This window comes from Garra rufa, chromosome 25 (genome assembly GCF_049309525.1).
Source record: "Garra rufa chromosome 25, GarRuf1.0, whole genome shotgun sequence".
NCBI lineage: Eukaryota > Metazoa > Chordata > Actinopteri > Cypriniformes > Cyprinidae > Garra > Garra rufa.
The window spans coordinates 10,967,856-11,039,944 of NC_133385.1; the positions used below are offsets into that span (position 1 = coordinate 10,967,856).

At 37.9% G+C, this 72,089-nt stretch overlaps 2 protein-coding genes across 5 annotated transcripts in view; one reads left to right on the forward strand and one right to left on the reverse strand.

Annotated features, from left to right (window-relative positions):
• Positions 1-6,257: 6,257 nt before the first annotated feature.
• Positions 6,258-37,638, reverse strand: phf21ab (PHD finger protein 21Ab). 3 transcript variants are annotated; one of them, XM_073832094.1, is made up of 17 exons: positions 37,425-37,638; positions 32,646-32,688; positions 31,962-32,064; positions 28,696-28,728; positions 28,384-28,449; positions 23,637-23,804; positions 20,437-20,691; positions 19,996-20,088; positions 16,788-17,075; positions 16,551-16,658; positions 16,406-16,457; positions 16,235-16,314; positions 16,073-16,133; positions 15,094-15,116; positions 13,521-13,596; positions 11,651-11,754; positions 6,258-7,106 (listed from the first exon to the last, which is right to left on the reverse strand). In XM_073832094.1, exons 3-17 carry the CDS (start codon positions 32,016-32,018, stop codon positions 6,411-6,413), a joined length of 2,160 nt encoding a protein of 719 aa, XP_073688195.1. In that variant the 5' UTR covers positions 32,019-32,064; positions 32,646-32,688; positions 37,425-37,638; the 3' UTR covers positions 6,258-6,410. The 3 variants fall into 3 exon arrangements, with proteins under 3 accessions (XP_073688195.1, XP_073688196.1, XP_073688197.1); XM_073832095.1 differs by lacking the exon at positions 19,996-20,088; XM_073832096.1 differs by lacking the exons at positions 15,094-15,116; positions 32,646-32,688; positions 37,425-37,638 and adding exons at positions 13,999-14,154; positions 14,744-14,931 and having other exon boundaries at positions 31,962-32,057.
• A 30,141-nt stretch (positions 37,639-67,779) lies between these two features.
• Positions 67,780-72,089, forward strand: part of dgkzb (diacylglycerol kinase, zeta b) — a 13,419-nt gene continuing 9,109 nt past the window's right edge. Inside the window, exons 1-2 of one of the 2 annotated variants that reach the window (XM_073832092.1) lie at positions 67,780-67,989; positions 69,580-70,562. In XM_073832092.1, the coding sequence (XP_073688193.1) occupies positions 69,625-70,562 (938 nt within the window). In that variant the 5' untranslated portion in view covers positions 67,780-67,989; positions 69,580-69,624. The remainder of the gene's footprint in view (positions 67,990-69,579; positions 70,563-72,089) is intronic. The other variant, XM_073832091.1, reaches the window with a different exon arrangement.

Consider the following 72,089-nt stretch of genomic DNA (forward strand, 5'->3'; position numbering starts at 1 on the left):
GCATTGCAGTGGCTCAAACAGCGATATAAACGTAAACTGATTGGCTACACTGCAAAAAAATGCTTTTCTTACTTAGATTTTTTGTCTTGTTTCCAGCCAAAATATCTACAAATTCTTGAATCAGGAAGGATTTTCTAGACAAGTAAAAATTGTCTTGTTTTTAGTAAAAACAAGTCAAAATTAGGTGAGTTTTTGCTTAAAACAAGCAAAATAATCTGCCAATGGGGTAAGAAAAATAATCTAGTTGTCTGGGTTTTTTTTTTCTTACCCCATTGGCAGATTATTTTGCTTGTTTTAAGCAAAAACTCACTGAATTTGGACTTGTTTGTGCTAAAAACAAGACAATTTTTACTTGTCTAGAAAATCCTTCCTGATTCAAGAATTTTTAGATATTTTGGCTGGAAACAAGACAAAAAATCTAAGTAAGAAAAGCATTTTTTGCAGTGTATTTATAAAAGAAGCGGAACTGCTGGATACGTCCTGCCCCGTCTTCCTGTTTCAGTTGAAATTATGTCAACACATAGCACTTCAATGGACCTTTAAATTTGCCATGATTGTCATAGTGTGTATGTTGTTGTTCCAGCCGCGATGTCTCAGAAATAGAAACCGCTTCAAAAACAGAAATTTAACGTGTTGCCATTGCGGTTAATTAGGACAAAAACTTTGAATAACATGAGAAAGATACCTTTTATCACGCTTCACGTGTAGTAAGGACACTGTTACACTCGCAGAAAGCACATACTTTGTGGTAAAAATAAGTCTTAAATGCAATATAAGCCTGATTAGGGATGCATTTACAAAAGCATAAATAAGTTGTAATTATTGTACTTAGCTGATAAAAATGGTAAATACAGTTTGAAAATAACATATGTTAAATATAGTTTTATTTATCATGTTGTATTTATCGTTTTATTTCTAATGTGTTTGCTAAAGCCATAATTTTGTTTTGTTTGCCATTTGCAATAGTTACTATTTACTATAGGCTAGAATTAAAAAAACTACGGTAAAGCTTGATCCTCAAACATCACTGTAATTATCAGTTGTGATAATTAATATATGGAATCTATAACAATTAAAAAACAAACATTTTGTCCCCGTTTTTAAATTCGTAGATAATCACAAGTGAGATTTCAGTGATATTTTGAACACTGAACTAGGAAATGTCCCTGATTTTCATTTCAGAAATCTGGTCACCTTACGCTATAAAGAAATGACGAGACAAAAGACTGACAACATACAGTAAACCGTAACTGTTTACACTACAAACCAGTGTGTTCATAATTAAGATAATACAAAAAAAAATATGGTAAGACACACCAATTTGATCAAGCAGCAAAACGAGCTGTTTTGTACAGCTAAAAAAATGTATGGGTCTTAGACGCGGAAGCCAGACCCATAAAATGTACAATTCACGCTTTTACGTGAAATAAAAAGTGGAAAAAGCCGTGAATTCAAGACAAACGGGAGGCAAATATTCTTTGTCAATTTATTAACAAAATGATAAAATAAATAAATACAAATTGATCAAATGCTCCTAATATCAATTTCTTCCCATGTTCCCTACAGTATTTTCAAAACACTGCATACAAAGGACTCATCACAGGCTCAATACAGGAGAGGTAAGAACCAACTGACTCACTCACAATGTCAGGCGAACAAACGAGGAGAGAAAAAAGACCAAAGAGAGATAGAGAGAGAGAGAAAGAGAGAGAGAGCTCTGTAACAGAAAAAAGTCAAAAAATAAACACACTCCTTTTTAAAATCATTATGAAAAAATACAAACAATTTTACAAATATTCATATTGTGTAATAAACCATTTACACTTAGTTCAGCACACCGGGTGAACTTTTTCTTTTTTTTTTTTTCTTTTTCTTTTTTTCAAATAACTCATGTCGCTACAATGTATCCTGTTTTGTGTTTCATCAAGTGGAAGATTTTTTTTTTTTAGATTTTTTTTAGATTTTTTTGCACGCGTAAACAAAAATGTTTTCCATTGGACAGTCGACTGTAGATGAGGTAATGCTCACACACACATCTGCTCAAACAAACACACTCGCTCACACAGTGCACAACACCAGGAAAGTCACCACAACAGAAATGAAATGCATCAACAGTACAAGAAGGCCACAATCATGACTGAGTAAATAGTATGAAAAGTGAACAGAAACTACATTAAAACTACAATGACTTCATCGTCACTGTGGAATTATAACGCACCATAAAAGAATATGGATGGTCGACACACTAAGATCAAGGTGACAGGATGAACAGCTGGAATGGGTCTGAAAAGGTTTCGATTTTATGCATAAAATGTACACCACAAACCAAAATCGCAAAAGCCATACAGACAACTTAGAATGCTGGCGAAGCCATTAAGCTAGAGCAGAAATCAATCATGACGGGAAAAAAAACAACAACTTTCAATGATATGTATCTCGAATGCATATAAAAAGGCTTCCTAACAGCAAAATGTTTGCAGTCTCTTTGGGTATACTGACTTAAGAACTTGAATGCTTTAAATGCGTGGCTTTCAGAAGTTCCCTCCCCTTTCTTCTAAAGGCCCCACCCACAAAATTACATGCACTCTGCAAGATAAGCCATGTAAGACCATAAATATCTTCTCAAAACCATTGGTAACCCACCCTCCCACCCCCACCCAGCGCCCCAAGATAACAATAACATTCAGCATGGTGTGCTAGCAAAGGCAGACTTGAATGAAAGTAACGGTCCATGAGATTCATACACAGCCGAAACGCCACATTTTCCACGTTCCAAAGAGCCCAGAATTGTGGCCAGCAAATATTTCCCATCTGTAACTGTACATAAATGAACTATTTTCTACAGATGCCATTGTGAAAGTCTATATTGTTCATAATTTAAACAACAACAACAAAAACAAAATGAAAGAGAGATGTACATATGTATACTGTTGCGTTTTGGCATCATCTTCGCCAGACATGTAAAAAGGAAAGTGACACAAAGTTCACATAAAAATCTTTACAAAATAAACTCAAAACTAAATGCATATTAAAAAAGTCTGACAAAACTTATATAAAAAATTTGCATAAGAAGGCATGCTTTTTTTTCGTTGAACTGATTGGACAGGTTGGTGTTCTGGGGGGTTGAGTCTATCCAATCAGATTGCAGGTTTTCTTTGATCCGTTCAGCCTCGCTAATAGTCGAGGCTGAAATCTAAATACCTGATTCAGGTACAAGTCCAGTACTCTAACTCAGTGACCGAAGGAGAGGTGAAGGAAATGACGCGAATAAGAAAGGATGCGAGTCGTTTTAAGAGCAGAGTGTTGTGTATGACATTAAGTAGTAGTCACTGGCCTGAACAGTCCTGTTTTGTGATACACGAGAGAAAGAAAATCTCCTTAATCGCACACTAAAAAACAACTTAAAACGAGCAGACACTTAAGTATTTTGGAAAAAACTGAGTAATACTTAGGACATTCCTATAAAAAGTGCATAAGGACAGGAAACCATGACTTCCTAAACTTCCAGAACTTTTTTCCCCAATGAACATCAATCCAAAAAATGCATTTTTGCCACAAGTTTCACACAATTCATATTTTGGTGGCACAGAGTGCCTTGAAAAACTGATTAACTCTTTATACAGACCAATTTTGTGCAATCGCCAAGATATACTTTCGTTCAGAGTATTAAAAAACTCAAGGCAGCTCCTTAAAATACAGCCTACTCTAGAGGGGCTCTTTTAACTTCACAGCAGATAACTAGATTTAGACAGATTTAGACAAGACTAGACCAACACAAGCACATCACTACAACCAGTTCACTTTAACCAAATGAAATTACAACAAATGTGCTTCTAATCAAGGTTAACCGAGTGACATTTACAGAGAGAGGGAAATGTGACCAGTTTATGAGATTTAATTCGGTATGTAAAAGGTTGAAGGCACTCTGGGCACCTGTACAGGAAGGATTAAAAGTACTTTATCTTTAAATATTCTCTAGACTGACGATGGTGACTTCTGGAAGGCCTTAAATATTCATGTCGGTGTGTTATGCCATGATATGAATGTTTATCCATTATTACCCAGTCCTGGCTCAAAGGGTAACAGGGCGTTATGGGAATGTATTAAGGAGAAGTATGTGAATTTTCACAGTAGATTGTGGAAATTGCAGCACATTGTTGATATAACCAAGACCCCATCTATTAAGAATCACAAACTGGGTTTTAAAGCCATTAAATCCATCATTGAAAACAAACAAAACAGTAAACATCATTTCAAACACAGATACACTGTAAAAACTATTTGTTGAGTCAACTTAAAATAATTTGTTACCTGGCTATTTTAAGTTTAGCCAACTCAAAAAAACTCAGTCCTGAAATATTAAGTTATACTAAGTAACAACTTAGATATTTGAGTTGATTCAACTTAAAATTAAGGCAGCTGGGTAACAAACACAGCTATTAAGTTTAACTAACCCAAATTTTTTAGTCAACTCAAATTTCGAAGTTGTCACTAAGTACGACTTAACATTTCAAGTTGACTAAACGTAAAATTTTAAGGCAGCAGGGTAACTAATTATTTTAAGTTGACTTTTTGTTTGTTTTTTTACAGTGTAGGTTATCTCTCATGATTAAACATCCGGAATGAGCTATGCAACAAATATGCACTATTGTATACATACAGTCAAAATAAACAAACGGATACGTGGAATTTGATATGCGTTCAATCCACAGCCTGAGCGGCTGTTATCACAAAGCAAAAAGGGATATGCTTTTTTTGGAATGGCCTGACATAAACGTAACAAAAGGTGCCAACCGTGCATTACTGTTAAGACTTAAGATTAAAATGCTATGCAACAAAAAAAAGCTAGCAAAAAACTGCAGAAGACTGTCATGAACAGTGCTTCCCAATGTTGTTTTGCTTTTTACAGAATGTTGGCAAGCGTAAAAACCAACAGATTTAAGCGCTTTTGAAAATTTCTTGTCTTAAGAGGTTCTTAGTGCGTTTGCTTTGTTATCTGCAATAAAGCTTGTGCTTTAATTAAGGGTTTTCTGTCGTTTCCTTATTACTCAATTTGGCTCATACATCAAACCCTCAAGTTTTAAGACAGTAAATTGTGACTTAGTCATTATTGTTTTTCAAGGAAATAAAAGATTTGGGAAAATGGGGATGGGACTAGTCCATTATATTCTAGACTAAACACACAGAGGATGTTTAAATTTTTTTTCGATTTAAAAAAAAAAAAGAAGCAAAACCTAAAGCATTTGGCAGTTCGGAATTCAAATAAAAAAAAAAACAGACACTCATTATGCAATGTGCATCTCTGAGTTTGAGAAAGCTGCTTGCATAATTCATGCCATTTTTAAACACCGTTGATAACAAACGACTGTTTCATGAAACAGAAAAGCACTTGTTTTTCAATGAAGACTAGGAAGACCTGAATATATTTTCTTAAAAACAAAACTAAATCCACAAACAGCATCGAATACACACACTGACTTTAGAACAAGACTCATTCAATAGACAGAACCAACACCGCTTTTCAGACTAATCTACCACGCATGATTTGTTGCAGTTACCGAGACGTGACTTCTGGTGTAGCTTCCTCTTCCAGCCCTTTGTCAAAGATCTTGAGAGGCTTTGCCATGCGCTCTACCACCGATTAGCCTGAGATGACTTGGAGACGGGACACTTCTACAGCTAACTGGGAAATGCGGACAAGATGTAGAGTGGAGGAGAGAAATTAGAGGGGTTGCTATAGGCAGTCCTGATTTAGGCTAACCCACAGGATTCTAAACCTCTGCCTTGTCACTGGCGAATACTGATGCGTTTTTTTTCTTTTCTTTTGTCGTCGTCATGTTTGGAAAGAGAAGCTTTTGGTATTGCCGGTCCACTCAGGTCTGGCTGGAGGTGCACAGGGTGTGGGCATAGTCATGCAGTCTTTGGACACGTCTGCCCTGCCTTTCTCCTCCCAAGGAGAAGACAACCTATGAAACAAACCCCATGTTGGAGGCACACACTGGTCTGATCTGATAAATCATCCATCATCATCTTTATCACCATCATCATTATTATAAGTATTATTATTATTAATATTATTAAACTACTATTTTTCTTTTTGTTATAATCTAGTAATTGGCATGACACTCTTTCTTAAGTCACCCTTTTCACCCACAAGTTTGGGCTCTATTGGTCTACAAGAACCAAGACTAGTTTGCCTTGGATGTAGAAGTACTGTTGACACAGTTTTACCATTTAAAAAAAAAGGTAAAAGAAAATAAAAAAACGACAACATTTATTTGGATATAGATAATATATATGTATAATATATATACGTATAGATTGGCAACTTTGTGCACCAGTCCAAGGTGCAATAGGAAATCTGTTTAAATGTTTTGGTGATGTAAGTGTGTTTAGTGTGAGGCTGAGAACTATTTGGGGTTGTCCACGCTGCTTAGAGGGGCTGGCAAAGCCTGCTGAGAAGAGGGTTCTGAGGTTTTGCCGTTGTTGGTGTTCATGCCATGACTTCCATCTTCCTGCAGCTCCACTTCCATCTTCCCAGAGTCCTCTACACAACTGTTGTCACTGGGAGGGATGTTCTCGGAGTCTGCGGCATCGACAGCACCCTCCTCTTCTTCCGGGTTCAAGCCGGTACAAACACAGTCCGTTCCTCCATTAGTCTTTACTACGTCCCTGGCCTGAGGCAATTCCGCAGGCTCCGCCGTTTTCGCCGTATCCATCATCTCCTCGCCAACTGTGGTTTTGGGCACTTCCGGGATGCTAACTCCCGATTCACCTGACGCAGCTTCAGGTGTGACTGCGGCTGCTGGCTCTGCCATTTCGCCCACTTCTGGCTCTGCCTTCACTTCGGGAACTGCTACGGCGGCTGGTACTTGCACGCTAGGCTCGTTGGGACTCTCCTGCACACACACTTGCGTAGCGTCCTTTGAGTCTTTGATGCTCCCGGACTCTGTGCAGTCCTGTTTGGAATCCTGCAGGATGTCTGTCTCCATGGGCTGAGACAAGTTAAAGCTCTGGATGAGGCGGACCAGGTGTTTTACCTTGTCCAGAGAGGCCTGCATATCCTTCTGACGAGCAAGTATGCTGTTCTTGGTCTCCATACATTTCTGTTGAAGGATAGGAATACAGAATTATAAAACAAACAATTTATTATAAAATAAAAACTTAAGCCTGGTTCAGAATACACAATTTTAGCCTGATTTTAAATCATTACATTTATATCCACCTTATTCTTTAACAGACTCATTCATTAACTGCTATAGGGAAATAACGAAAAGAATAACAATATGCAGGTATAAACAATAAACGGTAAACCGGTTTGCACTACAAACCAGTAAGTTCATAATTACGATAATACATTAAAACAGTATGGTCAGACCAGAGGTCGCGTTAACAGAAAATTTTCCGTCATTGACGGAATTTTTTTTTATCAGTGACGGAAAAATCTGAAGGCTGTCCGTCACTTTGACAAAATACACCACACAGAAGGTGATCTATTGTAATTTGTAACTGTAGTTCCCACCCCTGTCCAGTTGGTGGCAAATGCGCTCCAGTGTTGCAGCAGAGCACGTTATCCAGAACAAAAAAAGAAACTCTTACGAATCCTTTGCTATGCGTTTGATTACACACAGGCCAGTATCCAGTTAAGGCTACAGCGATCTATCACGCCACATTAAAGAACGCCAAAACGGTATTTATTACTTCAATTTTCTAATTAAATGGACAGAATTTGAAATCTGACACTTTTTCATATTGAAAGTAACAAATGAGGCACGCTATGTAGCCTACTCTTCACAAACAGCATATACCGAAAGATCGATTAGGATTTAAGAAATATTAGTCTATAAAAATTAATCGAGTAATCGATTTTTTTTTACCCAGTCCTGCATGTTTTGTTGTTTTTGTCACTGCTGAGTGTGGTATTGAACACGAAAAGAAACGCAGTTTCTGTTCATCTGTTCTCTTCATAAATAAATGCGAAAACCTATACAGTATGCTTGCATTGTAGGTTCATTATTAAAAATGAAAATTTGAACAAAAATAAAAGCAATTAAATGTATTATAATATGAAAATTAAAATGACGGGTAATAATAGATTATGACGGAATTTTTACCACCCTGTCCGTCAAAATGACAGACAATGAAAAAGTCTAACGCAACCGTGGAAGAGACCGGAAGCCAGACCCATAAAATGTACAAATGACCGAACCTGTTCTTACAGGGAAAAAATAAGGTCTATAGCACTTTTCTAAGCACTCAAAGCGCTTTACATTGTGAGGGGGTTTCACGTCATCCACAACCAGTGTGCAGCATCCACCTGGACGATGTGACGGCAGCCATAGTGTGCCAGAATGCCCACCACACACCAGCTTACTGGTGGAGAGAAGACTGATGAAGCCAATCAGTATACAGTAAGGGGAAAAATATTTGATTCCCTGCTGATTTTGTACGTTTGCCCACTGACAAAGAAGTGATCAGTCTATCTATTTAATGGTAGGTTTATTTGAACAGTGAGAGACAGAACAACAACAAAAAAAAATCCAGAAAAACGTTTTTCAAAAAAGTTATAAATTGAGTTGCATTTTAATTAGTGTAGTATTTGACTTGGTACAAAACCCTTGTTGGCAATCACAGAGGTCAGAGGTTTCTTGTAGTTGACCACCAGGTTTGCACACATCAGGTGCGTTCACACCGGACGCGAATGAAGCGGCAAGCGCGAGTGATTTACACGTTAAGTCAATGCAAAGACGCGAATAGCCATCCTGCGGCGCGAAACGCGCGAATGAGGCGGCGCGAAACGCGCGAATTGAGCGTTTCAAGCGATTGCCGCACCACTCGCGCGAGTTCAAAAATCTGAACTTTGGCGAAAATCAGGAGCTTGCTCTAGTAGTGACGGAGGCAGAAATCCGAAACAACAATGGCGGACAAAATCACCGTTGCTGTCTGTGGTTCCTCGGAGCTGTACGATACATCTTTGGACTTTTGTAGAAACAGGAATAAAAGGGATCTTGCTAGGAATAAAGTGAGTGAAGAGGTCGGACAATCTGGTTAGTTTTAAAAAACGCTCTTTACTCAATTTGACCTACATATACATACATATTGAGACTACAAGCAAGCTAAAGCTGGCAAATTGAGCTCATTCACCCATTTTACAACTACTTTCCCGCTGACGAGTGGCAGAAGCCCCTCCCTTGACGCGAATTCGCGTCTGTTGTGAAGAAAATGTCACGCGCGAATGACGCGAATTTTACCGCGCGAATGGCGCGAGTAAACTCAAATGTTCAAGCGTTCAACTACGCGCGAATAACGCGTTTTTTCCGCGCAAGTCGCGTCCGGTGTGAACGCACCATCAGGAGGGATTTTGTCCCACTCTTTGCAGATCCTCTCCAAGTCATTAAAGTTTCGAGGCTGACATTTGGCAACTTGAACCTTCAGCTCCTTCCACAGATTTTCTATGGGATTAAGGTCTGAAAACCAGCTAGGCCACTCCTCCTCACTTCTCTCCTCCCATCCATGGATTTTGGCCCCATCCATCGTCCCTTTGATGCGGTGTAGTTGTCCTGTCCCCTTAGCAGAAAAACACCCCCAAAGCATAATGTTTTCACCTCGATGTTTCCTCCTCCTCCAAACACAGCAAATTGAGTTGATGCCCAAAAGCTTGATTTTGGTCCCATCTGACCACAACACTTTCACCCAGTTCTCCTCTAAATCATTCAGATGTTCATTGCCAAACTTCAGACAGGCCTGTACATGTGCTTTCTTGAGCAGGGGGACCTTGCAGGCGCTGCAGGATTTCAGTTCTTCAAGGTGTAGTGTGTTACCAACTGTTTTCTTGGTGACTATGGTCCCAGCTGTCTTGAGATCATTGACAAGATCCTCCCGTGTAGTTCTGGGCTGATTCCTTACCATTCTCATGATCACTGAAACTCCACGAGGTGAAATCTTGCATTGAGCCCCAGACCGAGGGAGATTGACAGTTATTTTGTTTTTCTTCCATTTGCGAATAATCGCACCAACTGTTGTCATCTCCGCACCAAGCTGCTTGGTGATGGTCTTGTAGCCCATTCCAGCCTTGTGTAGGTCTACAATCTTGTCCCTGACATCCTTAGACAGCTCTTTTGTCCTGGCCATGGTGGACAAATTGGAATCTGATTGATTGATTGCTTCTGTGGACAGGTGTCTTTCATACAGGTAACATGCTGAGATTAGAAGCACTCCCTTTAAGAGGGGGATCAAACATCTATTTCACTCATTAAAATGCAAATCAACTTATAACATTTTCGAAATGCATTTTTTTGTCTCACTGTTAAAATAAACCTACCATTAAAATTATAGACTGATAATTTCTTTGTCAGTAGGCAAACATACAAAATCAGCAGGGGATCAAATATTTTTTTCCCTCACTGTATGGGGATTGTTAGGAGGCCATGATGGTCAGAGGCCAAAGGGCAAATTTGGCCAGGATGCCAAGGTCACACCTCTGCGCTTTTCGGAAGACATCCTGCGATTTTTTATGACCACAGAGAGTCAGGACCTTGGTTTAAAAAGCGACTGTGCTTTTTTTTTTGACAGTATATTGTCCCTATACCTATACACAGACCACAGGGAGAGCACCCCCTGCTGGCCTCACTAGCACCTCTTCCAGCAGCAACCTGGTTTTCCCAGGAGGTCTACCATCCAGATACTGACCAGGCTCAACCCTGATTAGCTTCAGCGGGCTACCAGTTTTGGGCTACAGGGTGATATGGCTGCCGTAGAGCACGTTCTGGTTGACATAGGGTGTCGTGGGGATTTGTAAGTGACAATGGGTGTCAGGACACAAGATTCGACTGTTTCATTTTGTGTAGTGTCATTGTGCATGAAAACCAATGCCATGGCTGTGATGCTTAATGTCAACAAAGAAAGATTAACATGTTACATTTTTTTCCATCGTCCGAAAAGAGTTCTGTCACATCTGTGACACTGGCCAATAGGAGCACCCAAATGCCTTTGCATATGCTTTCAAACATGCCAAAACAAGAGACGATGGTTTCGGTCCTGCTAGGTAGAATTTTACAGTGGAGCTATGTCAGCAATATTCCTGCATTCACGATGAGGGACTACCGCAGCAGAGTGAAAAAAGCACAAATACACACTATTTCACCTCAGTTTTTTTGTTGACAGTTCATACTACCTTCTTCATGCAATTCAGATTTGTGTCCACTGTCAGGTTTTCTTTCTTTTTTGGGTTTTTCTGGGCCAAACACAGTTTCTGCTAGCCATTGTTTGTTTACGCTCATAGCACCTTCTGTGTAGTCCCGCAGTATCGATGACAGCAGACATGTTGTTAAAAGTGGCAAGCGATGAATGGTCGGGTAGAAACTAGTAGTCTGACATGTTTCTTGTTCATGACAAGATTTTAGGAGTAAAAAAAAAAAAAAGCATAATCTGACAGTGACTTTCATAACCAACAAAAGTTATGTAGTCTGAACCAGGCTTTAGAAAGAACTACAATATACAGTGTGACAAGCCACACTGAATATTTGCAGAGTTGTTCATCTTAAAATTGGTTTTCTAAGGCAAACATCCCTTTACAGAGATGTGGAGCAATTGTATAATTAATCTTGTATCCAGAAAAGCTCAAGTTAAAAAAAACAAATAAATAACGCACTGTTATAGAGTTGCTGAGCTGTTTCACTCTCTGTTCTAGTTGCTCTCGTTCCAGCTTTAGTTCGGCACTCCATTTCATTAACTTCTGCTTCTCTTCTTCTTTCGCTGTTGGACAGGGACAAAACACCAATAAATTTAATGTGCTATAACATTTCCAATTTTGTGTTTACAAACAGTGGTGATGTTTTTTGTGGCCGGAGCCCTTCTTGTGGCAGAAATATGGAACAAAAGAATTAAAAATGTAAATTGTAGTTTATGTTTAAAAAGTCTGACTTTATTCTTGCAATTCCAAGATTCTAACTCCATTTCTGATGTGAGAAAAATCAACTCGTCATTCTCTCGGCTCAGAATCATGAGTTTATATCCGACACCTCTGGCTTTTTCCCCCTCAGAATTGACAAACTTCCAATCGAGTTAAATCGAGTCCGAACTAGAAGATATAAACTTGCAATTGCGAGAAGAAAGCAGAATTGTGAGATAAAATAGGTAAAGGGATAGTCACCCAAAAATGAAAAATTTATGTTTATCTGCTTACCCCCAAGGCATCCAAGATGTAGGTGACTTTGTTTCCTCAGCAGAACACAAACGAAGATTTTTAACGAAAACCGGTGCAGTCTGCCAGCCAAATAATGGATGTGGATGGGCACCAGACCTTTAAAAGTAAACAAAAACATGCACAGACAAATCCAAATTACACCCTGCGACTCGTGACGATACATTGATGTCTTAAGACACGAAACGATCGGTTTTTGCGAGAAACTGAACAGTATTTATATCATTTTTTTACCTTTGATACACAGCCACGTCCATCTGTCATGAGCACGAGCTTGTCATCCGGCTCGTTACACGTGTACGCGCTCTGGCGTAGAATACGCAAACGCCGTAAGGGGAAATCGGTGAAAAGTCCCGGATGAGTTTAAACGTAATCTTTTAGCTTTAAATCGGTTTGAACAATCAGGGTAAGCGCAAGTAATTACCATTTTGAGCAGCCGCTATACCCACAATCTCTGTGCACTGTGTAAACAATGAGCGTTGTATACACGCGACAAAACGCTTCTGCCGTTTGCGTATTCTACGCCAGAGCGCGTACATGTGTAACGATCCGGATGACAAGCTCGTGCTCAGGACAGATGGACGTGGCTGTGTATGAAAGGTAAAAAATGATATAAATACTGTTTCAGTTTCTTGCAAAAAACGATCGTTTCATGTCTTAAGACATCAATGTATCGTCACGAGTCGCAGGGTTTAATTTGGATGTCTGTGCATGTTTTTGTTTACTTTTAAAGGTCTGGTGCCCATCCACGTCAATTATTTGGCTGGCAGATTGCACCGGTTTTCGTTAAAAATCTTCGTTTGTGTTCTGCTGAGGAAACAAAGTCACCTACATCTTGGATGCCCTGGGGGTAAGCAGATAAACATCAAATTTTCATTTTTGGGTGAACTATCCCTTTAAGTAAAATGCTATAGGTTTAAATAGTATTTCAAGCTTTCTCCTATGAACTGCATATAAGATTATTATGTAGACCTATTGTTTAATTCAAGTTTATGCTTTAAAAGTAGAGTAATCATAGCAGGTTTCATCCATAGTTTGTCCATTTAAACATCTGCGATTAGCTTCAAATGGCTTCTTTGATGACAGTATTCTATAAAAATGATTTGCATTCGGATTCTGACATCTAAAAGGCACAACAGTCCATTCCCTCCACTTGTTACCAGTGTTTTTCTGCTACCACAATGCACACTAAGCTGCAAGTGACATAACTGTGACGTCTACTCTAAATTGGTCTATAGGTGTATGCATTTGGTTCTAAACTTACTTGCTTTACACTTGGGCTACAAATTTCTACAATTGAAAATCAAAATATCTCTACCTTCTTTGTAAGCAATGTAGGAATGGACGATTGCTAGGGTTCCTGGCCATGGAATGGCCTCTTCCTTCTTCAGAATCTGTAAAAGAAATTCTCTCAATAACAGACCAGTGCTGTGCTGACTTGACCTCTGGAAAGCCATGAAAGAAACTGAGATCAATTGTATATGGCAACAGTGATGAACAACAAAATTCAATGGGAGTGCTTGATGCTGTCTTAGACTTACATGATGGGTGAAAAAAAGGCACAATCAATACCGAACCATGTGAGAGCTTACAAAGGACGAAACAGCCTTAACGCCTGAAGAATGTACACTTAATTTTTGGCAGGGAAAGGGGACTTTGAACTCTCAGTCTGTCTCCCATTTCTAATTATATAAAATTATGTGTGCTTTAAAGGACTGAATTCCAGTTAAAAGGAGACACCACTGACTGGCCTGGGAGAGGAGTGGCCAAGGGCTCGTTGTGCTGCTATTATTTACCTGGTCTTGACATTTAGGACAGATCCACATGCCTTTGGGAATGTTTTTGAGGGGTGGGTCCAAGCAGTCGAGGTGGTAGACGCGCGAACATGTGTCACACATGAGCAACTGTCCACTGCGTCTGCACACAGTGCAGAAATCCTCATGGATGTCTCCCTGTCGGGAAGAACGGCAGGTGTCAGTACCACCGCCCCCTTCGGTTCCGGACCAATCAAATGACAGCGGGAAAGGCGGGGAGGAGAGGAACTGACTGCTGATTGGAGGTATTTGTCTAGTGGCTTACTGGTGACTGGATTGTTCAGATAGTAGTTTATTACTATTATTGGGATTATTGGAAATTAATTAAGCACTATTAAAAATGTATCATGGGATTATGGGTATTTTGGCTTAAATGCTAAGATTGGGTGTTTTAAAAATACTATACTATAATTACTTCAGGCCTGATATTTGTGTGGGAAGTAGAGAAAGACTGTTCACTTTGTAAGACTGCTGGCTCCATTTCAACAAATACAACAAATAAACACATGAATGACAGTGCTGGTAGGTCAGTCTTTCTCTTTCCAGGGTGGTTGCTGGACTCTAACAGGAGTTACCTTGCTCCGGTACACTTTGAGGTGTACAGGATGAATGCAGAGAAGGGTTTTGGGGGGTAGGGGCAGCCTGTGATGTACTCTCTATTAGAACAATAATAATAGTGGGGGCTTTCAACAACATGGTCGCCCAGACTTGGCAGGTGGCTACTTACATCCCCGGAGCTGGGGCTGGGCTGGGGGACAGAATGAGGGTGGACAGAGAGGGGAAAGCCCCCTGTGTCAGGCCGCTCAGGGGCTGGGGAGGCGGGAAGGCTGCTGGTGGGGGAGAGCAGGGGGTTGCAGCCCAGCTCCGGCACCGCTGTGCTGCTGGTGGTGGTGGTGCTGTATTTGGGAGGGCGACCTGAGTGAAATGAGACAGACAAGAAAAGAAAAACAAACCAAAAAAAAAAAAAGAACAAAACCAAAAAGAAACAGAAAAAATGGAGGAGGAGGAAAAGGGGAAAAGAAAGAAAACAAAAACAAAGATGAAATAAAATAATGGCATTTTCTGGTTGCAACATACCTTAGAGAGGGGATCCTCATTGGCTAGCATGGAAACAAAAGGAAAGGAGGGAGAGAGCGAAGGAGAAATGGAAGGGAGGGTCACAAAAAGCAGTTAGTGCAACAGACGACCATAGCAGCATGCAGGGAATTTGAAAAGCAATGAGCAAAAGAAAGAGCCAAAGAAAGAGCGAAAGACAGAAAGTCTAAGCTGAAATCTAATCTCAAATTTAAATACATTTCTCTGCAGCTGGCTCTCTTACAGGACCAAGCAATGCATCATGCTCTCTAAATTAGGGAAAACAACAGGTAACATGACAAAGTAGCAGAGAACCAACAGACAAACTTTTACTTGCACAACTAACTCAACCAATTCACGCCAACACTCAAGTCTACAAGTAGAGTCCAAGTCAAGATCTTAAGACCAAGCCCAAGTCAATGCTCAAATCTTTAGGGTGGAGTCCAAGTCAGGTCTTTCAAGGATAAAAGCCCAGGGTAACCCCCAAGTCTTTGAAGTGAAAAGTCAAGTTTTTCAAGGCCAAATCTAGCTAAATCCAATATGTTCAAGCACTGCTCTAGAATTCAACAGCAAATAAGATATTTTCAAATAAAAAAGTGCAAAGAGCACACAAGAGACTCAAATCTGAAGTGAGCCAACACTGAGAGGACATATTTCTCCTTGTAAGCCTACTGATTCTACTGACAATTCACAAGTTTCCAAGTTAAGTCAAATTTTAACAAGTCCAAAACAACAAAAATGCTCCTTCTCTGGAAACTATACAAACTGGGGGAGCAGTTTCTCAACCACCACTTTTAAAAGGTCACTTTTTAGGTCTACTGAAATGCTGAAGGTCTGCAGAGAGATCAAACCCTAGCAGAGGCACAAAGCAGAATTGCAAGAGAAAGCGGAAAGTTGTCTATTAGGTGTCTGTTAGGTGCTACATAGAAGCAGCAGGGCTACAATACATCAACTTAAGCAACTAAGACAGGCAGGTACAGACCTCTCTTCCTGGTGCCTTGATGCAGTGGAGTGTTCAAGTAAGTGACAGCACTCTTTTTCCTCTGAGATATATGAGAGAAACCAGAATGTTAGAGCCAAGTACAATCTGAGCTCTTAAAATCAGACCAGATGGAGGAGGGAACTATAGAGCATTTGTCTGTACCTCAGGTTCAAACACTGCTCCACTGTACACTGGGTTGGCTGTTGTTCTCCTCTTACGTTCTTGTCTTCTGCTCTGTATCTCTGGAAAGAAAGGGCATCCCATACACATCTGGTTATGAAACATCCTGTCCTTGTAAACCCAAAGGGCAGCATTGACGCTAGTGGGACTTACCTTCAAGATGGTCATGTGTGACCAACCCAAGAGAGACCATAAAGGCAAGTTTCTGTAGGAAGAAGTGTATTAGTTTATTATTTAGGCTCAAGACAAAATTAGTCAGACATGATGGTTTTGTTAACTTTGAGAAGGTGCACAATACCTGTGGGCTCTCCTCTCGTATGACCTTAGCTGGAGGAGGACGAGGAGGAGAGGATGAGGGTGGTATACTCATGACCACCTTTTCTGGTCCTCCCTGTGGTTTCACAGTCTGATGTAAGGAACAACAAATAAGGAAAGCACTCCAGTCAGCTGAATGTTTGATTCTTAGACCAAGAACAACAGCTAAAAACTTCTGTCAGATTAAAAAAAAGCTAATAATAAAAACAGGTGCTCTCACCTTAAAGTCTGAGTTAAGGTTGCTGATCTGAAGTGTCTGGGCAGGACTGATGACAATGCCTGTGACTTGCGTGGTGCCACTCGTGACTGCAGTCGTGGTCTTGTCAATGGTGGCGCACTGCTGCCCGTTCACAATGTGCACCTGGTGAATGGGCCCAGCAGAGGCAGGCAAAGATGACGTCAGCTTGGTGGTGAGCATCAGGGGCCGCTGGATTAGAGGAGCCGCCACCATGGGAGGAGGAGCTGGAGCTATGGGCACATTGATGGGCGCAACGGGTTTTGGTCGAACCTGTGCAATGGTGGAATGGGGTTGGGTAAGAAAGCAGACCCTGGCTTGCCGTACCAATCGATCTTGAAAGCCACTCTGTTGTCATGCCCATAACATCCATGCTGTTTTGTGTTAAGAGGCAACCTCAGCCATAAGTAATGCCAACACTGAGCTCTGGTTCACTTGCAGTGACTAGTTTGAAAGTGGATGAAAATATGTGCAGAGCTCAAATTAGGAACCCCAAAACAAACCTTCAAAGCGGGAGTGGATACTCTGGCCTACAATGCCCACTTTCCTGCAGGGTTTATCTCCAACCCTGATCAAGCTCACCTGCCTGTGACTTTCGAGTAATCCTGAAGACTTAGTAGGTGTTTAGGTGTTTGATTGGAGTTGGACCTAAGCTCTGCAGGACAGTGGACTTTGAGGGACTTTCCCACCGCTACTTTAAAAGAGAACACCTGGTATTTAGACTTGTATGGCTTAATATAACAAATTATGTCTCTTACTGAAATATGTAGTAGAAAACTCAAAGGATTAACGCCATTTAAAAAATCGACATTGTTTTATACATATTTTGGACAATGGGGCGCCATTATGAAATGATGATATGATTAAATTCTGTAAGACACTGGCGCTACCAGTTACTTTCTTTACTGCAACTCGAAATGCAAAACTTGGAAAATAAAAAACTTATACGATGACTACAGCTACTGAAAGGGCTTATAGGTGGCGATGGATATAAGCATAGACTTAATATGCCGTACCATAGATTTTTCCCCACTAGAAGTTTAAACGTTTCCGGTTATCGAGTGAAATCTACTCTGAGAAACTCCCTCAGTGGCTGCAGCGTCATGACAAGCGTCAGCATGTTTATATGCCTGCCAGGATGGCATCTAGCCTTTCTTGTCTCTGCCGTTTGTAAGCTTTTCAGCAGCTGTTGTCTACTAAAAGCCTTAAAGGTATCAGGGCTAAAGTGGAGAGAACAAAGACGCTGGTCTTTAGGAAGTTTTATTCATCCACAGGCATCTTCCTACTCCTTTCTCATCTTCTTATCGCTAACAAAAACAATGAAGACTTACATCGCTTCTCTTATTGACCTGCGACTGAAAATTACAACCAAAATGTCAAACGTCGACATGTTTACATCTTGCCAGGATGGCATCTAACCTTTCTTGTCTCTGCCGATTGTAAGCACTTTCAGTAGCTGTGGTCTACTAAAAGCCTTAAAAGCATCAGGGCTAAAGTTGAGAGAACAAAGACGCTGTGTCTTTAGGAAGTTTTATTTATCCACAGGCCTCTTCCCACTCTTTTCTCATCTTCTTAATCTCTAGGAAAAGCAGTGAAGAGTTACATCGCTTTTCTTGTTGACCTTCGACTGAAAATTACAACCAAAATGACAAACGTTGGCATGTTCACATCTTGCATGTTGTGTTGCGGTAAAATAGCAACAGCTTACCGCCAGTAGCTCACAGAGTGCAGCCATTTCACATCATCAAAATAATGGCACCTTCCATAATCCAAAACGTATAAAACAATGTGGATTTTTTTAAATAACGCAAGTCTTTCATGGGTTTTCTACTACATATTTCAGTAAGAGACATCATTTATAGGTTCAAGTGGATTCATCTGAGCTCGCTTTAGCATTACGTAGCTTTTTGAGGTAAAACGTGATATACCGTCAATTTTTAAGGGAGTGGGGGGGGTTAATGATAGGATCAGCCAAAGCAATATCAAAAGAAAAAAGCAGAAATATAAAGCTGCAACTGAAGCAACAGCATTGTTACAAAGGAACAAACAGTAACATGCTGTCATACTCTCAAACACCGTGTCTACATTAGACATAAGCAACGTACATACAGAAATAAGTACATTTTCATACCAATCGACCTCTGCGGAGTTATTTACCCAAATGTGTCCCTGGACATTGTATAGGTCAAAATTATCGATTTTTCTTTTATGCCAAAAATCATTTGGATATTAAGTGAAAATCATATTCCATGAAAATATTTTGGAAATTTCTTACCATAAATGTATCAAAACTTATTTTTTGTTTAGTAATATGCATTGCAAAGAACTTCATTTGAACAACTGTTAAAGGAAATTTTCTCAAGATTTTGATCTTCTTGCACCCTCAGATTCCAGATTTTCAAATAGTAACATCTCAGCCAAATATTATCCTATCCTAACAAACCATACATCAATGGAAAGCGTATTTATTTAGCTTTCAGGTTGATCTTAATTTTTTTTAAAAATTACACTTATGACTATTTTTGTGGTCCAGGGTCACTAAATGTTGTTAAAGGGGTCATGCAGCTTGGACACTTTCATTGTAGAAAGACTCAAGTCGTTGTTTGGTGGCACTTGCGGGTCACTTCCAGTATAGACACGGTGCTAAGGGAGCTTGCACACTAGATAAAAGCTGTGACTGAGAATTTGACGGATAGAAATGCATTCAGAGAGTATGGACAAAAGCAGGGCAGTTTAAAATAGAGTGGATTGAATTGAATTTCCATTGGTCAAAACCTTTGTTTTTTAACACAATATCCCCACTGATATCACCAGACTCGAGGCATTCTCTAACAGAGCATAAAATCTAGTGTGTAAGCACCCTAAAGCAAATAGAAAAAAAAATGTGAGCAGACAGTATCACAGCAACAGCCAGTGCTGGGAAGGAGAAGGGGAGCGTCAGTTTTATTGAGGAGAAAAGCAGAATTTAGGTCTCTAGGTGTGGAACGGTGACTGTGCTCGAGCAATTTTAGTTCCCATGTTACAAACTCTCTTTCAAGATGAGAAGTTTAAAAATAACTTGAAACAGAATGTTTCTGTAAACAAAGGCTTTACAGACACAAGGCCTCTGAAACTAGGTTGTGTGTCCCTCTGGTGGCGTCAGTGTGGAACTGCACATACATTAGGGGAGGGGGCAGGTCTAACAGAGACGCACCTGTGGCTGAAAGGTGGGTCGAGGCGTCAATCTAGGAGGAGGGACAAACTGGGGAACTTTGATAGGCTGGGCAGAGGTGGTGGTGGCCTGCACCTGTGACAAAACCAGCCATTTATTGGGCACTCAGTGGGTGAAATGAGAAATTGACAACAAGAGGAAATGATCCTCCATCTGGTTACATCACAGAAGTATGTCACCATACACCCCTGCCAAGCACATCATTGTCAGAGAGGAAGTCATTTCAAATCTTCATACTAACTGGAGACATAAACATCCTGTTCTAAACACATCAAAGCAAAGTGGGTCTCACTACGACTAGTCTAAAGCAAGCTATGCAAAAACACAGACTGGCATTTCTACTTCAATATCAGATTGTTATATTTAAGCTATATGGAATCACTAAGTGAAGAGGAAGAATCTTTAGTAGCGATTCACACTCACGACAATAACATTCTTGGACACGATCCGTGTGCCGGCATCTATGTCCTGATTGGGTAGCTTGCTGGCCACCTGAAGGTTGATTGGTGTGCTCTGGGAGTCGGAATTGGCGCCGGGTCTCGGGGGATTGCTGATGGCAGTGACCATGGCGACTGTGGGGCGTTGTGTTGCCATGGAAGCAGGCATGGTGGAGGTGGCAGCTTTCAGCACGAGAGGTAGAGTCTTTGCAGTTATGACCGGCGTCATGGTGAGAGTCTTCTAGTCGAGGAGGTGGGGGTGGTTGATTGAGAGAAGCAGTGAATGAAGATGAAGAGACACAAAAGATGTTAGTGTGCTATTGACTACATTTTTCTGCTGTGACTGTACAAATTATTAGTGCGTGTAAAAAAAATCATCAAAATTTAATAACTTGAAATTACTTTTTCCACTTATGTTACCTTGAGCACAAGTGCTATTAAATAATGTTAACCAATCACCAATTAGCTATTGAGCCATTGTTTTAACATCACATTGCAGGTTTGGCTCCAAATACTATAAAAACAGCAAACAATGATTAGCTGATTATTCACTCACCCCCATGTCATCCAATATGTTCATGTCTTTCTTTCTTCAGTTGTAAAGAAATTATGTTTTTCGAGGAAAACATTTCAGGATTTCTCTCCATATAATGGACTTCTATGGTGCCCCGAGTTTGAACTTCCAAAATGCAGTTTAAATGCAGCTTCAAAGGGCTCTAAACAATCCCAGCCGAGGAAGAAGGGTCTTATCTAGCGAAATGATTGGTTATTTTCTAAAAACATTTACAATTTATATACTTTTTAATCTCTGCACAGAGTACACACAGAGCTAGACAAGACGAATATTTGAGATTAAAAAGTATATAAATTGTATTTTTTTTAGAAAATAACCAAGCGTTTTGCTAGATAAGACCCTTCTTTCCTCGGCTGTGATCGTTTAGAGACATTTGAAGCTGCATTTTGGAATTTCAAACTCTGGGGCACCATAGAAGTCCATTATATAGAGAGAAATCCTGAAATGTTTTCCTCAAAAAACATAATTTCCTTACGACTGAAGAAAGAAAGACATGAACATCTTGGATGACAAGGGGGTGAGTACATTATCTGTAAATTTTTGTTCTGAAAGTGAACTACTCCTTTTAAGCGGGATCAGCAGATTGAAGGTCCAAATTGCATTTTCAGTGCAGCTTCAAAGGGCTCTACACAATACCAGACAAGGAATAAGGGTCTTATCTAGCAAAACAATTGGTAAAAGTACACAAGTTAAGAACTAACTATGCATGACCTTTCCAGCATGATTACATAATGCAGGAAGTCACACGTTTTTGAGCATTTGTGGTTAAAATAAATATATAAATTTGTCTTTTTTTTTTAGAAAATGGCCAATCGTTTTGCTAGATAAGACCGTTATTCCTCGTATCGTGTAGAGCCTTTTGAAGCTGCACTGAAACTGCAATTTGTACATTCAACCCGTTGATTCCCACTGAAGTGGGAGTGGTGAGTAAATATTCAGGAATTTTTATTCAGGAGTGAATTAATCCTTTGAAAACAGAGAGACTGACTGTACATTATTGGTCATATACAGTTGAAGTCAAAAGTTTACATACACCTTGCAGAATCTACAAATTGTTAATTTTACCTAGAGGCATCATACAAAATGCATGTTATTTTTTATTTAGTACTCAATAAGATATTCAAGAGAGCCAGGGGTGTAAACTTTTGAACGGAATGAGGATATGTACATTTTTCTTATTTTGCCTAAATATCTTTTTTTGCCTTTAATACTGCCCTTCAGAAGCTACAGAAGACACTTACATGTTTTCCAGAAGACAAAACAAGTGAAATCTACCCTGATCTTCGAATTTAAAAAGTTTTTAGCCCATTTTTAATGCATCATTTTTCCTTCTGAAGCAGCAGTGACCATTTGAACCTTTTGTAATAGTTGCATATGAGTCCCTCAGTTGTCCTCAGTGTGAAAAGATGGATCTCAAAATCACAGTCATTGTTGGAAAGGGTTCAAATACACAAAACTGCTTAAAAAAAATAATAATTTGTGGGACCTGAAGGATTTTTCTGAAGAACAGCGGGCAGTTTAACTGTTCAGGACAAACAAGGGACTCATTAACAACTGTCACTAAACAAAAGAAAAAAAAAGAAAAAGAAAAACAGCTGTGGATCATTCAGGTAAAAACAGTATTAACAATCAAGTGTATGAAAATATTTGAACAGGGTCATTTTATAAATTCAATTGATCTCCACTTGTGGACTATATGTGACCCTGGACCACAAAACCAGTCATAAGCTTAAATTTTACAAAACTGAGATGTATACATCACATGGAAGCTCAATAAATAAGCTTTCTATTGATGTATGGTTTGTTATGATAGGACAATATTTGGCTGAGATACATCTATTTGAAAATCTGAAATCTGAGGGTGCAAAAAAATCAAAATACTGAGAAAAATCACCTTTAAAGTTCTCCAAATTACGTTCTTAACAATGCATATTACTAATCAAAAATTACATTTTGATATATTTATAGTAGGAATTTTACAAAAAATCTTCATGGAACATGATCTTTACTTAATTTCCTAATGATTTTTGGCATAAAAGAAAAATCAATAATTTTGACCCATACCATGTATTTTTGGCTATTGCTACAAATATATCCCAGCGACTTAAGACTGGTTTTGTGGTCCAGGGTCACATATGTAAACTTCTTTTATGTGAATTATCTTATTCAGGTCAGTACTAAATAAAAAATGACATGCATCATGTTTGACCTCTCTTATTTTGGTAAAATAATTAACATTTTGCAGATTCTGCAAGCTGAATGTAAACTTTTGACTTCAACTGAAAAAGCAAGAACACTCTTATAAGATTGTAAGATCACTCTGCCCTTATTTTTCAAAAACTCAGAGCTTATTTCAGGGACAAAGATTTGTGTGTTTGCAATTGTAGAGTGAACCTTTAGAATAGAGCACCGCAGATGAGTCAGGGCAATTGTTTTTCAATAAACCTTCTGGGTAAACTAGCTAATCGGCTAATTTTTTGCTGCACTAGAAGAATCGAATTCACGTCTTAACAGGGTTAAGTAAATATTCCACTGCAAATTACCTCTGAGAACAGCGCTGTCCTACTCATTTTGTACACAAACAGTTTGATGTTCAGGGTATAAAGCGGTACCTGTGGCACCCCCTGGTTGTGTGGAGGCCCTGTGGGCAGCTGTGAAGGGGGACAGGCGGGCGTCAGCAGCACGGTTTTACCGTCTGCGGTTGCTGGGAGTGTCTGCGGCTTCAAGTCAGGCTCCTGTTTCACCAGCAACTCCTTCCTCAACTGCTCCACCACTTTTTTCTGAGAGAGAGAGAGAGAGAGAGAGAGAGAGAAATTACTGGGAAATCATACATCCATCTGCAGTCACATTTTTAGGAAATGATTACAGAGAAACAAATTGTTCAGAAACACACAAACGCACTTTTTCCACGAAATAAAAATGAAAAGACCACCCCCCTCCATCTCGTCTTTTCAATGTTCTGTTTATATCTGGCCGCAGCGGTTTCTAATAATAGATTATTAGTCACCAAATTCCCTGGTTTTCTTTGTTCTTGGTGTGAAGCTAAGCCGTGGCTTTTATTCAGTCTTAAAAGACCCTTCAGGTGCGAGACCATCTTAACAACACTGGAAATGCTTTTATAAAGGCCCACTGAGCATTACACACACACACATACACGCAGAGAAAAACGTGATTGAAATTCATCTCACACACTCTGCTGCCTCAGAGTCCTCTGGAGCCAAAGCGCACCTCTGAGAGTGCAAACACACACACACGCACGCACGCACGCACGCACACACACACACACATATATATAGACACACATTCCTCAACAAAGCCCTTGCGCTAAGCACAACATCAAATGAAAGTCTCTTCCTCAAAATGAATTTTGACAAAACTATTTTTCTCTTTAAGCAGCCGATCAATCACATAGTAGCAGCTTTAGACTCGCAAGCAGAAAGTTTACATAAGCAAAAGACCGCCGTGTCAGCTGCGGGCCTGGCAGAGGCTAAAATCACATAAATATAAATTCATGATGCGGAAAGAGTTATATAGAATTCATTTGAATGGAACTGAGATTTAAAGGCAAACTGTATTCACAGCCGACAGGATCGGAAAAGAGTCCTGACTCAAAGCACACAGACACACACATCTTATAGATAAATCAAATGTATCTTATAAAAACATGTGAAGGTCATATTTTGCTCCAAATTCAAATGGAACATAACAATTACAAAAATAAAAATAGATTATTTTAGGACTGTTATAATTTGTTGCATTTTCTTTGCATTCACTGTAACATTGTTCTGACAATCATATCCCCCCCCCCCCCAAAAAAAAAAAACAATCTAAACAATCCCAGCCGAGGAAGAAGGGTCTTTTCTAGCGAAACTATCCACTAATTTAAAAAAAAAAAAAAAAATTTATATACTTTTTAACCTCAAATGCTCGTCTTGTCTAGCTATGCGTGAACTCTGTTAATTCCGGTTCATGATAGTTAGGGTATGTCGAAAAACTCCCATCTCACTTTCTCCTCCAACTTCAAAATCGTCCTACATTGCTGTTTTACCTTTTTTTTTTGTAAAGGCTGTTTGACCCTCCTTGCGCGTTCACTTTGTAAACACTGGGTCGGTACTTCTGCAGCGATGTAGGGCGATTTTGAAGTTGGAGGAGAAATTGAGATGGGGGTTTTTCGACATACCCTAACTGTCTTGACCCAGAATACACAGAATTCACGCAGAGTTAGACAAGACGAGCATTTGAGGTTAAAAAGTATATATAATGTAAATTGTTTTTAGAAAATAACCGGTCGTTTTGGTAGATAAGATCCTTTTCCTTGGCTGGGATCGTTTAGAGCCCTTTGAAGCTGCATTGAAACTGCATTTTGGAAGTTCAAACTCACGGACACCATTGAAATTACCGGTATAAACATAGATGGCTATTGGTACATGCGTCACATGACTAAACATTCGTCATCGTTTACACACTACAATGCAAAAACAGCATTTTCAAATTGATCCACTTTAGAAAGCGTTTTCAAAAAGCTCAAGAACGCCATCTCAGCGTGGACAGAAGGCCAAAACGAAGAGAAAAATATGCGTTTTTAAACTAAAACGTATTAGTGTAGACATTGCCTTAGTGTTTCTAAGCATTTTACATTTATTCCAAAATAATGACTCGAGGCAGTAACAATTTAAACAATATATTTTATTTGTGAACTTACGCTCAGCTATTTTTTTAATAGTTAACTTTGAACTTTTTTTTTATTTTTTACATCATCAGTCATCAAAGCTCAGTAAATAGACAGACACTTACTTTAAATTTCTCCAAGCTGACTGCTCAATAAAAACCCACAGATCATGTTTCCGTGCCATTTTAAGTCTTGATGTAACAAAGTGATTACAGCTAAGAGTGAGAGTTGTTTACTTACTTTTTAAAATTATTTCAAGTCTTCCCATTAACACAATTATATTGTCTATTCAAACTGATTCACGAACACAGAAACACGCACAAACACAATAGGTGGGATTTATCACATGAACCAACCACAGCCAAACATAACCAGTCATATCCAATCATATCACTCACATGACTTTTCCCCATTCATTCTCAATTACCCCCCCCACTAAACTCACCGCACACTTTAGGGGGTCTGTTAAAACTTAATGGGCTCAGGGGAGACAAGAGAGAATCCTGCTGTAACTTTACCTGCTGGTCTCGCTGTTGGACAAAGTTTCTTTAGAAAAATGGTTATATATAACAATATAAGTTTTAATGAACTGTTTATTTTTATTAAATTATACACCCTGACCATGGACCACAAAACCAGTCAACCAGTCAAGCTTAGGACAATATTTGGTTGAGATACAATTAAACTGACACATTGAAAATCTGGAATCTGAGGGTGCAAAAAAAAATCAAAAATATTGAAAAAAAAAAAAATCACCTTTAAAGTTGTCCAAATGAACTTCTTAGCAATGCATATTACTAACCAAAAGTGAAATTTTGATATATTTATGGTAGGAAATTTACAAAATATGTTCATGGAACATGATCTTTACTTAATATCCTGATGATTTTGGCATAAAGAAAAATCGATCATTTTGACCTATACAATGTATTTTTAGCTATTGCTACAAACATACCCGTGCTACTTAAGACTGGTTTTGTGGTCCAGGGTCACACATTATAAGCTGGAATGTGAAGGTTCCTGACACGTTTCGTGAGAGAACTGAATTGGCATTCACTAGACTGTTTCATCATCAGCATCTCGTGCTCTAATCCTCGTCTGCCTTGACTAAAGCTATACACACATACAATATTTGCCCTCCACATTTGAGTAGAGTTAAAAAAAAATCAAATCATGTGTACTTATACTGATCTATTCTTTCTCTCTCTCTCTCTCTCTCTCTCTGGATAAAAGCTCGAAGCTAAGCCAGCGATCTGTGAGTCAGTAAACTGGGACAATTCTTTGATGAAACTAACTGGAGAATTTCAAGAGTAGGAAGAGAGATAGAAAGTGAAACATTGCCCCAAAACAGCTGTGCTAAAAATTCAGACTTTTCAAGAAACGACTGAATAAGTGCAATCTCAAACTCTCTGACAATCTGGAGTGTTTCCACCTCCCAGCAGGAGACAAGACAAGCCCCGACACACACATCGAACGCATGCGCATACACACAGCGGGCCGCATGTATCACTCTTCTGCCACACTTGTTAAATGCGCAGACCCAGGCCTGTCCTGCTGCCTGCTCTTTTCTCAACCGCGAAACAATTAAATATATCAGTCTTTGGTTATTTCCGCCATCGTTTTGTCATTAAAAACTAAAACTCCCACAAGATCCAACAGCCACTTTAGGAAATCAATAAGACCAATTTCAAGCAAACAAATCAAAAATCGCTTCGGTAAACACAAACTGACCTAGACACAAATGTGCTGAAACATGCCGGTGTTCCTTGAAAAATAAAATCTGCTTCAACTAGGGTTATTATCCTTTAATAAATCTATTTAAAAATCTGAAATAAAACTGAAATATTAGATTAAAAACTCAGAAAAAAGAAAAAAAAAAGACTACCTGACAACAAACAAACAAACATAAAAAATGGAAATACATGTAAATAGTAATATTTAATGAAAATGCATGACCCGGGACCACAAAACCAGTCATAAGGGTAATTTTTTTTTTATTGAGATGTATACATTATGAAAATCTGAAATCAGAGGGTGCATAAAAATCTAAATATTGAGAAAATCGCCTTTAAATTTGTCCAAATGAAGTTCTAAGCAATGGATATTACTTAACAAAAAAAAAAAGTTTTCATATGTTCACGGAAAGAAATTTACAAAATATCTTGATGGAACATCCTAATGATTTTTGGCATAAAAGAAAAATGTATAATTTTGACCAATGCAATGTATTTTTGGCTATTGCTACAAATATACCTGTGCTACTTAAGGTTTTGTGGCCTAGCGTCACATATATTTAAAAAGAAAATGATAAAAGCACAAACATTTTTTAAAACTGAAAAACAAAAGCCAATTCAAAATATTAATAAAAACTATAATAATAGAAATAATACTAAATTAACACTGGTTTTAAAACAATCATGTCATCAATTGAAATCAGAGGTTCGGAAACGATCATATTTAACTAAACAAAAAACACTTCCCATCAACCTAAATATTATAAACTGTACATAAATGCATAACCTTTTTACCCGATGTCTTTTTTAAACCCTAGAATCACACAATCAACCTTTGCTCATTGACACATATTTGTAGGCAAATAAGGATTCAAGTCATGTGTTCAACTGTTGGAAATCATTTGTTTCAGCACCTGAAGCAGTGAACGACGTCACGACGGCTGTGAAAGTTCTTACCTGTTTCTCACTCAGAGCCGTGATTTTCGCTTGCAGCTCGTGAAGTTGTTTCTTCAGATCTGCGTTCTATGAGAAAAAGAAAAGATAATTGTAAGAATCACTTATTTTTGAAACTATGAGCTTGTGTCATCTCTGTATGAACACCTGGAAACACAAATTCAGAATTGCTGAACCTTTGTTTAATAAAATATTCACACACACTCCACCAAGCTGCCTTATTAGTATAGAAAATGTAATACTCAGCCGTCAATCATGTTAAAGTTCTCAAACAAACCAGAGGATTATTTCTAAAGAGCATAAGAGAATATTTACCTGTGGATCCTGCTTCATTTGGGCGACAAGTTTCTATGGCAACAGAAGAGAAGACAAGAATTTGCAGTCAAAACTTAATGCCAACCGTTTTGGAGGGAGTTACAGACATGGTGCGCCATCTACAGGCCACAGGTGGAACTACAGCTTATTGCACCTGCCTCACATTCAAACAAAAGCAGACCAAGCAGCGGGCAGCCTGCCAACGGCTTTCTGTAAGGGTAACTGTCCTCCAGTTAACAATGGTTTGTGGAGACACCATTTGAAACAAACATTATACATTTGCAATGAACAAGTGTGATTTATATGAGCTTCAACTGATGAGTTGATTCACTTTGGATGACATCAATCTTCAAGAGACAGATATATTAAGAAGTGAACAAGATAAAGTGGGGTAAGATGTGCCACTTTATACGCAAAGTTGTCCTCTAGGCAAGGAGAAATTAGATGTAAAATGAATTCCTCTAATTATATTTTAGGACATCTGCTATCAACTGAAATTAGCATCTATAACATCAGGTAATAGAAATGTCTATGTGTGTGTGTGTGTGTGTGTGTGTGTGTGTGTGTGTGTGTGTGTGTGTGTGTATACATATAGGACATTTTGGAAACATTGTGATAAAAAAAAAAGAAAAAACGTCTTTTTCCACAAATTTTGTATATATGCAAATTGTATAATATGCAGGGTATACATTTAATTGTGCAGTTTTGGAAGATTTGCCCTCTCCCCAAATTTGTCACTACTGAAACAATATATAATTTAATAAGAAAGGTTATATTGACCTATTAGGATTTTGCTTATATCTTCCTTGTAAATATATATATATTCTATTTTATTAAAAAGTTTTCAGACGTTCGCTGCCGCTCAAAGGTTTGGGATCACTGAGATTTTTAATGATTTTTAAGACGTTTCTTATGCTCACTAATGCTGCATTTATTTGATCAAAAACACAGAAAAAAAATAAAATTGTGAAATATTATTTTAATTTAAAATAAGTTTTCTATGTGAATATATTTTAAATATATTGTAATTTATTCCTGTGACACAAAGCACAATTTCCAGCATCATTACTCCAGTCTTCAGCATCACATGATCCTTCAGAAATCATTCTAATATGCTGATTTATTATCAGTGTTAAAAACAGTTGTGCTGCTTAATATTTTCTTGGAACCTCTGGAACCAGGAGTATTGAATGAATAAGTTAAAATGAACAGCATTTATTAAAAATATTAATCTTTTCTAACCATGTAAATCTATGCTATCACTTTTTATTAATTTAACACATCCTTGGTAAATAAAAGTATTAATTTCTTTCAAAAAAAGAAAGAATAAACTTATTTTTAAATAAACAGCATTTTTTTTTTAAATAGAAAGGTTTTCTAACAATATACAATACTGTTTAAAAGTTTGGGGTCAGTAAATTGTTATTCTTTCTCTTTTTGACAGAAATTAATACTTTTATTTACCAAGGACCTGTTATATTAATAAAAAGTGATAGCATAGATTTAAATTGTTAGAAAAGATTCAATAATCCTGGTTCCACAGGTTCCCAAAAAAAAAATATTGGCAGCACAACTGTTTCGAACATTGACAATTACAATAATAAATCAGCATATTAGAATGATTTCTGAAGCATCATGTGACACTTAAGACTGGAGTAACAGCTGATGAAAATTCAGCTTTGCATCACAGGAATAAATTCTATTTTAAAGTATATTAAAATAAAAACCATTATTTTATATTGTAATAACATTTTGCAATATTACAGTTTTTTCCTGTATTTTGGATCAAATAAATGCAGCATTGATTGATGAGCATAAGAGACTTCTTTAAAAAAAACATTACAAGTCTTACTGATCCCAAACATTTGCTGCGGCAGTGCAAATCTACAATAATTACAATTTGAACAATATTTCAAGTGTGATTTATCTCGCACTTGAAATATATCAAACTTGAAAGTGTAATTTATCGTGTGATCATTGTATTTAGAATCCAATTTTTGTTTGTACAAAGGCAAAAGATCGATCATACTGATTTCAAAGTTAAGGATTCATTAGTTTGAATATACTGAACCACACACTATCATAACATCTTAGTTGATAATTCAGTATACTTTATTTTTGACAAAACATCCCATGTTTCGGTAGTGACCACATCACATTACAGAATTTTAACCCACATAGTAAAACGCTACCACTAAAACACAAAAAAATTGCATAAGTGTACTAAAATTGTTCATTTTCCCCAAATATGAAGATTATGTGTTCCCTTTTGTCACTACCGAAATGACATGTTTCAGCCGTGACAATTTTTATGGAATAACGCTGAGTTTTAGACTCGTTTTAGATACTTTTGAACCTAGCTCAAAGATGCTAATGAGCACATGGTTAGCTAGCACAGTTTTGAACAGTTATAAACACATAAAAAAAAGTGTGCTTAGTTGCAAAAAAAAAATTAGTCAAACATAAGCAGTTTGTAAAATGAGGCACAATATACTATGTTAATATGAAGGATTCTTCACAAGCATAGATTCTTCACAAGTGTTTTACCTGCGTTTTAAAGCATTGCGTTGAAGGAAATATCTGTAAACTTAAGTTTTTCTTTTTTTTCCAAAGGGTACATTTCAAGGCCTTACAGGCCCTTTCCAAATATGATCACATGACAGAATTGTGAAACACATTTTGCTCCACTTTAATTAAAAAAAGAAAAAAGCCCAAGAGCGTTTTTCTGTTTCTTCAAAGTTTCAGCAGTCCACCAGTAGGCAACGGTGAGTCATGCGAGACCACAAAACAACCCGTTCAGCTGCCCCGGATGAAGCAGAAATCCCACTTCCACCTGCCTGTCAAATATTCCAAGCGATATGAAGACAAAACCAGACGGCGGTATGTAAAAGAACACCTGCTTGAGATGATTCGTTAAAATTGAAGTAACGGCTAACGCTTTATCTGCCCAGTATGACCCCGATTCTCCTCCTTTTCCTTTCTCTCCGTCCCTCCCTCCCTGTCTTTTTTGTCTTTCTCTTACCCCTCTCAGACAGCTCGACTAATTTTCTGCCTGCTGGGACACGCCGCCTCTGACTGCGAGGGACAACAAGAGAAACATATCTTCATTTATCACTAAGAGGAGACCTGTTCTGCTAGACTCCGAAATCTGTAAAAATGTATGCTTTAAAACAAAGGTACTTTCCGCCATCAGATTGTGATTTTAGGTCTCATGCACTGAACTATTTTCTCCACATGATTAGAGGCCCATTTGCGAGATCTCCTACCTGATGGACTTGTATTTCCACTTTCAGGGCCTCCTGTAATGTTTGCAATTCCATCATTGATCCAGTTCGCCAGAAAGAGAGTCCCAGGAAACTTTCAGCCTGTCTAGAGAAATCAAACAAGAGAGGTTTTGCAGACTTTTTTCCCATTTTATATATTTAACCTTTATTTTGCGAGATGCTCGGCGGTTGACTTAATCCAATACCACCACGAGGGGGAACACAAGTCGGTATCTAATGCGGTTTGAGGGAAAAATGCACTTCTCTAAATCGAGACGTGATTCATGGTGTCTCAGGTGGTAGTAAACAGACACGTTTTATTCAGTTCGTATTCCCAGAGCGATTCTGCAACACTGCACTGCAAGAACCTCTTCTTTAAGTTAGAAAAAAAAAAGTATTTTGGCCAAACGGGACTGAGAGGAGCAAAAAAAAAAAAAACTCAATAGAGGGTCTTGTTGAAAAGCAATTTTCTGGGAAAACTAGGGTTGGCAGAGGATGAAAACTTGTGACAATCGAGAAGATGGGCAGGACTGTTTGCCCGTCGGGCGAATCGGAACAACCACGATGCTTAGTGTAACAGTGAGCGAAACGGAGGCAGTGTTACAGACATTCATTCACTCTCATTGATTTTGGTGTGCGGCCCTGTGCCAAGAGGACAATTATAACAGAGGCTATTAGAGGACTTACCAGCTGGCACTGAGACTGGTGTTCACGCGCTCTCTCCAACTCCCTGCACAAGACGAAACACACACACACAAACACACACAGCCTATTAGATGAAGGAGAGACACTCCAATTCCCTCTCTCTCTCTTATACAGTCTGTGTAAAAAGGAGTAACATTGCAAGCGCAGCATTCAGCGGGCTACTAATTGCTCATGCCGTCTATGAACCCCACGACAAAAAAAAAAAAAAAAAGTCCTGCATCCCTGCGCATCTCCCGGCATCTTCGCGGACCTATAAATATCTTCTTCAAAACTCAAGCATTGGATTTGTCCTTTGTGCAGTCCTGCCAAATGGAGTTCTGAGATATTAAGCGAAGCCTGTACTCGCCAGCGATGACATCTGTCATGACCACACGGCAGACGGGTATCTCAGGACCTTCAGCCTACAATGCACAGGAAACGACACCCTTTCAAATCGACAAGTGTATGAGTCACTCTGCCGGTCTTTGATCAAATAAAGTCTATAATAACGCACAACTACAATTACGGTCACTTGAACTTCAAAAAGGAACTGTGTCAACTTGGGTGCCAATGAAAATCGGGAGTGATTATAAAAACCTAAGTGGATTATGTACATTTTCTTCGTTTTAAAAGGACACTGGACATATTTATAATATGTGATCCTGGACCACAAAAAGGAGTAAGGAGTAGTTCACTTTCAGAACAAATTTACAGATAATGTGCTCACCCCTTTGTCATCCAAGATGTTCATGTCTTTCTTTCTTCATTCGTAAAGAAATGTTTTTTTTTTTTTTTGAGGAAAACATTTCAGGATTTCTCTCCATATAATGGACTTCTATGGTGCCCGCGAGTTTGAACTTCCAAAATGCAGTTTAAATGCAGCTTCAAAGGGCTCTAAATGATCCCAGCCGAGGAAGAAGGGTCTTATCTAGCGATCGATTTTCTAAAAACATTTACAATTTATATACTTTTTAATCTCTACACAGAGTACACACAGAGCTAGACAAGATTAGCATTTGACGTTAAAATTTTGAGGCTAAATTTTTTTTTTAGAAAATAACCGACTGTTTTGCTAGATAAGACCTTTCTTTCCTCGGCTGGGATCATTTAGAGCTCTTTGAAGCTGCATTTAAACTGCATTTTGGGAGTTCAAACTCGGGGGCACCATAGAAGTCCATTATATGGAGAGAAATCCTGAAATGTTTTCCTCAAAAAACATAATTTCCATACGACTGAAGAAAGAAAGGCATGAACATCTTGGATGACAAGGGGGTGAGTACATTATCTGTAAATTTTTGTTCTGAAAGTGAACTACTCCTTTAAGTAGAACAGGTATATTTGTGGCAATAGCCAAAAATACATTGTTTGGGTCAAAATTATGGACTTCTTTTACGCCAAAAATCTTAAGGATATACTAAGTAAAGATCAAGTACCGTAAATATATCAAAACTTATTTTCGAATTAGTAACATACATTGCTAAGAACTTTATTTGCACAACTTTAATGGCGATTTTTTAAATATTTAGGTTTTTTGCATCCTCAGATTCAGATTTTCAAATATTTTAATCTCCAAATATTGTCCTATCCTAACAAATCATCAACGGAAAGCTTATTTATTCAGCTTTCAGATGACGTATAAATCTCAATTTCAAAAAAATATATAGTAAATCATAATTCTTGAAAACTGATATTAACTAACAAAAAGATACAAGCTGAGGTGGCTTAATCCTTTCAAGTCGCTCATGTTTCAAAGCGAAGCTCATGATCCGGTGTTTTCCGTGCCTCAGAGCGGCTCAGTTCACATTGAATACAGTGAACTTCGTTTATTGCATGTGCTGTAAGTTTAGCGTGTGTTTGGGAATGCAACGGCCACCGGTTATTCTTTATTTTCGCGACAGGAGTTTTCCGTCAAAATAAAAGCTCTACTGCTGTTTCCGTCAAAATACAATCTCATAAGTGCAGTATGAATTGCTTACAGTTAGCGGTTTTAATGGGTAACGTTATTGCAGTCCTAACTCAAAATATCTCTTTTAAGTATAGAAATTACGAACGAAGTATTGTAATTTCCCTACTGTAGTGTAAAGCAAACTATGAAATATTAATTTGTATTTATTTTACAGTGCAATTGTTTTACAATATATAGCTATTACGGTCAGTGGAATAATATAAAATCGTTGTTATTTACATTATTATATTTTAATTAGTTTGGCTTTCTAAAACACCAGTGTGAATGTAATTTAAACTAAGACAGTATACCACAACTCAGAAGAGGGTTGAGTCCCCTTTAAAGTTCAGGTACAAGTCAATTCACTTACTTTTTTCTAACTTAAGTTCTCTTAGTTAAGAACATGGGTTAATTTTGAACTCTAAAAGTGCATTAAATAAAATCATTTAACTTTAAAATGTACAAAATATTCCAAGTCTTCGTTTGTCTTTTTTTATACATGCATCTCAATAAATATCATATCGTGGACTTCATATTATATTTCATATATATTATCGTATCTTGAGATTTTGATAAATCTCTGTGATAATTCATGAAAAGTCACAATATTATTATTATTAAAAAATAGTAACCAGGTAAGAATCAAATTAAATAATAATATCACCATTGACCTCATAAAACTTAGTTTAGAGGTAAATTCCCCTGAAACATCCAGGAAAAAATTATCTCATTAGGTATTTTGTCATGGACGCAATAAAAAAAGAATCATGTTGAATCATGATGCTGACTGGCTTTTGGAAAGCATTAGCTAATGTCCTAAAAAGGGGTGTCTTAAAACCCTGCATATTAAATATAAAAAGGGTCAAATATAAAACAACATTAGCATGCATATAATGAAAAATTTATATATTTAATTTGAGTTTACAATTCAAACTAGGTTCTTATATGCAATAGGAAAGCTATACAGTACAGTAACAGGTACTTTTCTTGTCTCTGTAAAGTTTTGGGTGACCTGTTGAAACGCTCAAAAAAAAAGTAAAACAGCAATATGAATTACATACAAGTGGGAATAAGTTGAAACAACGAACGTATCACTCAAAATATTATTATGCCACATAAAAACTAGTCATTTTATGTCTAACAACATCATGGAAATTACTTAGTAACATTATTGATCTGAGTGCTAAGAACAAAAACTTTACTTAAGCAAACTGATACAAGACATCTAAAAATAGACGTAATAAGGCTAATGTAAAGTATTGTTCTTTATAAATAGTATCCAGGCATGAATGAGCTAACAGAATATCCCAACTACACCTGACAGGACACAAGTTATAGGACTAAAATACTTTCAGTGTCATGTTACATAAAGCCAGTACTTTTTGTTTTGCATAAATTACTTGATAGCCATGAATGGCACCAACAACAAAACTCCTGTTAATATTTCAATGTAGTTTGGGAGTATTATAAAGGCATTGCGTACATTGGTGGAATATGTAGAATGGTAAATACCCAAAAGATTGCCACAGTACAAACATTAAAAGTGAAACTACCTTGATAAGAAAAACAAAACCTAAAGAAAGAGCTCATGTCAGGTGAGGGTGTAAACGCATTTTAAAGTTTCACAAGCAGGTGAAATATCAACAACGAGTTCAAAACATAAACATGATGAAAGTAAAACACGGGTAAACACATTACTAAAGTTTGACAAACATCAACAAGCAGTTAATACTAAACCTACACTTCAAAAACAATCTAACAGACTATAATATTCATACATAACACATATAACGAGCACTTGTTAAAGCAAGTGCTTTAATAAGCCACCTGCAAAACTGCAAAACACTCTGATAAGACAGTTAAGGTGCAGTTTAACCCCAAATTATCCTAAGCTATGGATGAAACCGGCCTTTAGTTGTGTACATCTGTTCAGCGATGTGCAAATGACAGGAAAAGTTAAGCAGCACTTTGATTAGGCCACTATTATAAACCTCAGGGAAACACGGAAGATGATGCCCAAAGTGTTTACCGACAGCATACTTTCACAAAGATTCACAAAGGAGGGGGAAATGCGTGTTTGATCCACTACAATATGAGGGTAAAAGCGTTGCGAGTTTCTTTTTCACTCTCTAAAAGAATCTGCTTGTAGTTGGTGCAAGCTAAAACACATCAGCTCCAATAACTCAGCCTCCTCCAACCAAAAAAAAGCAACATTTAAAAAGCCACTTTCTAAACAAACAACAAAATCGCGACGCTTTAAAAAGCATGACTTTATCGGCCAGCCACTACAAGCTGAGGTACTAAAAGCGGTGGAAACTACCAAAATAGATGTGAATCTTCTTTTACAAACCTGCTGCTGGATGTAAGGAGCTTTCATATTGTGCTACGGCTAACTCTGCTAAAGCTAACAGGCCAACAGCACAAATTACAGTTAGATGGACTCGACTGAGCCGCAACCACTAATTCAAGCCATGCATGAGCAAAAGATCTTCATTCTAGGCTCTTTTATCCCCCCGCTGCCATCGGATACATTGTTTCCACTGAGCTGGAAACAAGCGTTGCGGCAACAATGTATCCAGCGAAGTTTAAAATGTTACAAAATAACAAAACGCGCGGAACGTTCGATTCACGCGCTGCACTTAGAAATACACCACTCAACTCCTAGAAATAAGCGGAAATTGTGCTCCAAAATCATCGGGATCCTGACTTCTCTACCTACCCGATCGCGACGGGGTTTGGATTTGGAAAAGCGACGAAGAGTCTCGGAACGATTAAAGTCCAAAAGCGCGGCGCATAAAAGTTGCAATAATAAAAAAAAGATCCCAAGGTGCACTTACCCTCCTCTACTCACTTGAGCAGTAGTGCCTCTCTCTCTCCCCACAAATTATTTAAATAAATATTTACAAACACTCCGAGATCTCGGTCCGATCCGCTCCCTCACATAGCTGTAGTGGTGCTCGGGGCTGAATTTAGCTAGGTTACCGAGCTTATTTTTTGTTTGTTTAATTTTAATTTGTGTGTGTAAAAAAAGAGAGAAACTGAGATACAAAACAAGAACTCTTCTTCAATCTCATTCACCACAGCCGCAGCACCCGACGATTCATCCGCGCAGGAAGAGGGAGACGAAGGGGGCAGGAAAAGTAGCCGTGAAAAAGCACAAATACTCCAAACCTCCATGTAAACGATTCAAAAACATCGCGATTAGGCTAAAAGTACGCGTGCTTGGCCTAAAAGTGCACGCGGAGTTTCCTCAAAACGTCTTTTGGAAGAGGACTATTTTTTGTGACGGTGCGGCGAATTTATTTCACTTTGCCTAAGGAACAGCGGTAGTACGTCTCCCATTGCCTAGGGAAAAACCCGGATGTAAACTCGGCGAAACTCATCTGGAGAAGAGAAGTGGCAGTCTAACTCACTCAAACTCATGGATATACTCTCACAGACAGCAAACTAAGTTGTTTTTGTTAATATAAAAGTTAAATATGCGTATTACCATAAACTACACCAAAATAAAAATGCTAAATTCAAAATATATAGTAAATGTAACTAGTTAAATTATGCAAACAATATGCATACATTAAAAAGTGCCAGACTGCACTACTTAATGTAGCTAACAATGTTACAGGCTGTTTAATAAAAACAATAGCCAATAGTTTCTGCTTTGACATTTATACACAGCACTAGGCCTACCGTTTTGCGTAAAATAATGAAGAGTAAGTTGGAGCCAAAAACTTTTATTTTATGTATATTTAACTTCCCTAACATACTAATAGTTGTATTAAATATCACTTATACATCACCAGTCAGTCAAAAGACTTTTAATGTTGTTAAAGAAGACTCTTCTGCTCTTCAAGCCTGTATTGATTTGGTCCAAACTACAGCAAAAACTGTAACATTTTGAAATATTTTGACTATTTAAAATTGTTTTCTGTTTTATTTCTGTGATAAAAGCTACATTATCAGCACCATTACTCCAGTGTCACATGATCCATCAGAAATCATTCTAATACGCTTTGCTGTTCAAGAAACATTTATTATTATTACCATCAATATTTAAAACATTTAAATGCATTTTCAAAATTCTTTGATGAATAGAAAGATCCAAAGATTAGCATTTATATAAAATCACAAGCTTTTGTAACTTTATACACTATACCATTTAAAATATTGGAGTCTAATAATTTGTTTTTTGGAATAAAATTTTAGAACTTAACACTTTTATTTAGCAAGAATAGAATGTTTTAAATTAAAGTGATACTATTAAGATTTCTATTTCAGATGAATGCTGTTCTGAAATTTCTATCCATCAAATAAACTTAAAAATATTCTACTCAGCTGCTTTCAACGTAATAATAATAATAAATGTTTTTTGAGCAGCAAATCTTAATATTACAATGATTTCTGAAGGATCATGTAACTGGAGTAATGATGCTAAAAATTCAGCTTTGAAACCACAGAAATAAATTAAATTTTAAAATATATTTAAACAGAAAACAGTTATTTTACATAATAAAAATATTGTTTTTGCTGTACTTTGGATCAAATAAATGCAGGCTTGTTGAGCAGAAGAGACTTCTTTAAAAAACATTAATAATCTTACTGTTCAAAATCTTTTGACTGGTAGTGTATATCGCTTAAAAAACAATATGTAATTTACTTTTTTTGAAATTTCCTTGCAAATGGGTTAATGACACTCTTTTTGTGACGTTTGTGGCTCAAAGAATGACTCAAAGAATAGTCTAAGATTAATGTGTTTCTAAAATAAAGCTTTTTTTTTTTTTTTTTTTTTTTGCAAAACATTACATTTAAAAGGACATGTCACTGTTCCAGGACTGTAAAAAGTTACTTTAAAAAGCTGCTATTCCTGATTTTGTTAATGTAAGTTGTTTATTATAATCTTTTATAATTATATTAAAGTAAAAAAAATAGAGAGAGAGAGAGAGAGAGAGAGAATTTTTTTATTGCTGTGGTCCAAAGGATGTTTTAAACATTTTTATAATGACTTTTTGTATAATTTCTGATATTTTTATTTATCAAAATATTATCGTTAAATCTACAAATATGATCCAAACTGCATTTTATGTGTACCTCAAAACTACTAATAATTATATAGGATGTGTTTTTACATAAACAACTGTCTGCCAAGTAAAAGTCCAGGAAGCCATCTTGTTGTCACATGACAAGAAAATCACAACAAAGAGCATTATGTTTGTACATAATATTTAATACTAGTCATTTTCTAAATGATATTTATATGCAGAGTGCGTGTATGCATATATATATATATATATATATATATATATATATATATATATATTGTTAAACATTTTTTAATGACTTTTTATATAATTTTAGATATTCTTATTTATCCTTGACACTTGCACGACTATTATTGTTAAATCTATAAATACGATTCAAACTGCATTTTATGTGTACCTCAAAACTACTAATAATTATATAGGATGTTTTTTCTATTATTCTATCCCCTTGCACACTGAAATATATAATTATGTTACTTAAACCAACTCCTCTTTATAAGCATTGTGTCCATCCACAACATTTTCAAATATGCGATGAATATATAAACATACACTGGTTTCCTTTTCATTACTAAAGAGTAGCTAATGTATATTCAACTAAACATTCCATTACTACGTTTCACAAGATAAACGGTCAGCAAAAGAAGTGACTGCATCCCCCCATCTAGACCACCATGTCTGTCTGCCTGACACCACTTCACTCCCTCTATAACCTAACATCAAGTCAAAGTAAATGCCGCCGTCATATTCGGCTCAATGTGTTTTAGAGCTGTTCTTTGATCAAACCGAGCACACGTGCACCGCCGCCACGACGCTTTATGTCTGTTCACGGAGTAAGAAATAGATTTACAGAATATTCTACGCAAGCGAATGCTCCTACCATGTTATGAAAGAGGTGGCCGCTCCGTTAACCAATGAAATTGTCAGGAGTTAACAGTTTTTTCTGGGCCGCCATGACATGTTTTTTTGAGGCTGCTCGGAATAGGCTTTTTTTGCTGAATTTGTGCTGAATCAACACACCGTGAATCAAAAGGATTGCGCTGTGTGGCAGGTGTCTGTAAATGTAGGTGCGGAAGAATTCGCTTCAAATACTTCAAATGAGCTTTTATCTGAACTTAACTCTCAGTTTGGGGGTTTAAACTCGTCATACAATGTGCTGCAACACGCGTTTAAAACTATTGGACGTAAATCTCGCGAGAAATAAACAAACATCGTCTGTGGATATTAGCTCGAGTGGATAAAACAAGTGAAGAAAGAAAATTATCTTAAAAGATATACTATTGTATATAACTCTATGCAATTCTAAAAAAAAAAAAACATGAAATAATATAATGTAAAGTAATATAGCCTAATATAATGTGAAATTCTTTTTTGACATAATTCGAAAACAAAAACATGGTTTATATCTCTCAGTTAAATAACAGTAAATCAGCATCTGTACATTTTAAATAAAAAAACTATTTTATTAAAACTGCTATGTACACTACCAGTCTAAAGTTTTTGAATAGTACGATTTTTAATGTGTTTTTTTTCAAGAAGTCTCTTTTTTTGCTCACCATGCCTGCATTTTTCATCCAAAGTACAGCAAAAACTGTAAAAAAATGTTTTAAAATATTTTTACTATTTAAAATAACTGCTTTCTATTTGAATATATTTTAAAGTGTAATTTATTCCTGTGATTTCGAAGCTGAATTTTTGCATCACTACTCCAGCCACGTTATCCTTCAGAAATCATTCTAATATTCTAATTTGCTGCTCAGAAAACATTTATTATAGCATATTCTTTTCAGGGTTTTTTGATGTGCTGTGTTTTTTGATGAAAGTTCAGAAGAACAGCATTTCTCAGCAGCATTTCTCTGAAATAAAAATCTTTTGTAACCGTATAAATGTCTTTATCACTTGTGAACTTATCACTTGTAAATTTAAAGCATCCTTGCTAAATAAAAAAAACAATTTCTTTTCCAAGAATTTAAAAATAAATAAATAAATAAATAAAATAAAATACAATTACACTGACTCCAAATGCTGATCTTTGGATCTTTCTATTCATCAAAGAATTCTGAAATAAATGTACTCAAATGTTTTAAATATTGATAATAATAATAATAATAATAATAATAATAATAAATGTTTCTTGAACAGCAAATCAGCATAATGATATCAAGGATCAAGGATATAAAGGATCATGTAACACTGAAGACTGGAGTAATGATGCTGAAAATGTAGCTTTAAAAGCACAGAAATAAATTACATTTTAAAATATATTCAACTGAAAGGCAATCCATTTTAATAGTAAAAATATTTCAAAATTGAACTGTACTTTGGATAAAATAAATGCATGCTTGGTAAACAGAAAAAAACTTCTTTAAAAAACATTAAAAATCTTACTGTTCAAATACTTTTGACTGGTAGTGTAAATATTCTAACAATATGCAATTTTTTTTTTAAATCTAACAAATGTAAAGGTTTGACTACAAATCTCTTCATCACTAGAGAAGACCAGTTAAAATATGAAATAAAATAACAGTGGCTTATCGAGTCATCATGACCCTTTTATGCTCCCCTCTGTTCTGTCATATATTGCTGCCACCTTTCACTAGTCTCAAGATGTCCAATTTAATAATGTTCTGCTGCAAAGCTCTAAATGCCACGTTCAACATCACATATAGACTCTAAAGTCAGGCTGCACTTTTAAAATCAATCTTCAAATGCATTTGGGAACTTCAATCCATGGTAAGCAGCTTGACACTTTTATTATTTCAGCCTGTATGTTTGTGTCGAATTTTCTGAATAAGGATAAACTCCATTAGTATTCAAAAGTAAAATTCTATACAAACAGTAGAACAGCAGTGCAAATTACGTATTGTAGTTTCATAGCCTTTTTTCGCTAAAACCTTCTGCTGAACTTCCTTACCCCATCATTATTCAGTCTGTCACATTTCTGCAGTCATTTATATTCCATCTAAACATGGAGATGCTGTAAAATGTAGTGCACTTTACAGCCTGGCTTGAATGTTTTGGCACCTCTTTGTTATGATGAATAGGACATCTCGTCCTTCCCTATCTGTGAACAGTAGATGGCGTAATTGTTCTGGCTAAACCTCGGCACTAGTGAAAACTGTAACATTGCACTGAGATGAGCCTGAACTTGAATTTGTGGCACATGTAGCCTAATCTAAAGAGCTACTGATGCTCTCAGACTGTACAGAAAGTACAATGTGGTACAAAAGATGGTACAAAAAATGCAGAAGACTATTAATGTTCTCAATTCAGCAGCAGTGGTGGGACTATACGTTTCTCTCTCACCTACACACTTTTTGTAGTCGTATACTGTCATAACCAGTGTCAAGGTTACGTGTAGGCTTCGTATAGTACAAAACGCTTGTGTAGGAGGATGATGCTGTAAGATTCTTACCGTCTAGTTTCATACTGTGTCCAACAGGCGGCGCTATTGCGCAACAGTCCATCTTCATGTGACAGATATTAAGAATTGCAGTTCAAAACAGTACACTCTGTAATTTCTGTCGCATTAAAATAGTTTTACCCGAAATTAATTATTAGCTTTTTACAAAAATGTCTTTAGAATCACACTCACATGAGATATAAACGGCTGTTTAATTTTAAATGTGGCGAGTCGCTAACTCGTGGTCATTTCGCGATCACGTGACCGCCGACAAACTACTCAGTTTATCTCGCAAACACCATAGCACAACATGAACAAAAATACTGTGTGTTTCTTTTACTGTAGTCTAATAAATCACATTCAGCTTGGTGTACAGAAGTGCGTTGTGTGCTTTTACGTATCTACAATGTCTCTACAAAAGCATTGATTTGGGAATTATGACATTTTACAGCTGCTAGAAGATATCTTCATCATAATTAAGGCTTTTATGAAGATAACAGATGTTCAATATTTTGTATTGCCACGTATTAAAGGTATAGTTAAACCGAAAATGAAAATTCTGTCATTATTTACTCACCCTCATGTTGTTCCAAACCCATAAGACTTTTGTTCACCTTCAGACACAAATTAAGATATTTTTTGATGATATCCGAGAGCTTTCTGACTCTGCATAGACAGCAACACAACTGAAAGGTAAGTAAGTACAAAGTTAAAATAGTCAATGTGGCATCAGTGGTTTAGCCGTAATATTATGAAGCTACAAGAATATGTTTGTGCATGAAGAAAACAAAAATAAGACTTTATTCAATAATTTCGTGTCAGTCGTCGCCATGCGCTCACAAGATGCTGCTGGCGCAGGAGCCGACGTTCTGACATAGAACCCGGATGCGCTGCACTTTGTTTACAAGCAAAAGAAGACACAATGTACATAAAGCCCTGTTTAGACTACACGATTTTAGCCTGATTTTGCCATGATTTGCTTGACGTAGTGTCGAGGGGATTCGTATATGACAATAGGCATCGGGATGCACGATTCAATCGTTTCATCTTCTGTTATAGTGCACAACACAACAGAAAGACTAGCTTTTTTTTGTTTGTTTTTTGTCGTACACAACAAGTTCTATCACATCTATGACACTGGCTAATAGGAGCACAGACGTGCCTTTGTACCAGCTTTCAAACATGCCAAAATGAAAGAGAGAATGGTATCAGTCCTGCTAAGTTAAACTTTACAATGGAGGAAATGTTCATGGAGCTACGGCAATGATATTCCTGCATTTATGATGAGGGACTACCGCAAAGGTCAAATAAAAATTCAATTGTCAAGTTCTCTTTGACTGTCCATGCCATCCTCTTCTTGCCACCCAGATTTGTTTCCAGTGTCAGGTTTTCATTCTTTTTTGGGCTTTTTTTTAATAACAAGACAGGGTAAAACATGCTGTTTGCTAGCTATTGTTTGTTTACGTTCATGGCATCTTCTGTCTAGTTCAGCTGTTTTGCTGATGGCATGCAACGAATGTTCGGGAACTTAGCATTGTGTAGTCTGACATGTTTCTTGTTCACGACACAAGATTTTATGAGTCAAAATCACATAATCTGACACAGTGACTGTCATAACCGACAAACTAAATTGCGTAGTCTGAACGGGGCTATTTTTTTGCACAGCATTACTTATTTAAATGAGAATATACAGTCGATGAACTAAGAAAGATGGACATTCCACGTCAGATTGCTGGCTCTTATGTCAGAGAAGAAATTGACTATTTTAACAATGTCCTTACTACGCTTCTAAGCCTTGAATGTGTCAGTTGCGTTGCTATCTATGCAGGGTCAGAAGGCTCTTTAAAAATACGTATTTCTTTAAAAATATCTTAATTTGTGTTCCGAAGATGAACGAAGGTCTTACGGGTTTGGAATGACATGAGGGTGAGTAATTAATGACAGAATTTTCATTTTTGGGTGAACTATTTCTTTAACTGTACAGGCTTACTTCAGAAAGCGAAATCATGGTAAAAAGCAGTCTCAAGCAGTCTTTACATAGTTAACCTGCCTGAAACTTGGCCTAAAGGATAGTTCATTCAAAAATAAAAATTCTATCATTATTAACTCACCCTCAACCAATCAGTTGACAGTAGCCATTGACTTCCATAATATATATAAAAAAAACACTATGGAAGTCAAAGGCTACTGTCAACTGATACTAACATCGGGCCTCATTCATGAAACACGAGCAGAACGGATTTTTTTGTAAATTGTTCGTAAAGCCGTTCTGACGTAAACTTTCTAATTCATGATGTTTATATTTTCAAAATATTACTTAGAATGTAAGAAATGTACAACTGCTTCCTACCACTTGTAAATGGTGTGTAAAATGTTCTGTTTTCTTTCTGACTAACTGATGAGTCTGAATGTTAATGCACTGCCATAATAATTACACATTCATTTGCTCTTGCCCTTTTTGATTTTTATTGATTTTAAAATTTTTTCTGCATCTGAGTTGATAACTAAAACGCAGCGCTCGTCACTATGTTTCCAACAGTAAATAGAGGAGGGGCGGGAAAAAAATACAGACCAACCCTCTTACCTGTACAAAGGTACACTCTAAGAAAACACTGTGCTTTTCACTGTGCCCAAAGTGTATGATTGCAAAAATATATATATACACGTTTGTATTAAACGGATCATCGGATGCAAAACTAACTTTTATATGTTGTTTGAACATTAATGTGTGTTGGCAGTTTGTGTACACAACCACCCTACAATGATACAAATCCACCTAGTGGTATTTTTTAACAGTGTTTTTTAAAGTAATATCCCCTTTTTAAAATCAGGTCTCAGCTTCTTGTCGTTGTGACGAAATACATTTGATTGACATGAGCGCCTTACCTTAGACCCGCCCTTACCAAGCTTAAACAGTCCGAATATGACTGCCATTGTGTGACTCAGGTGCAGAGGAAGACTCTAACTGAGCGATCAAGGTGTTCTGATGTTGGATGTAATAATGAACATAGCAGTAGTCATTTACTCCCGACATCTGAGCCGCTGAAGAGGCAGAGGACAACGTTACTTTCGTTTTTAAAAGGAAAGTGCCGATCCCGATCTACATATGCATCTATGTTCGTGTGAATCATTCCTGATGCAGCTTCACCCACAGCAGAAGTGAGTATAAGGGCTTTTTATGCATCTTTGCAAATTGCCTTTCTTAATAATGTGCTTGTCAAGTTTTGCCGATAAACGTGACTAAATGCAGCTAAACGCGGCTAAAGTAAACATTACAGCTGGTAATCCCTCAGCAGAGAGGGGCGGGGTGAGCAGAGCTCATTTGCATTTAAAGGGCCCATGCAATAAAATGAGCTGATATTTTGCAGAGCTGATTTTGACAAGGTAATAGGGTGTTTTTCTACACTACTATTGAGAATTTTTAACCAAAGTATATTAGAGACTTTTCATTAAGACCCTAAAGAATCATATGAACTTGTGGAAAATGGGCATCCAATGACCACTTTAAACATTTATGGAGCAACAGATTTTGTGTGAAAAGAAATTATACAAGTCGTTTGTTTTGTTTACAAATCTTATAAATTTATGAGGTGGAAGAGGGGGCCTTTTACCCCACACAAGGGGGAAAAGTCTCACAGTTTTGATACAAATACTTTAGCTATTTTTTTTTAAATGTCTGAGTTAATACTTATTCAAAACAATCACTTTAGCAAAGTTTGTTCTAATTTTAATGAATAAGAGAAATAAAAGAAGATTTACTGTAGTAACAACAAATTATATTTTAGATATGATTAATAGCATGTTTATAAATATGATGGCTTCATTCGAAACATGGTGATTATCTTTAAGATGGACACCCAACATAATATATGATATTTACCATCTGAATCTAACCATGTCATGTCAACAAATAGAAAAGTCAGCCTTCTATTATTTATCAAGTTAATTATTGTACCTTTTAGCCCCAACAGCAGGGGTGCTTTTGCTTCCTTCATTATTTAAAAACTACAATATATATCTTGAGACCTTTGAAGACCTTTGTCGCAAGATATTTTCAAGAATTTTAGCGATTCTCATTTGCTACTTAAATCTACAACATTTTTAAAAACATTAAATATTAGATCAAGTAAGCACAGAATTGCTGCCTGTGATCGCGTCAAGCATCAGCCAAAATTGCATGTGTATCTTAAAAATGCTATGCCAAAATTCTTAAAGATAAGATACTAGATACGTAGCTGCCAAAGAAATTCCAAAACATAGCAATTAAAGCATCTGAGCTGAAAAAACGCTGTGCCACCAAAGCGTTTTCAAGTGCCACCAGTAGATATTTTTAAGAAGAGCGCCTGCCATTTTTCAGCTATAGCTAAAAACTCTTTGATGGACACACATCATTGAATATTTATTGTTAGGCATATGGTCTATTAGTCTTTTTTTGCATTTATGCAATATGCTAAAGACAAACCTGAGAAAGTATAGACCGGAATATTCCCCTGCGTTCCTAGACACGCAATTTGCGTAGGTGTAATTCATAGGCGGGAATTATGTGAATGAGCGTGCACGAGTGCCCTATTTATGAATGATTGGGATTCATTAACATACACGTTTAACTATCAAACCAGACGTTTACGAAGCTTTTTTGAATCTGGAGGAAGGTCTGTTTTTTACGTGCAAATTACTCAGAATTTACTCATATAATTTCATGAATGAATCATTGTTCAAAATATTTTCTTTTGTGTTCAAGATATAGAAATTCATACAGGTTTGGAACAATCTGAGGTTGAGTAACTGATAATGCAATTTTCATTTTTGGGTGAACTATCACTTTAAATTAGGCTTATCCAGCAGGAAGCAACACTTGAAAAGATTTCCAAAATGTATCGTAATATCTCACCATCCAGCCAGTTCTATTACATTAAAACAGTCTGTATTTAAAGGCACAGGGACTAATCTGACCAAAAACGGATTTGCAAACCGCAAGGTTTGCTTCAGTTCCAGCTTGAATGACCCGCTGATGTGTTTTTGTGCCCATCTGTTGTTCCTGTGGTTTAATTGTAATGGACACACAATCAAACAGCTTTCCTCTTTCTCTCTCTCGCCTCTTGATGTTTTTGATGAATCTAAACAGGTCACTGTAATCAGCACAAAATCAAAAGCATCAAATGACATTAGACCCGTCTTTCAGGTTAAATGAGATCCCAGAGTTCCTCCTTTGTAGTATAATTTTGTTGTAGATGACACAATAGTTTACATTCAGCAGAGCTCTATGAGTGTATGCGATAGATAGATAGATAGATAGATAGATAGATAGATAGATAGATAGATAGATAGATAGATAGATAGATAGATAGATAGATAGATAGATAGATAGATGGATAGATGGATAGATAGATAGATAAACAAGCAGACAGATAAAGCGGTAGATCCTCAGGCATTATGTGATCATATAGTCACTCATTTTCCATATGTCGTTTAGTAGCTGGTGGTCTGGTTGTGTACAGAGAGAGGATGTTTTGTCAGAACAAAGGGTTTTCCAGCAACACCTGTTCTGCTACATCAAAACCTGTGTCTCTAAATCACTTTGAATTCATCAGGCAGGATTGGGTTGGTGTCCTGGCTCAGCCAGACCTCAAAGCGGACTAACATGAAAGCTGACGCATAAAAGGAAATGAGCTGTGGCTCACGGACTGTGCCTGTGGTTTGTCGGGGATAGTTGTTAGTTTCACCATTCAAGTCACAATTAAACCTGCTATACTAGTATCACACATGCAAACATAGACAAAGTTACACTAGTAAGGCTGGGCCGATCTATAGTTGCTTTTAGAGTTTAACTTTAACATCTCATTTGTTAAAAAGGCTTGTGATGGGTGAGAAGATTTTATACCGCAAATGTGTCATTGTCTCTACAGCTGTAGCAGGAGATGAATGAATGTTAGATGTGAGGCAGTTTGGTCAAAATCACCAATGAACGATTCAAAAGTACACTGCCGCACCATTTCTGTAGAGATGATAAGTGTTTGCAGGGAGGTGTATGTTGTGCCATTGGATGAATTCTTTGCCACCTGATTTGACAGTGTTGAGTTACCTCAGATAAACCTCAGAAAGTTTGGATTGAGAAAACTAAGAAATAATGTTCATAAGCACGGTTGGGGGTAACGCATTACAAGTAACGTAATCAGATTACTTTTTTCAGGTAACTAGTAAAGTAACACATTACTTTTTAACTGACAAGAAAATATCTGAGTTACTTTTCCCCCAGTTATTGATTGAAAGCTCTCCTGTCCCCATGTTGAGAGATCATGAGTAAGATTTTACTTTAGTTCTAGGATAAATGTGAACATGCATTAATTCATCTCGCTCACATATTGAGTATTTCTCAAAATGAATAAAAACAGTGAAATGCAACTCAAAATATGATGCAAACCTGCCATAATTAAATATATTGTGTATTTAATCCCATTTTATTAACTAGTGTCTTTGCTTCTGAACTTTAATTATCCAATGCAACTATACTAATAAGCAAAAATTAATTAAAATAAAACCAACATTTGCTTTTCTTTTCTTTTTTTATTGCTGAAGAGTGTTGAACTTTCTTCTGCGGTCTACTTTACAGACGTGAATTTCTTTTTCCTTAGGCTGAGGATTTTGGTAAAAGGGCTTTTACATTTGCCAAAAATAGAACTTTTTATATTAAAAACAAACAAGCAAATACTGCCCAGATGTAAAAGTAACACATAAGTAATATAACGCATTACATTCCATAAAAAGTAACTAATTATTTACTTTTTATGAAAAGTAATGTGTAACGTTACTTTTGCATTACTTTTTGAATAAGTAACTGTTAAACTGTCTGCTATTCTTCAGAAAAATCCTTTAGGTCCAACAAATTCTTTGGTTTTTCAGCATTTTTGTTTATTTGAACACTTTCCAACAGTGACTGTATGATTTTAAGATCCATCTTTTCACACTGAGGACAACTGAGGGACTCATATGCAACTATTACAGTAGATTAGATTAGATTAGATTCAACTTTATTGTCATTACACATGTACAAGTACAAGGCAACGAAATGCAGTTTAGGTCTAACCAGGAGTGCAATAAGCAGAAAGTGCAGGATAAAGGTATAATTTATAAGTTATAAGTGCACTTATAGGAGATATGTACAGGGGTACATATCTCCTGCGGGGTAAGAGGAATCCTTAAGAATACTGCGTGCTTGACGCAGACAGTGTTTCTTATGAATGTCCTCAATGGTTGGAAGTGGAGTCCCTATAATGCGTTGGGCAGTTTTCACCACCCGCTGCAGTGCCTTACGCTCCGCAACAGAGTAGCTTCCGTACCAGACTGTGATACAGTTTGTAAGGATGCTTTCTATCGTGCAGCGATAGAAGTTCACCAGGATGGCTGAGGACAGCTGGTTCTTCTTAAGTGTTCTCAAGAGGAACAGGCGCAGGTGAGCCTTATTGACCAGGCTGGAGGTGTTGGTGGTCCAGGATAGATCCTCCGAAATGTGGGTCCCCAGGAACTTAAAAGATGAAACAGACTCAACAGCCATCCCGTTGATGTGGATGGGTTTGTGTGAACCTCTTCTTCCCTTCCTGAAGTCCACAATGAGCTCCTTGGTTTTGGTGGTGTTAAGGAGCAAATTATTGTCTGTGCACCACGTGGCCAGGTGCTGAATCTCCTTCCTGTAGGCAGTCTCATTGTTGTTGCTGATGAGACTGATCACCGTAGTGTCGTCTGCAAACTTGATGATGGTGTTAGATCCATACACAGGCCTGCAGTCGTGGGTGAAGAGGGAGTAGATGAAGGGGCTCAGCACACAGCCCTGTGGTACACCAGTGTTGAGTGTGACAGTAGTGGAGCAGATGTGGCCTGACCTAACATGTTAAGGTCTGTTGGTCAGAAAGTCCATAATCCAGTTACACAGTGAAGTGTTAATGTCCAGGTCTCTAAGTTTGGTGATTAACTTAGAAGGTATGACAGTGTTGAATGCTGAGCTGAAATCAACAAACAGCATTTGTGCATACGTGTTTGTATTGTCCAGGTGTGTGAGTACAGAGTGCAGCGCTATGGAGACAGCATCCTCTGTGCTCCTATTGCCACGGTAGGCAAACTGGTGTGGGTCCAGTGAGGATTGGAGAGAATCCTTGAGGTGAGAGAGGACTAGCCGCTCGAAGCACTTCATAATGATGGGTGTGAGTGCTACAAGGCGGTAGTCGTTCAGGCATGTTGGGTTGGAGTGTTTTGGCACTGGCACAATGGAGGTGGATTTAAAACATGTGGGAACAGTTGCTTGGGCAAGGGACATGTTATCTCTGTGAATACCCCCGAAAGCTGCTCTGCACATGCCCTCAGTATGCGGCCAGGAATACCGTCTGGTCCAGCAGCCTTGCACGTGTTGATCCGGCTCAGTGCGGTGTGTACGTCAGAGGAGTTTAGTGTGATGGGTGAGTGGTCAGTTGACAAAGTGAACTTGGTGGCAGTCTCTTTATTGTCTTTCTCAAAGTGTGCCCTGCCACATGCACTGAGGGTCAGAGTTAGAAAAGTGCTCCTCTAGCTTAAGTTTGTAGCAGTGCTTGGCCTTTTTGATGCCCCTCTTCAGATTAGCCCTGGAAGTGCTGTAGGCCTGTGCATCACCTGATCTGAAGGCAGTGTTGCATGCTTTCAGCAGGAGACGCACCTCCTTGTTCATCCATGGCTTCTGATTTGGGTATATGGTGATCTGTTTCTGGGTTGTAACACTGTCTATGGTGGTGTTGGTGTAATCCAGAACAGAAGAAGTGTATCTGTCAATGTCCGTGTGAGAGCCACAGGTGGCCTGAGAAGCAAACATACTCCAGTCTGTGTGTAGAAACCTGTCCTGGAGTGTGAAGTCTGCCCCTGCTGGCCACACTTTGATGGTCTTCACTGATAGCTTCACACGGTTGATGAGGGGTGAGTATTTGGGGGTGAGGAACAAAGAAAGGTGGTCTGATTGTCCCAAGTGGGTGTAACAGAAAATGTTTTGGTGAAATTTGGGGAGTACTGTCTTTAAGTTTGAGTGATTAAAATCCCCCGCAACAATAAATGCAGCCTCCGGGTGAGCAGTTTGTTGTTTGCTGATGGCTGCATGAAGTTCATTCATAACAAGCTTGGCATCAGAGTCAGGAGGAATGTAAGCAGCAGTTATTATGGTGGAGGTGAATTCCCACGGCAGATAAAACGGTCTACACTTAACCATGAGAAACTCTAGGTTAGCTGAGCAATGTCTCCCAATAATAACAGAGTTCGTGCACCAAGCTTTGTTAACATAAATGCACAATCCTCCGCCTCTGGTCTTACCGGAGTCATCTGCCGTTCTGTCTGCCCGGAATGTGTGGTGATCAGTTAGAACAATAGCACTGTCCGATACATCGCTGTTTAGCCATGTTTCAGTGAAGATCATGACATTACAGTTCCAAAGTCTCTTGCTGTGGTTGATGCGGAGTCGAATCTCGTCCATTTTGTTCACCAGCGACCGTACATTAGCGAGGAAAATGCTGGGTAAAGAGAGCCAGTGTGGTGTTAGCTTTAGCTTAGGTCTTAGTCCTCCGCGCTTCCCCGTCTTTGTTTACGGTCGCGTCGCCGCCTACGAGCACTTCCGCCCGGCATGGTAGAGTGCGCAGCCTCAGGTGTTCTGGCGATCTCAGGGACGAGTTGAAGATTGCTGATAAAACTGTCGGGAATGTACAAACCAATATCCAAAAGCTCCTGTCGGGTGTACGATGTAAAGGCACTACTGTTCGGTACGAACAGACCCGATATGAGCAGGTAAAATACTGCAAATTCGCAGAAACTGGAGAGACGCTGAGCCTCGCGATGTGTACGCGCCGCCATCTTGGTCTTTTTTTTATTTTTATTTGTATTTTTTTTTAGGTTCAAACGCTCAAACGCTTTTTTTTTTAGGTTCAAACGCTCACTGATGCTTCAAAAGGAAAAACAATGCATTAAGAGCTGGGGGGTGAAAACTTTTTAAAATTGAAGATCAGGATAAATTTAACTTATTTTGTCTTCTGGGGAACATGTACGTATCTTTAATAGCTTCTGACGGACAGTACTAAATGAAAAAAAAAAAAGATATTTAGGCAAAATGTACACATCTCCATTCTGTTCAAAAGTTTTTAACCCCCGGCTCTTAATGCATTGATTTTTCTGCATCAGTGAGCGTTTGAACCTTCTGTAATACTTGCATATGAGTCCTCAATTGTCTTCAGTGTGAAAAGTGGATCTCAAAATCATACAGTCATTGTTGGAAAGGGTTCAAATACACAGAAAATGTTGAAAAACCAAGGAATTTGTAGGACCTAAAGGATTTTTCAGAAGAACAGCAGGCAGTTTAACTGTAACAAGGGACTCATAAACAACAAATCACTAAACAAACAACAACAACAACAAAAAAGCTGTGGATCATTCAGGTAACAACACAGTGTTAAGAATCAAGTGTATGTAAACTTTTATTCTCCAAAAACAGGGTCGTTTTTTTAATAAATTCAACTACTATTTTCTCTCGTGGACTACATGTAAACGTCTTTTATGTGAAATATCTTATCCAGGTCAGTACTAAATAAAAAAAATAACATGCATTTTGTATAATCCCTTGGTTTTTAGTAAAATAATTCAGATTCTGCAAGGTGTATGTAAACTTTTGACATCAACTGTACGTATATCATGTGACCCACATGTTCCCTGCCACCTTTCTACAAAATGCCCCTCGATGCCTTAAAATTCCCTTGAGCTATTTTAAATGTCAGAGTGCTTCACCGCTGGAAAACACGACATATGTGTGCCGGTGTGTAACATATAGCTCCCCCACATCAGTCATCCTGCATTGTTTGGTATCAATAGCAGTTTAAAAATAACACCGACAGAATTGTTTGGTGAAAGTGCCAATGCCTTTCAGGAAAAGGCGACCCGCTTGGCTCTGTGAGGTGTCACCAGGGTTTTAATCTCAGATTTAGGCTAAAATAGCTGCAATCAAATTAACAGACAAGAGATTCTTCACATGATGTGTTGTTTCTGTGCTCACTTCACCGAATTGATGCTTAGATTAGACTGAATGCTATAAGTGCTGTAGCTAAAAGAGATTTTAGACACACACCCTCTGCCTCTTTCGTGAGAAGTACAGTAGTAAGGATGTAGGTTCTGTACATTTATTATATAATACACTATTATGTAATATATTTTGTATATTCTTCTTTTTTATCATTCCTTTTTAACTTTTTTCTATCTCTTCTTTTTTCCCTGCTATTTTTCGTCTCTTGGTTTCACCTAACTTTCTTTCTCTTTCTTTCTTTCCTCCCACTTTTTGTCTATTTTCCCTACCTGAGCAGCCCAGTATGTTATCTAACAGAACCCAATGTGTAGGAGGGGATTACATCCATGTGCTTACGAATATCATCTTGTGGTGGATGGTGTAAAGCAGAAGAGCTCTTCTCTTGTCCTCTGCTGCAGGTGGAGATCGAAACACGTGTAAAATGTGGTGAACTTTAACCTCACAAGAACTAGGACAAAGTTAAAACTGCCATGTCTTCTCACACAACATTCCACAGGAATATTTCAGCCGCTCTGTCTGCATAACTTTCTCTTTTTAGTCTCAAAGTATCTCAAAGTCATATTTCACCCTAGAAACTTGTACGTATTTATACAGGTGTTTTACTTTTGGGATGGAATTTTCTTTAGATTCTCTTTTGATTACTGTAATACAGCAATTAAAACCATCCTGTCTGGAAACAATTATTTAAATCATCAATTTTTGCACTACACGCCATTGTGTTCATAATTAAGATAATACATTAAAATAATATGGTAAGACACACCAGTTTAACAACAGCCGGAAATGGATGAGACCATTTACTTTCTAATTAATAATTTTTTTCATTTTGGGTTAAAATATAGCAGTGTTATTTAATATTATTTATATACAATTATAGTATTTACTAATATTTTAATAGCTTTTATTTTTGAATTATATATTTTAGGGCTGTCAAATCGATTAATCGCAATTAATCATATCCAAAATAAAAGTCTGTGTTTACACAATGTATATCTTTTATTATGCGCTTAAAATATAGCAGTGTTATTTTAATATTATTTACATACAATTATAGTATTTATTCATATTTTTTAATATATATTTAGAATTTTTATTTTAGGGCTATTAAATCGATTAATCACGATTAGTTCGTGTTTACATAATATATGTGTGTGTGTACTGTGTATATTTAAATGTATTTAATAGATACACACATACTTCTATATATTTAGAATATATTTAGAATACATTTAGAAAATGTAAGTAAAGTGTCCACTTTTAAGGTGTCAAATAAGTTTTTGGAGAATAAAATGTCAAAATTTGGTTGAAATAATGTTACATTGTCATTCAGTGTAACACAATATTTATATAAAAATTCAAACAGCATGCTTATTCTGACTTGTACATATTAAAATATATAAAAGAATAGGGAAGCATATTACATTTCATTGTGTTTTAAATGAATAAAAAAAATCTTTGACAGCCCTATTTTATTTATATTTTTATTTATATTTTTCATTTTAATTTATATTTTTAAATTTTTGTACTTAGTACTTTTTTACAGAATATTTACATATCAGATTCAACATACTGCAGCTATTTGCCTATTTTTTTAGTTTTTCATAAAATATTTATAGAATTTATTTCATTTGGATTTCAATTAAAGAAAATATTTTTAACAGTTTTAGATTCACTTTTAACAGCAATGAAATATAATCACATTCATGTTCTTTAGAAGTGTTTTTAGAATTGGGTTTTCTTGCCATTTCACTTTGCCATTTCATAATGTACATCAAATTAGATGTTTGTATCCAAATGAACAATCTACCAACATATTTAGTCAGTTGATGAAAGCAGTGTTCATTGAGCGGCCAATGAACACTAAAAAGTTTGATCCCTTTTAGATGAAATAACTAAGCTGAAACAAAAGCAGTTGCAGCTCAAGACCATCTGTATGTGTATAACAAGCTCATATAAGACCTGATGTCTGGATGTAGTCCCTGCATAGTGTAGTGAGCGTGGCGTGGGCCTCGCTCCACCCGTCTTTATGTAAAGTCTGAGTGGGAGGGAAGCCTGATCCGCTCTTCTGTTCCAGAGTTAGAACGGTACTGCAGAAACACAGTGATGACTTGGTCCAATGTGAACAAAACCACCCACTCTGACGATGTAATGCCGAAAAACTCCAGTCGTACTCTCCTTGTGCACTTTGACCCTATATATTCAAAGATGTAATCATAATAACCTTCCTCCTCTAGTAAACGTATTATGCAATACCATCACGCAAGGTGCTATTTGAATTTGTGTGCACTGACGACGGCTTCCTGTGGTGGTTTACCACCAGATCGTTCACCAGTTCCCTTCATCTACCAATAGATGGTGACACACTCCTGTCCTAACCTGGACCAGTGAAGGGAGAACATGTTGTGGGGGAGGTGTTAGAGAGAGAAGACCTGATAAAAGTGTGTGTTTGAATGTGAACGAGTCAGTCAGGCTGGCACAGCAGGAGAGGGGCGGTAAAGCTCTCGGCATGAGGGGCAGGTAGCCACACGTCTAGAGTCCTACACCTGTTTGACACTTCCTGGATTGCACGCACATGCCTGGTTCGAGTGGAGAAAGTGAAACAACGAAAGAGAGCGAGAGAGAGAGTTTGCCTGGAGGGGAGCTTCTTGCCAAACAAACAGCTGAGTTGCAGTAGGTGAGCCGCGAAAGGAGGAGGAAGTCGTCTGGCTGCAGCTCATGGACGAGAAAAGAAAGGACGTTATCTGTCAAAGCTGTACCCGCACTTCAAGATCTACTTCCTGGTGGTGTTGCGTTCTGCACGATTGCCTGACTAAGCCGTACTGAAGTAAACTATCCGTGGAGTGCGCTTCCACTTCTGAAACTCGCCTTCAAAAGTTTCTTTTTGGTCTGCTATGGAGACTTTGATGGACTTGCCTTTTGTGACCGTCGTGTCTGAAGTTTTGACAGGTGAAGTCAGGTTGCACATCTGAGATGGAGCAGTCAAACTGGCACCCTGAGGGAGAGGTAGAGGGACTGTCCCGACCCCTGGAGGCTCTGCTAGACGGCGAAGACCCCGGAGGTCCAGATTCAGCCTCCTCGTCTTGTTCTGACCTGTCCATCACAACCCCTGCAGCTCAACCTTGTCCCAACAACACCAAGAGCTTCTCTGGACTGCGCATCTTTGGGAGAAGGTGGGTGAGATGCTCAAGTTCTTGTAGGGACTCTCAACTTCAGTGTTGTTCAAAAGGAAAGTACGTTTTTGAAACTTCTTGTGCCTTTGTTTCACTTTATTCCAAACATTTGTGATTGGAACAGCATTTGAAATTCAGCCTTTGTTTTTAGTTTTTAAACATAACTTGAATTTTTCAATTTAAATGATAGCATTTTTGACCAACTCCAAAGGCCAAATGTGGTTATTTGTGACCCTGGACCACAAAACCAGTCATAAGTAGCACAGTAGCCACAAATACATCGTATGGGTCAAAATGATGTATTTTGTGCTAAAAATCATTAGGATAATGAGTAAAGATCATAAGGATATTTCATTTGGACAACTTTAAAGGCAATCTTCTCAATATTTAACAATAAAACCCACCCCTTATGACTTGTTTTGTGGTCCAGGGTTACATTTTATTTATTATTGACTCTCAACTTTAATGTTAAAACTAACATAATAGCGTTTTTTGACCAACTTAAAAGGCAGAAGGAAATATGCGTTTTTGAAACTTGTGGTCTCTTCTCTGTCATTAACATCTGCGACTGAAACCTCACGTCTGAAGTCTATTTGCAATTTAAACTTAAGTTTTGCTTGGACCAGCCCTGCGGTAAAACGCTCCACCTGATGTCCTGAGGTCACGGAAACTAAATCCCTGACTACATCTTTCTAGGAAACACTTTGTGAAACACTTTCCCAAATCTTTCAATGTAACAGTTTCTGCTTAAAAACATGAACTCGTAAGTCCCCTGACAACACCCTGGCTTATTTTAAAGACGTGCGCTTTTGAAATTTCATCAGGCGTCTAAATTAATCCTATGATCTCCTGTGGTTCCCTGGAAATAGATGCCTTTAATGGATTAGAGAAGCAATTAATTACGCACTATAATTGTCCGACCTGTTGGGAGAACAGCGTATACCTGTGCTCCGCACTCCTGACCTCATGCACCTCGAGCTGACTTAGATCTGTGCGATTTCAACTTATGCGTGTACCTGCGAAAGACTAAGACAAGGCATTAATAATATGAGGATGTGAAATAGCAAAGAAAACGGAAGTGTGTTCTTTTTGTATCTTTTCATCTCATTTTCTCACAACTGATAATTCTGATATGGTTTGCATTTTTGCATTGTTCTTTTAAAAGGTAAAATGTAAGTATTTTTTATTATTATTCTGGGAAAAAAATGGAGTGGGTTTAGATAGTTAGCCAACTAGTTCAACCCAAACCTGGCCTGCATTTACCTCTAAATGGCCAGTTTTTATTGTTGATGGTTTGATTCTTTTCTTCTTTCAAAAAAATTGACCTGCAGTTGAGGTCAAAAGTTTACACCCACTTTCGGAATCTGCAAAATGTTAATTATTTTACCAGGATAAGAGGGGGTCATACAAAATGCATGTTGTTTTTTACTTAATACTGACCTAAATGAGATATTTTACATAAAAGATGTTTATACATAGCCCACAAGAGAAAATAATAGTTGAATTTATAAAAATGACCATGATCAAAAGTTTACATCCCCCTAGATTCTTAATACTGTGTTGTTACCTGAATGATCCACAGCTGTGTTTTTTGTTTAGTTTTGTTTTGTTTATTCTTCAAGTCCCACAAATTCTTTGGTTTTCCAGCATTTTTATGTATTTGAACACTTTCCAACAATGACTGTATGATTTTGAGATAAATTTTTCTCACACTGAGAACAACTGAGGGACTCATGTTCATCTATTACAGAAGGTGAAATGCTCACTGATGCTCCAGAAGCAAAAACGATGCATTAAGAGCTGGGGGTCAAAACTTTTGAACAAAATGGAGATTTTTGTTTATTTAGCGTAAATATCATATTTTTTCGTTTAGTACTGCCCTTCAGAGGCTACAGAAGTTAAATGTTTCCCAGAAGACAATATAAGTTAAATTTACCCTGATCTTCATATTCCAAAAGTTTTTACCCCCGACTTTTACTGCATCGTTTTTAGTGAGCGTTTGAACTGTCTGTAATAGTTGCATATAAGCCGCTCAGTTTTCTCAGCATGAAAAGATGGATCTCAAAATCATACAGTCATTGTTGGAAAGGGTTCAAATAGAGAGAAAACCTGGAAAACCAACAAATTTGTCAGACCTGAAGGATTTTTCTGATGCACAGCAGGCAGTTTAACAGTCATTTTTATAAATTCAACTATTATTTTCTCTTGTGGACTATATGTGAACATTTTATGTTATTTTATTTTATGATCACTCTAATTTTGATCAAATAATTTACATTTCGCAGATTCCCGAATTGGGGGGGAGGGGGTGTAAACTTTTGACTTTGACTGTAAATCATATATTAAGACTTTCATGACTTTATGCTCTTAAATATAAAAGTGCCAAAATGGGTGTTCCACAGTAATGCTATTGAAAACCTACTTTGGGTTTCCCAATGACCCTTTTACTATTTGGAAGAACCTTTTTCAGTATCAAGAACCTTCCATCCATTTCAAAGATTCCACAGATGATGAAAGTTCTTAGTGGAACCATCAATGCCAATAAAGAATCTAGAATTGTGGCAAAAGTTAGACCTTTAGCCTCAGAACTGCAAACTACCCATGCCATTTCCTGTTTAATATCAACATTTCCAGTCAAATCTGTCTTCACAAACATCTTGACCTGCGAGCCCTACTAGAATTTTCAAGTACGTCTAAATAAAGCTTTTTGCAGATCCTGCTTTTCTGCTTTCCGCTATGAAAAACGTCCACAAACGAAACTTGATTAGACGAGTAATATCCAATCAGATGCATCACGTAACTCCAGCCGGAAACAGATTGCGTAAAAGTGTGACTCTGGAATGTTTTCGCAGGTCTTACAGTTGGCTTTCATTGCTCTACAGACAATGGAAGTTCCCTTGCTCTATTTTTGAGCATGAAAAACCAGTTTTTCCAAGTGAGAGTTTAAGAAGAATTCACCTATAGTCTGGTTTTGCGAGGGGTTCAGTCACTCATGCATGCATTTCAGTTTTATGATTGGCTTTCTTTGATAATGGTGTTTGCTTAAGGCAAGCAACCTTCTAACCTTAAAGCAATGTAAGTTCTTTCATCATTAACATACCTTTGTGTCATTCCAAACCTATAAGGCTTTCTTCTGTTTTTTGTCCACACAATGAAAGTCAATAGGGGCCTGTGTTGCTTTGGACCCCATTGACATTCACTGTATGTACAAAAGCAATATGTGACCCTGGACCACAAACCGTAAGTAGCACAGACATATTCGTAGCAAAAGGTCAAAATTAACGATTTTTCTTTTATGCCAAAAATCATTAGGATATTAAGATGATGTCCCATGAAAATATTTAGTAGATTTCCTACCGTAAATATATCAAAACTTAATTTTTGATCAGAATTATGCATTGCTAAGAACTTCATATAGACAACTTTAAAGGCAATTTTCTCAATATTTAGAAATATTGCACACTCAGATTCCATATTTTCAAATAGTTGTATCTCAACCAAATATTGTCCTATCCGAACAACCTATGCATCAATATAAAGCGTATTTATTCAGCTTTCAGATGATGTATATATCTCACTTTCAAAAAATTGGCCCTTATGACTGGTTTTGTGGTCCAAGGTCACATATTACATGTACAAAATGTCTTCTTTGGTGTTCCACAGGTCTGAAATGACAATTGAGTAAATGTTGACAGAACTTTCATTTTTGGGAAAACTATCACATAAACTTCGCCACATAACTTTTGTTGTATATGCTGCAAACAAAAAAAGACAAGGTTACAGACCAGAATATGATTAAACCATGCCAAAAAACTCTTTAGAAACAATGTTAAAACATCCTTGCTACCACCTACAATCTCCAAGCACTGTGGGTGAGTTCTGCACAGGCATGCATCATATTTTCGCTTTTACATAATATAGGCCAATCACTAAAATCTAAGTGTTAAGTAATTCTTTTTTAGTAAATAGAGGTTAAATAAATTGAATTATGACAATAAAGACCATTTCTCCATCATCCATTCCCCATCCTTCGAGATGTGTGTGTGTGTTTGTGTGTGTATTTGTACTCCACCTGTTCTGTGTGCTGATGAGGCACCTGTTCGCGGCTGTGTTGATGTGTGTAATCTGATAATGCCATACGCGGCTAGGACACCTGAGGCACACAGGTTGTGTATCACTGCGGTACAGAGAGTTCAGACCAGATTCCTCAGGGCCAGGAAGACCCGCACATCCAAACGGTCGTTAAATGTGCCGATTGCATCAAAGAACTGCTTTTTTTCAGGTCATAGGTAGACACAGGTTTCCTTGAACACTCTCACGCCCAGCGGCCCATCTCGAACGACATCATTTGCATGGCTCCACTGTTCCGCCCCGTGGAGGAACAGGCCCATTTATGCAGCTATCTTTAACGTCTCATTCTGTTCTAAGTATGGATCAGGGTCAGAGTCTCAGGGTAGGCTAATAGAGATCTCTAGGCCTGAATATGTGTGAAAGTGAATGAGTGTGTGGATTTTTTTTTTCCTTGCACCAGCATGGTATGAGGCAAGAGTATAATAAAGGCCTGTTCACACCAAGAACAATAACTATAACAATAACTGTATTAGCGTCCACACCAACGCACCATAATGTTCTGTTTATTTTAAGTCTGTGCCTCAGTTGTGTCATCTGCCTCAAGCTTTACAAAGCTGGATGGATTCTGATAAGTGGTCAATGTTTTTATCGATCATCGGCTAGAAAAAGTTTTTTTTTAAATGTATTGTTCCTCTGGGCAGGTATTCTTATAGTTGTGTGCTATTCTTATACATTTACAACGATTGCTGGTGGAGAAATGCCAGAAGGGCTGTACATGCGTTTGATCAAATTATGAAAACAAAACAATTAAGATTAAACCATTATTGTGCCACATTCGTTCCTCTCCTTTGCAGCAGTGCGCTTCCAACCCTCAATAAAGTCTAAAATTAACGTTTAAATAATCAGTCAAATTACTTAAAGTTACTGTTGTGAAATTATAAGTGTTATTAAAAGCGGTGAAAGAGTACTTACATTGTTCCTCAGGCGGCTTTCTGCGTTCGCGCTTCGACGCGGAGGAAAACACGAGCAAAATATACTTTGGGCTTCGGGCGCGCGCCTAGCCGCCTAAACACACAAAAAATATGTGAAATTGCTGGGGTTGCCTTGTATTCACGTAAAAGCAGTCGGTTTTGTCTTAACGTAAACAACTGGGAGAAAATCGGATGTGTATCCATATATTTGATCCGTGCAGAAAGTTACAGTAGCCTACTCTAATTAATAGCCTATACGTCTGTCCTTAATGTAATGAAAAAGAGAAAAACTCTTACTGTTCTTAACTGAATGACTTTTGTAGCTTAAATAAGAATCAAACTACTTTCCTTCTCTGATTTTACTCTTGACTGTTTACTTTCATTCAATAGGCTAAATGTTTGAGGATTTTGTGGTATTGAGAACTGTGAAATTTCCTTTTGGTATCGAATATTTGTATACCATATATCAAACTTTTTTCTGATTACAATATTTACCTAAATATTTTTACCATAATTGAGCAGCTCTGAATTCTACGAATCTCTGGAATCTTAAACAGGCTCTAAAAATAACCACTGTAATGCTGCCATGCAAAGACATGTAAAAAAACAAACAAACAAACAAACAAACAAACATTCACGAATACAGTAAGATCTGTCTTCCTCATAAAGTGCACTATGGCGAAAGAAGTTGTCTGCGGTTTGACCATTGTGGTGGAGCAAATGCAATCATAGGAACTGATCGATTTGGGGGAACAATGATGGAATGGAACTAGAGCTGTGACAAGATCAGGGATTTTCCTGTAATAATCAGCACGGTTCTTGGCATGTTTGCATTTTACACTATGTTATGTAAACGCAACATATTAAGAACCAGGTAAACGACTTTGAAACAGGATAACTTGTGTAAATCCAAGTAATTTTGTTTTGTGAATTATATGTAAATGTGAAATAGATTAATCAGGGCACCCAAGTAGTATTACATTTAAATCAATTTATAATCTCCCTATATCAAATCATCTGATAAGTATTTGTGTGGATACAACACCTTTAGAGATTGTGCATTTATTTAATAGATGGTCTCGGTGTTTCCTATCCAGCAGGTGGTGGCATTGCCATCCTTTTCCTCTTCAATCCAACTTTCAGCTTCCCTGCAACATCATAGACTTGTTCAAAGAGACGTTTATCCAAAGGGAAAAAATAAGTGGATTTTTTTTTTTTTTTTTTTTTAATGATGCACTATGATGAATCGGACTCAATGAGACCAGGAATGTGCATTAAGAAAATCAATTTTGATTTCTTGTTTACATAAATTTTAGTTTTTCTATTCTTATATGCAAATGTATCTCTAATAATAATATAGATCGTAAATTGTAGCTTTATTGTTATGGATTTAAGCTGGTAACTCAAGGGTTTAAATCTGCATAGGTTGATCCATTAGCACCATTTTGAGTAATGCCATTAAAGGAGAACTCCGGTGTGATTTTGACCTAAAGTGTATTGAATCATGATACCGAGTGTGAACGTACCTTGCATATCTCATCTCGTCTTGTCCACTGCTGTCCGAAATCTGGGGTCAGTTAGCCGATGCTCACAACAGGTTGTCAATGAAAGTCAATCGGGCATCGAAGGAGCCATGTAAATAAATCACTGTTTTACGCCATTTACGAGGCACAAAGTAGCTCCAGACTTCATTGGTAGACTTCCAAGGGCCCTGACATTTAAAACGAGACATTGAGAACTCAGAAAAAGCACCGGTAGTTTATTTACAAGTAGATTTATACAGACAGTAACTGCAAGAAGTTTAGCGGCCGCCGCCATCTTAAATGTAGTCACGATAAGTCGAGTGTCGAGCACCATGGAATTCATCAGGTTATCAACGTATCAGGTTGTAGTTTCCTTCCTGCTCGACACTCGACTGATGGCGGCGGCCGCTAAACTTCTTGCAGTTACTGTCTGTATAAATCTACTTGTAAATAAACTACCGGTGCTTTTTCTGAGTTCTCAATGTCTCGTTTTAAATGTCAGGGCCCTTGGAAGTCTACCAATGAAGTCTGGAGCTACTTTGTGCCTCGTAAATGGCGTAAAACAGTGATTTATTTACATGGCTCCTTCGATGCCCGATTGACTTTCATTGACAACCTGTTGTGAGCATCGGCTAACTGACCCCAGATTTCGGACAGCAGTGGACAAGACGAGATGAGATATGCAAGGTACGTTTACACTCGGTATCATGATTCAATACACTTTAGGTCAAAATCACACCGGAGTTCTCCTTTAAGTCTTAAGTGTTTTTTAAGGTGTCTTATATGTGATAAAAAATACAGAAAAAAAACAATAATAATATATTATAATAATATTGCAATTTAAATGTTTTAAATACGTTTTAACATTTTATTTATTCCTGTGATGCAAAGCTGAATTTTCATCATCATTACTCCAGTCTTCAGTGTCACACGATCCTTCAGAAATCATTCTAATATTCTAATTTAGTTCTCAAGAAACATTTCTTATTATAATAGTATATTCTTTTTTCAGGTCTCTTGAATATTTAGAAAGTTTAAAAGAACAGCATTTACTAGAAATATACATTTTCTAAAACAATATAAAATTCTTTACCGTCACTTTTGATCAATTAAAAGCTACCTGATTTCATGATGAAAACTTACCTGTGAGAACTTTAACGCTAAATACGTACCAATGAGTACATATCACTGGAAATATATTTCCAATAGAAATTAACACTAGAGGTGGTAAAACAGCGAGCGTTTGTAACCGTTTTCGTAGTTATGATTACAGTTCCATATGTTTCGCTTAGCTCAGCCACTACGGAATTGGACTTAGGATGCCGAATACTTGGGTATGAATCCCTGTGGAAAAACATGACTCAGGATGAAAGAGCTGAAAGATGAGAGAAAAAACAAGCAAAAAAAAAAAAAAAAAACAGCACACTTTTTACCACATATTATCGGATAGGTTTAGGTGTAGTGCAGATGGAACATTATTTTGAAACATCATAGTTATAGCGCCGTACAATGGACATTTTAAGTCAGTACTGCGGTGACAAAAAAAAAAAGTCACATAAAACGTACCATATGTACGATCATCTGTTCCACTAGATGGCGGGCCAGAGCATTGTCAAAGGATAATTTTAAAAAAAAGGAATTGATGAAAAAATGCAACTAGAATTGCCTGTGACAGACTGTTACAGTGTCTTTTGTAACTGGTAGTGAGCTGTTACTCCAGGTTGATATAGGGATCAATTTAATACCTTTGTAAGACCCTTCCATACATTTTAAGACCTCAAAGTTTTACCTGGTTACATAGGCAACACTTTAACTTCCATTTACTACATGTGATGCGATCTGGGAAAACCCATCGGATTTCGCGTTGGAACATTTTCAGGAAATTCGAAAAATAGGTTCAATGCCAACTTTGTGTCAAAATAAGAGTTTTCATTAAATTATTATTCTATAGCATCTTGTCTATCATCTCTGAAAATATCTTGGCAAAATTCACTTGTTTAGTGCAGAAAAATGGCGATTTATTGCAGCAAGCTCAAACTGGTTTTTTTTTTTCTTACTGTATGTTAAGAATGCGCTGCAGAGGTGCTTTCTCTGAACACCACAAAAACAGTTATGCTATCAAAATAAACCACGTAACATATTTAATAAAGGTGTATCAATGCACATTCTCCACCAGTCCTGTGTAAACTACGGCACGGAAAGTTTTAATTATTTATTTATTTATTAATATCGTAAGATGGCGGCGCTCAACAGAACAACGCAGTCTGAAGCAGAAGAGATGAAGAGATGAAGGATCGGATGATGAAGTTACTTAAGAGGAGGAGTCCGGTGAAAGTCTGTTATATGAAAATGTGCACGAACAGTTGCGCTGCGCTCGCTTTTCTAAATGTAAACTACAAAGTACACTATTTGTGCAATCTAAAGGGGTAATCAAAAGTTCAGAGACTACGCCCATGATAAAAAACGGATAGCACTCCTGACTTGACAGACAGCTCTTGTTAAACCCGCAAAGTGAAAGTAAAACCTGTCTCACTTTAAACCCGTTTTTCTCAAAATTCCATTCTGATAATCGTAGCTATCACCCAACTTTAGATCAAGCTATGGACAAAATAAAAACAGTTCAAAAGCCCTGGAAAGGGCTTGAACCCAGTTTTTGGTATCAAAGACTAGGTAAAAATTTGCAATTTGTTGGGTTTTCCTAGATCACATCACATTTATTGATTGTAAGATAGCACAACTAAACAGACTTAGTTTGTGATAACTCCTTATCATTGCAACATAATTCAGAAGAGTGGGAACGAAGCACAAGAGAATTCATGAGTGATTAACCCAATGTAAGGTTAATTAGAATAAGAAACCCGAAACAAGAATTAGACTAATAAAAAAATAAAAAAACTGACAAAACAAAATTTGAAGAGGGCCATGGGCCCGGGTCAGATATTATTGCTGTTGCCGACCACTGCTCTAGATCAATTCGTGGCCTAGAAAATTTAGTTAAAAGATTATGAAAACAAGCTTGATGTGATTATCATTGATGTATGCTGACGAGGTAAGATTTTGTGAAAAAGTGTTGCTGACTTTAACCACATTGACAAATTACTCCATGATTAATATAAATCTGGGGTGTTTCTATATCAAGTTCCCAATGACTAAGGGACAGCTAAGCAGGTTTGGTTGCCATGATGTCCCACTCCATGGTAACAGCCAGCAGATCTCTCTCCCCATCACTTAAAAGACAGTAATTACTTCCACACAGAATCGCCAGCCCTGTGCGCATCCGTCACACACAGAAGCGCCCCAAAGAATAAGGGGCACAATCAAGTGGCTCATATTGATGCTCAATATCTAAAGCTCGAACCCTCAGTGTAACAAAACTAAGATGTTCGTTATAGGTTGGCAAATTGATATTCAAGCGCATTCACCCCTCGCCAGTGTTTTCTTGCGCTGATCCATAATGCAACAGCACGAGGGCCTTGAAATGGAAATGACACTCATTGTGCTTTTGGGGTGGAGTGGCATCGTCCTATTAGGGGACGTGAATAGACGCAAGGTGTCCTCACTAAAGCCATCATCTTTATGATTAGCTTTACAATGGTTAAAAAACCTACTTGCTGTGTTCTCGTGGGTTAAACCACGCAGATCATCTTCACAGCTGTGGGTGTATGTCGCGCCAAAATTAGTGCTACGTCCTCTTTTTCTTAAGCAACATGCATAACGGTCTGCTCAAATGCAGAAGCAGCTTTGCACAATGTTCACGATGAGATAATTATCATAAAACTATTAATTGTGTTCCTGATGTCAGCCCCAGGAACATGCTCTAGGAGTCTAGAAAGTGCAGTACGTCTTGCACAAACTCCCAGCGTTAAGCTGATAATTGGTCATTATTTTAAACCGGAGGCTTCGATGCACCCTGCATTCCCTCCTACCGGTTACCTCCTGCCTAGTCGATGGCTCTTTCCTCTGTGATGTGTGCTGCTGCTTCCCAGTGAGCTGTGTTGTTTGTGGGTGGATGTGGGGCTTGAGTTGTGTGTAGTTCATCACTGTGTGTGTGTGCGCATGTGGGGGGAGGCTGTCTCACCTGTTCATCTCTTAGACTTTCTTTGTCAGTTCACTGTGAGGAGACGGTCAGGGAAGGAGACGGGAAGCTAAACTCTCAGGTCGTATAATATATTTTGTTGTTACTGTTGGATTTTGACTAATAACTGGACAGAAATGCAGAGTTGAGGCTTAGAATGAAGTGTTTAGGAAGGTTTTGATTGTGTTTGTACTGTATGTGGACATTTAGCATTGAGTTTGGACCAGTTGTTGTTCTTATATTGAGTACTGTTATGAATATTTATCTTTTTTACATGCGTAAAGCTTTGTTTAATGTTAATCTGTTTAACTGTAGCAGACATAAACAAACATGTGCAGCTGTGTATTGCGATATACAAATAATTAATAAGAAACCTCAGTCATTTTATATTACATTTAATATATAATCATTATATATTGCAACATTTAGACACTGCGATGTACAAATATAAATTAAAAATATTAATAAAAAAAAATTTCAATATAGGTCAGAATTACTTAGCCTAAGGCTGTGCTTTTTAATTAAATCTGTTGCGGAGTAAACAGAACCACTAATCTTCATATAATCAGCACAGAACAATCATGTGATATTGTTATCCATCTTTTTTATTGCCGTCTACTTTTTAGCTAATCAAACTTGTACTCTGGGTTTAAGTGCGTATTTTGGTACTAAACAAACCCACTTTACTAATTACATACCACTGCTAGAAATGACCCTGACAGTAATTAGTCTTGGTCGAGTGTCACTTCCTTATTCTGCCTGGAGAACAAGAACAGTTGTTTTTCTACAGAGAAGTGTTAAGTGCAGAGACACAATATTTTTAGTGCAGTTTTCAACGACTTTTTAAAGTAAACTTGTTTGTACTCCTACTGTAGTACAATATTGTAAACAGCGTAATATTATTATAACAAAATGCTTACCACCAATCAGTATCATTCCTTACCATGCGAGTTTTGTCTGGGTCAAATCCGTCTCTAAATGAGATAGACTAGTTAGGTTGCTATAATTAGTACAGGCAGTCACTTCTGAAGGGTCAGAAACCCTTATAATCTGCCCTGGACATCCCCGTGTGATAATCAGGACGTTCATGAGCTACGCAGAGCTTAATTTCCCTGAGTGCCTTTCACGTCATGATGACATGATGTCATCACCCGTGGACTCACAATGCACTTTTGTAGTTAACTGGCTTTGCTAGTGTTAACGCGATTTGGAAGGCAAATTGTCCTGGCGTAAACCCTAGGAAAATCTGTGCTAGGACAGGCGAAGTTAGCTTTCCACCTTCATAACAATGTTAATGACAAGTATGAACTCATGTCTGGCCGTCCTTTCTGAAAGGACCATCATACTGTATGTTGTTGAGGTTAGAGTAACCATAGGAATTTTAACTTAGTTAACAAAAAGGACAAACTTGGTAGGCCAGATTCACTAGTTGCTAATCGTGCTATCAGCAAACTAGTCTTTTTAAGAGAGTTGTGAAGTCTGGTGTTGATAATGAAATTTGATAATTTGTTGGAAGCACTGGCATGTGTTGAGTCAACTCAGATTATCTCCATTTTAAGGATTAGGTTTAAATCTTGGTCAATGGAGGTCAGTGTAACAAGCTTTCAGCAGTTTTAGAACTTAGCGCTAAAATGGTTAATCTGTGCTGACAGGCTACATTTTCAATCAACAGCCTCAGGGGGAACTTTAGAAAAAGAATTGTATTCTTCCAGCCACCATGGACACTTTTTTTCGACGGCATTTCAAGAGGAAGGAGGCAGGAGAAGCCATGCATGACGGGCACGTACCTGAATCCTGTCGACACAGGAGGCCAAGCATTGCAGTGCCAGCCAGCCGTGCCCGTCGGCGCTCAAGCGTAGGCCTTCCATCCACTGCGTTGACCCAGCGACGCCGATCCAGTGTCCAAATTCAGGCTTTACCTCGAATCACTTGCAGTCAACCGGTTCAAAAAAGCAGTGGTAGACGGCGATCAAGCACCACCACCCCGAAGGCCAATCCTCGCTTTGCGGTACGCCGGAAGAAGGTGGGCAAGCTCCGCAATATAGACACACACCTCCTAGGCCCGTCCATGCTGCTGGCCAGCTTGATTCAGATGACGGAAGAGGAGGAAGAGGATGAGGAAAGCCGAACTCCATTACCAGGCCAAGTAGAACTCAAGGGAGTCAGCACAAAGTTTAGGAGTCACTCGGATGTGCTTCTCTCAGAAGGCGACAGTGACAGCGAGGACTCCAGCGACCACTCAGAAGAGAGTCATCACTCGAGGCTGAGCAAGGAGTGCCTAGAGGAGGCAGATTTGTCAGACTGGGAGATCAAAGAGTCTGCGGTCTTGTGCCAGCAGGAGTGCCTTCCTCTGGCTGTGGTGGCAGAGCGTGTCCAGGCCCACCCGCTGATCCGAGTTCCCCGCTGCCTCCGGAGAAACTCGTCACATTATGGCCACGCGGAGCCGGGCCCGCACGTCCGCTACTGCCGCAGCAGCCAGAGGAGGCGTCGCCGACGGGTCTCCACCATCTCAAAAGCGGGAAGCCCTTGGCCAGGAAGAGGCCTGCCACTTCCTAACCGAAGAAGCTCTACCTGCTACAGGGGACATGCTAATTTCAGTCCTCTCCTGGGAGCTTATTACGATCCCAGCCTGGAGTCTTGGAGTGGATTCTTGTCGTATGTAAAACCTTTTCTGTTGTTGGGTCTAGTTTTAATGCTGTGCTTGCAAATTAGATGTAGGGTTTTATAAAAATTTAAGCTCAACAGTGCAAAGGTTGCATCAGAAAGCTTAGGAAGCTGACTTGTTGCCTTGCTGGTCTATCAGTCAATGACTTGCAAGCAGAATTTTTGTTCGAAGGTACCTTCTGAAACTTATTGTAGACTGACTTCTGAGGCAGGAGAAAGGTGTAATGATCTACATTAACGTATCTCAGTAGACAGAATGTGACAATAATAGAATTCAGATTGCTTTGGTTAGGGTTAGGATAAGGGTGCGTTGTTGCCTTCCTACATCAGGACACTCTCAGAAAAAGGTACAAAGCTGTACAAAGCTATCAGTGAGGCAGTACTCTAAGGTACAAAAGCTAAAAGGTGCATAATACCACCACATTACACCTAAATAAAAAAAACAACAACATATCTAAAGCAGGGGTACCCAAACTCGTCCTGGAGGGCTGGCGTCCTGCAGTTTAGCTTCAACTTGCCTCAACACACCTGTCTAGAAGTTTCTAGTATGCCTAGTAAGAGCTTGATTAGCTATTTCAGGTTTGTCTAATTGGGGTTGGAGCTAAACTCTGCAGGACACCGGCCCTCCAGGAGTGAGTTTGGGCACCCCTGACCTAAAGCATACATGTTAGTACATTTTGAAAGGGTACTACCAGTTTTCAGCTTTCGAACGCAGCCAAAGAAACTAATTATGACATAGACCAGGGGTAGGCAAGTTTGGTCCTAGAGAGCCGCTGTCCTGAGTTCAATCCTGAGAAAAAAAACTCACCTGGCTATATCATCAGTCATTTTGAAGACTTTAATTAGCTTGTTTAGGTGCGTTTGATTAGTTGATTAGGTTGGAGCTAAAATCTGCAGGACACCAGCTCTCAAGGAGTGAACTTGCCTACCCCTGACCTAGGCCAAGGTTCCTTGAGGCCTAGTGCCCTTTAGAGCTTAGCTTTAACCCTAATCAAAGACATCTGAGTAAGCTAATCAAGGTCTTCATAGTTACTAGAAAAATTACAGGTAGGTGATCAGGAGTTGAGCTAAACTCTGCTGGGCAGTGGCCCTCTTAAGCCGGATTTGAGGAACCCCGATCAAGGCTTTGCTTAGGTCAGGGGTTCCCAAACTCAGACCTGGAGGGCTGATGTCGTGCAAAGTTTAGCTCCAACCCCAATTAGACACACATGAACCATACTAGAAACTTCCCGGCAGGTGTGTTGAGGCAAGAGTTTGGGCACCCCTGACTTAGGTGCATAATGAGAGGCCAGTTTCTGTTAAAACTTGTGCTAACGTTGGTTTCATTCGGCTTGTAACATTACAATGCCAGAAACTACATCGCTCGAGGTCACCAAGTTGCTGCATCACGTCATTGTACAACTGCATTAAGCTGACCTCTACTCAACTTTGTTTCCACACTCTTATTAAAGATGAATGGTGTCCCTAAATAGTTTAGATTGTACTTGCAGAATCTATGCTTATGAAGTCAGCACTTTC

Coding starts and splice junctions, on each gene's coding strand:
- phf21ab (XM_073832096.1), bottom strand. CDS start 32,018: ATGATGGAATTGCAAACATTACAGGAGGCCCTGAAAGTGGAAATACAA. Junction 23,805..28,383: donor CGGCTCTGAGTGAGAAACAG/GTAAGAACTTTC, acceptor TCTCTCTCTCAG/AAAAAAGTGGTGGAGCAGTT. Junction 16,134..16,234: donor GAGCAGTGTTTGAACCTGAG/GTACAGACAAAT, acceptor CATATATCTCAG/AGGAAAAAGAGTGCTGTCAC.